The sequence below is a fragment of the Stomoxys calcitrans genome, chromosome 1 (genome assembly GCF_963082655.1).
Source record: "Stomoxys calcitrans chromosome 1, idStoCalc2.1, whole genome shotgun sequence".
Lineage (NCBI taxonomy): Eukaryota > Metazoa > Arthropoda > Insecta > Diptera > Muscidae > Stomoxys > Stomoxys calcitrans.
In genome coordinates, this window is record NC_081552.1 from 17043968 (window position 1) to 17116056 (window position 72089).

Sequence of the window (72089 nt, forward strand, 5' to 3'; positions counted from 1 at the left end):
TCACGACAATATGGGACTCAAATGAAAGGTATTTAGGATAAGAAAACGTATTTGATATTTAATTGCCAGACCAAGTGCTAGGGGGACCACCCCAAGCCCCAAAACTTCTCTAAATCGGACATATTTCCGACCATGGTAATGTGGGACTCAAATGAAAGGTATTTACGTGAGGAATACGAATCTGATATCCAAATGTGGGACCACGTTTCTGGGGGTCTACCCCTTCTCCAAAATACCCCCCAACCTGGACTTATGTACTGACCATGGGAATATGGGACTTAAATAAAAGGTATTTAAGTATAGAATTCGAATCTGATATCCCAATATGGGACCAAGTGTTTGGGGGCCGCCTCTCCCTAAAAACATCCCCCAAAAGGGGACACATTTACGACCATAGCAATATGGGGCTCAAATAAAAGGTCTTTGGGAGTAAAGCACGAATCTGATATCAATACTCAGGAAAAGTGTCTATGGGGCCACTCCACCCCCACAAAATATTTTCTGACTATTGCAATATGCGGCTCAAATAAGAGGGTTTTTAAAGTGGAACACGAATCCGATATATATTTTCAAGGCCAACTCACTGAATGGCCGCCCATCCCCAAAACACCCCCCAAGTCGGTCATGTTTGCCGACTATGGAAATATGGGGCTCAAATTAAAGGTATGTGGGAGAAGACTATGGAAATATGGGGCTCAAATTAAAGGTATGTGAGAGAAGACCACATATCTGATATCAACATTAGGGGCCAACTGTCTAGCGGACGTCCCACCCCCATAACAACCCCCAAATAGGACGTATTTGCTCACCAAGACAATTTGGGTCCTAAAGAGAGTGGAGCTAAATATTCATAGTTTTTAGGGCCAATACTCCAAACCGGACATATTTGCTGACTTTTGCAAGTTTTTTGCAAGGAGTTTAAATGAGATTAGAAATCGAATTTGATAACCTATTTTGGGGCCATGTGTTTGGGGAACACCTCATCCTGTAAACTCCTCTTTAGCCAATGGCAATAAGGGTTTAAATAAATGGTATTTGAGAGAAGAGCACGATGCTGATATTTTCAGGGCCAAGTATCTGTTGGACCACATCTCCCCCGAAAAACACCACTAAATCAGAAATCATGAGAATGTCGGGCTGAAATGAAGTATTTTAAGAATGGATCACACCTTACATCCAAACTTAAATTCGTAGACCCATAAAGTTCATGTGGGATTCAGATAAAGGCACTTATATTGTTAAACTCTTAATCAAGTTAGCATGGTATTTCACTAAAAGCACTTTAAATGTCGAAAATAAATATTCCAAGAAAACTTTTGTTCATATAAAGTAAAAGAAGGCGCAGCGGAGCGGACCCGGGTCAGCTAGTATATGTATATATTGCACGAATTTATAATTGTAGGGTAGGTGTAGGATATAACATAGTCGGCTGCGCCCGAGTTTTGCCTTTCCAAACTGATTTCGATCTATATTCGTCTATATAGACGGGTTTAAGTATTTATTTTTCATGTGTTATTAGCTCCTTTGACTTTGATGTGTCTGTTTATACATCGAAATTCTTCTCTTTTTGCTTGCGAAAAATGTGACGCGAAAAATTCGTTTCGAGATAGACAAACAGGCTAATAATTCATGTTTTTCTACGACTGGTTGTTGTTATTGTAGCCACATTTTCAAGTGGAGATGGCGATCCTTGTAAAGCTTCTGTAGATGAGCAAGCTCGGTTCCGGTCCAATGGACCGATAGCTGCGGGAACAGGGTGGCCATTGGTTATTTAAAGGCGTCAATAACTCGCCTTTTCATATCGAGCATCATAGGTAATCAGTATTTGTGCAAGAGGCTGTGCCGCCCGGCCTCTCACTGAGACTTTCCCGCTCGATACCGCTGATTGTCCGCTGCTAATTTAATAACGTCTGTTCTGTTTAAAAATTTCTTAAGGACTCTCTGCGACTGGTATTTCCATTAAGAACTTAAAGTGTATAAAAGTATATAAAATTATTATAAAAACAGAAAAAGGGTTTTTTTAATGACTACACCTTGGTAAACTTAAAATACTGCAATACCGAACTCAAATTCAACAATGATCGCAATCAAAACTTCGCATCACATTCTGTCGCAGTGTGAAGAGACAAATTTCAAGTCTAAAATAAATACAACAGTCTGTACAAATTATGTTAGCCATATTTTTGGCCAATGCCTTGGACAAAGAAGCATAGCTAGCATATTTGTTTATCTGGAGATACAAAAACTTGATTTGGCATTATATATTGTATTTATTGTCCTCTACAATCAATATGAATGTCTTAGATGTTTAGGGACGATAGAACACACCTTTATATTAGAATTTTAAGAAAATTAATTTAATTCAAATAATAGAGAAAAGACTTAAAACATGACTTGAGCTAAAATCCGTAAGGAAGCACTTTATTATGGTTTGAAATCGAAAAATTCTTATAATCTTTCTGTAATTGGGAAATGTATAACAAGTAAGAGCGTGCTAAGTTCGGCCGGGCCGAATTTTATATACCCTCCACCATTGATCGCATTTGTCGAGTTCTATACGCGGTAACTCTTTTTAGACAAACATAGAATATTGAATAAGAACTGTTATCCTATTGGAGCTATATCAAGTTATAGTCCGATTCGGACCATAAATGAATGCTGATTGACATTGTAGAAGTCATTGTGTAATATTTCAGTTCATTCGGATAAGAATTGCGCCTTGTAGGGGCTCAAGAAGCAAAATCGGGAGATAGGTTTGTATAAGAGCTGTATCAAGCTATTGATCGATTCAGACCATACTAGACACGTATGTTGAAGGTCATGAGAGAAGCCCTTGTACAAAAATTTCAGCCAAATCGGATGAGAATTGCGCCCTCTAGAGGTTCAAGAAGTCAAGATCCCAGATCGGTTTATATGGCAGCTATATCAGGTTCTATATCGATTTACGCCATACTTAGCACAGTTATTGGATGTTATAATAAAACACCTCATGCAAAATTTCAGCCAAATCGGATAAGAATTGCGCCCTCAATTGGCTCAAGAAGTCAAGATCCAAGATCGGTTTATATGGCAGCTATATCAGGTTATTGACCGATTTAAACCATACTTGTCACAATTGTTGGATATCATACCAAAACACGTCGTGCAAAATTTCATTCAAATCGGATAAGAATTGCGCACTCTAGATGCTCAAGAAGTCAAGCCCCAAGATCGGTTTATATGGCAGCTATATCAGGTTATTGACCGATTTAAACCATACATGTCACAATTGTTGGATATCATACCAAAACACTACGTGCAAAATTTCATTCAAATCGGATAAGAATTGCGCACTCTAGATGCTCAAGAAGTCAAGCCCCAAGATCGGTTTATATGGCAGCTATATCAGGTTATGAACCGATTTGAACCATACTTGGTACAATTGTTGGATATCATAACAAAACACGTCGTGCAAAATTTCATCCCAATCGGATAAGATTTGCGCACTCTAGAGGCTCAAGAAGTCAAGACCCAAGATCGGTTTATATAGCAGCTATATCAAGTTATGGACCGATTTGAACCATACTTGGCACAATTGTTGGATATCATAACAAAACACGTCGTGCAAAATTTCATCCCAATCGGATAAGAATTGCGCACTCTAGAGGCTCAAGAAGTCAAGACCCAAGATCGGTTTATATGGCAGCTATATCAAAACATGGACCGATATGGCCCATTTACAATACCAACCGACCTATACTAATAAGAAGTATTTGTGCAAAATTTCAAGCGGCTAGCTTTACTCCTTCGGAAGATAGCGTGCTTTCGACAGACAGACGGACGGACATGCCTAGATCGACATAAAATTTCGCGACGATCAAGAATATATATACTTTATGGGGTCTCAGACGAATATTTCGAGTAGTTACAATCAGAATGACGAAATTAGTATACCCCCCATGTTATGGTGGAGGGTATAAAAATATTGCAGGGAAACTGAAATCTGTGGGTATGCCTCTAGCGACATGTAATTTAAGTGTTCAGGACCACGCCCAAAGGACAACGAATCACATGTAGATGGTCAGCGAATGATACGTTGCTGTTGTGTCCGCCATAACAGGTAACTGTCTAATCCGAAAACATGTTGACAGACTGTAGGTTGCCAGCAACGACTTTTGCAGAAGCTGTGAGGACATCGACGAAGAAGAGTTTATAGAACACTTTCCGTGTGTGTGTCCCGCTCTAGCAGTCAGAAAGGGTTCCACTTTAAGTTCTCATTACTTTAAGAATCTGTCTGATTATGTGAATGTGGACATTCGCAGGTTGTTGGGCTTTTTAAAGCGATCTAGATGGATCAACGGTACTAACTAGAAGACATCTTCCTTCTTCTGTTTCTGTGGCATCACAATGGACGCAAACGTCTGAGTGAGTCTGATGGACAGCCACTTAAACCTAACCTAGTCAATTATGATCCTGGGAGAGACTTATCGGCGGTGATATTTGGTCATAAAACATGAGCTTAACTTTGTATTGTTTGCCGATTAGATCTTTTTGTGCAGATATCCTATCGTGATTTCGATTCTGAAAAAAATTTTACGTTAATGTTACAACACATATCGCCCAAACATTTACACTTTTTATACCCACCACCGAAGGATGGGGGTATATTCATTTTGTCATTCCGTTTGGAACACATCGAAATATCCATTTCCGACCCTATAAAGTATATATATTCTTGATCAGCGTAAAAATCTGACGATCTAGACATGTCCGTCCGTCTGTCCGTCTGTCTGTTGAAATCACGCTACAGTCTTCAAAAATAGAGATATTGAGCTGAAATTTTGCGCAGATTCTTTTTTTGTCCATAAGCAGGTTAAGTTCGAAGATGGGCTATATCGGACTATATCTTGATATAGCCCCCATATAGACCGATCCGCCGATTTAGGGTCTAAGGCCAATAAATGCCACATTTATTATCCGATTTTGCTAAAATTTTGGACAGTGAGTTGTGTTAGGCCCTTCGACATCATTCGTCAGTTTTGCCCAGATCGGTTCAGATTTAGATATAGCTGCCATATAGACCGATCTTTCGATTTAGGGTCTTAGGCCCTTAAAAGCCACATTTATCATCCAATTTTGCTGAAATTTGGCACAGTGAGTTGTGTTAGGCCCCTCGACATCCTTCGTCAATTTGGCGCAGATTGGTCCATATTTGGATATAGCTGCCATAAAGACCGATCTTCCGATTTAGGGTCTTAGGCCCATAAAAGCCACATATATTATCCGATTTTGCTGAAATTTGAGATGGTGAGCTGTGTTAGGCCCTTCAAAATCCTCCGTCAGTTTGGCTCAGATCGCTTCAGATTTGGATATAGCTGCCATATAGACCGATCCTCCGATTTAGGGTCTAAGGCCCACAAAAGCCACATTTATTATCCGATTTTGATGAAATTCGGGACAGTGAGTTGTGTTAGGCCCTTCAACATCTTTCTTCAATTTGGTCCAGATCGGTTCAGATTTGGATATAGCTGCCATATTGACCGATATCTACGTTTTAGGTTTTGGGGCCATAAAAGACGCATTTATTGTCCGATGTCGCTGAAATTTGAGACAGTGAGTTTGGTTAGGCTCTTCGAAGTCCTTCTTCAATTTTGCCCAGATCGGTCGAGATTTGAATATAACTGTCATATAGACCAATATCGCGATTTAAGGTCTTGGCCCCATAAAAGGCGCATTTATAATCCGTGTCGTATATGGTTCAGATCGGTTTATTTTTAGATATAGCTAGTGTACTTTTAGTATTTGGTCCAAATCGGAACATATTTTGATATAACTGATATGGGGCATAAGGTATGAAATTTCCACAGAATTTTGATGAAAGGTGGTTTACATATATTCCCGAGGTGGTGGGTATCCAAAGTTCGGCCCGGCCGAACTTAACGCCTTTTTTACTTGTTATGGTCTGAATCGGTCTATAGCTCGATACAGCTCCCATATAAATCAATCTCTCTATTTTACTTCGTGAGCCCACAAAGGGCGCAATTCTTATTCGAATTGGCTGACATTTTATACAGGTCTCCAACATAAATATAATTTAATTGTGGTCCCAACCGGACCATATCTTAATATCGCTCTAATAGCAGAGCAAATCTTTTCTTATATCCTTTTTTTGCCTAAGAAGAGATGCCGGGAAAAGAACTCGACAGTTGCGATCCATGGTGGAGGGTATATAAGATTCGACCCGGCCGAACTTAGCACGCTTTTACTTGTTTAACTTTATTCTGGCTTCTGAACATCTCGATATGCTCACATTCACGTCTTTCCATTTCCTTCTTCTTCTGGCGGAAGGGACGTTTTTAGTCTCTCCTTTTCTCACGTTGCTACTGACTGTAAGGTTGACCTGAACAGTGCATTATTGGTTGCGGTAGCTGTTTGGCACTCCTGGTCGCACCATGGCATCGTTGGGGTAAGCTTTTGATACCCATGTACGGATGTTGCGGCCCTTTCCAAAGAGTGCACAATGGTTTTCCATTGCGCTGCTCTACTATCGGAAATAGATATTGAGCTGTAGCTTTGCACAGATTTTTTTTTGTCCATAGACAAGTTAAGATTTGCTATATTGGACTATATTTTGATATAGCCCCAAATATAGACCGATTTGCCGATATAAGGTCTTATGCCCATTAAAGCGACATTTATTATCCGATTTTGCTGAAATTTATCACAGCGATTTGTGTTAAGCGTCTCCATATTCTTGTTTAATACGGCCAAAATCGGTTCAGATTTGGATATAGGCCCAAGTATTGTTCGATATCGCAAAAATTTTTTATAGCGAATTGTGATAACCTCCTCGGCATCCCTATTCAATTGGGCTCAGATCGGTTCAGATTTGGATATAGCTGTCATATAGACCGATCTCTTGATTTTAGGTTTTGAGTCATAAAAGGTGAGTTTACTATCCGATATCGCTGAAATTTGGAACAATAAGTTACGTTAGGCCCCTCGACATCTTTGTTAATGCTTGCCCCGATCGGTCCAGATTTGGATATGGCTGCCATCGGGTCAGTCTTTATTAGATATAGCTTCCAATAGCGATCTCTCGATTTAAGTTCTTTGGCCCATAAAAAGTGAAATTTTTATCCGATGAATTTGGTACGAAGAGTTGTGTTAGCCTTTCTGAATATGGAGGATATCTGACTATATTTAGATATAGTTGCTATGGACTCATAAATGATGCATTTTTCACAGTAATATGATGTTAGGTGGTTAATATATAAATCTGAGGTTTTTGTTATGCAATGTTCAGCCCCGCCGAACATAATACCTTTTTATACCCTCCACTATAGGGTGGGGGGGGTGGGGGGTGGGTATACTAATTTCGTCAATCCATTTGTAATGCCTCGCAATATGCGTCTAAGACCCCATAAAGTATATTTTTTTTGACGATCTAGCCATGTACGTCCGTCTGTCTGTCGAAAGCACGCTAAGAAAGAAGTAAAGGTAGGCGCTTGAAGTTTTGCACAAATACTTCTCATGAGTGTAGGTCGGTTGAGATTGTTAATGGGCCAAGTCGGTCAATGTTTTGATATAGTTGCCATATAAACCGACCTTGGGTCTTGACTTTTAGAGCTTGTAGAGGGCGCAATTCTTTTCCGATTTGGAAAATTTGCATGAAGTGTTCCGGTATGGTTCTCAGCAACCAAGTATGATTCAAATTGGTCCATAACCTTATATAGCTGCCATATAAACCAATCTCCCAATTTGAATTTTTTAGTCTCTGGAGGGACCAATTATTACTCGATTTGCCTGAAATTTTGGAGGTGGTGTTTTTCCATAACTGGTGTTTTTCTGTTTGAAGCAGATCGGTCTATATGGCAGCTAAATCTAAATATGGTCCGATTTGGCGCGTTCAAGAACCTAGCCTGAGTGCAATATAAAGAAGTTTCTGTGTCAAATTTTAGCTCACCTTCTCAATTTTTGAAGGCTATAGCGTGATTTCAACAGACGGACGGAGAAACGGACATCGTTAAATCACCTTAGAAATTTACGACCATCCGAAATATATCTACTGTGTATGGTCGAAAATGGATATTTCGATGTGTTGCAAACAGAATGTCTAAATGAGTATACCCCATATTTTATAGTAGTGGACAAAAAGTTGATATCATCGGATATAATTGGATCAAATTGTATTTTAATTAGATACAAAAAGATTAAATTTGATCTCAAATTTGTTCCGAATTATTTATTTTTTTTTTTTTTTTGTGGAAAAAAAAAAATTAAAACTGCAATAGCGTAGAAATTTCAGCAAAATCGGGTGATAAATGCTTCTGTTATGTCCTTAAGATACTTTATCAGTAGATAGGTATATATGTCAGGGGTCTAATGGAAATAAAAAAGCAAATTTTGCCCATGAACATTCCACTTGGGAACAGGGGCAAACTTCTCACATATCAATGAGTCCATCCCGATTCAAGTTTAAGCCCAATAATAAGAGGCCTGCCGAGTCCGAACGGCGTGCCGCAGTGCGACACCTCTTTGGAGAGAAGTTTTCACTTGGCATAGCACATCACAAATGTGAAAATTTTTTCTGATAATCTCGCCAGGATTTGAACCCTGGTGTTCAGCGTCATAGGCGGACATGCTTGCCCCTACGCTACGATGGTCTGCCTAATAGTAATCACTGATTTAAATTTCAGCTAAATCGTGAAATTAATGCGGCTTTTGTAGGCTTTAGACCTAAATCGCCATATCTCATTCCCACCACTACGCAAATGCAAATTTGCCCATGAACATTCGGTTATGGAATAGGGGCAAACTTCTCACATATCAATGATTGCTGTCTGATTCAATTTACTCATACAATTCACATGTTATGCCCACAATCATAAGATGGGTGTATACTAACCTAGTCATTCCGTTTGTAACACCTCGATATATTGATGTGCGACCCCATAATGTACATTCTGAATCGTTTCGACATTCTGATTCGATCTAGCCATGTCAGTCCGCCTGTCGAAATATCGAAAGCAGTCGAACGCGCAAGGCAGCCGCTTGAAATTTTTGCACAGGTACTTAATATTGAGCTCGTTGGAGATTGGAATTGGGCAATATCGGTTTAGATTTGGATATAGCTCCCATATAAACCGAACTCCCGATTTGATTTCTTGAGCCCATGGAAGCCGTAGTTTTCATCCGATTTGGCTGAAATTTTGTACGTAGTGTTCCGCTATGCTCCAACCTGATATAGCTCCCCAATATAAACTGGCCCTTAAGAGCATATAAATCGGATAAGAAGTGCGCCCTTTGGAGGGTTAAGAAGTCAAGATCCAGTATCGGTTTATAAAGCAGCTACACCAAAACCTGGACCGTTTTGGCCCATTTACAAACCCAACCGACCTTCTCTAAGAAGAAGTATTATAAGCACCTGGCCTTACTCCTTCAAAAGTAAGCGTGCTTTCGACAGACAGACGGACGGACGGACATGGCTAAATCGATAAACAATGTCAAGACAATCAATAATATACCTATTTTTTGGGTCTCGGATCAATTTTTCAATGTGTTACATACGCAATGGTGAAATTAGTATACCCCCATCCTATGCTGGAGGGTATCAAAAGAAGTAAATGAAATGGGAAAAGTGAACGCGCTTTTGTACCCACCACCATAGGATGGAGACATAGTAATCTAGTCATTCCGTTTGTAACACCTCGAAATATTCGTCTCGTCGTTCTGAACCGATCTAACTATGTCGGTCCACTAAATACTAAATATAAAGGTCGTTGGGGTTTGCAAATGGGCCATATTGATTCAGATTTGGATAAAGCTCCCATATAAACCGATCCCCCATTTGACTTCTTGAGCGCCTGAAAGCCATAATTTTTGTTCGATTTAGCTACAATTTCGCACATAGTGTTTCTTTACGACTTCCAACAACTGCGCCAAGTATGGTCCAAATAATTCCCATATAAACTTGTCTCTCGATTATCCTTGTTCGGTTCCTACAAGCATCAAAAATATGATGGTTTGACAGAAGTTTGGTTGTAGAATAAAATTATGCCCTTCAACTAAATTTAGTTTGTATGAATGTTTAGCAGAATCCATGATGATGGGTTCCCAAGATTCGGCACGGCCGAACTTAGCACGGTTTTTTTATACCCTACACCACTACTGTGGTACAGGGTATTATAACTTAGTGAATTAAGAGCCATATAGTACTAACCATAAGGAATGCCCCATTCACTAAGCTAAGCATCGTCAAACCCCACTCCCAGAGAATGTTTTAAAAATTAATATCTTCCATTAATACAATGCAGTAATCTTCTTATTCCTTCATTGTCTCTCAACATGCTCCTTCCTCATGTAGAAATATAAATTTCCTTTACAATCAGAAAATAATGTCCAGTAAATGAGGATAATAAAGCTAACTGTACTTGAAACAAGTAAAAGCGTGCAAAGTTCGGCCTACCCGAATTTTTTATACCCTCCACCATGGATCGCATGGTGATCAAGATCAAGATCTTTGGCGATATTTTTTTATAGGTAATCAAAGGATAATGGTTAAGAATTTCTATGCTATTAGAACTATACCAAGTTATAATCCAATTGGGGCCAAACTTGGTTTGTCTATTAGAGACCAAAGTGGAAGTCATTGTGCAAAAAGAAGAATGAAGTAAAGATCCGAGATAGGATTATATGGCAGCCAAATCATGTTATGAACCAATTTGAACCATACTTGGCACAATTGTTGGAAGTTAGAACAAAACACTACATGCAAATTTTCATCCAAATCCGATTATAATTGCGCCCTCTAGAGGCTCACAAATTCAAGATCCGAGATCGGATTATATGGGAGCAATATCTATTGCCCAAAAAGTAATTGCGGATTTTTCATATAGTCGGCGTTGACAAATTTTTTCACAGCTTGTGACTCTGTAATTGCATTCTTTTTTCTGTCAGTTATCAGCTGTAACTTTTAGCTTGCTTTAGAAAAAAAGTGTAAAAAAAGTATATTTGATTAAAGTTCATTCTAAGTTTTATTAAAAATGCATTTACCTTCTTTTAAAAAATCCGTAATTACTTTTTGGGCAACCCAATAGTTATAATCCCATCTGAACTATACTTGGCACAGCTGTTAGAAGTAAGAACCAAATACAACGTGCAAATTTTCTGCCCAATTGGATAACAATTGCACCCTCTAGCGGCTCAAGAAGTCAAGATCCGAAATAGATTTACATAGGAACTATATCAGGTTATGAATCGATTTAGTCCATATTAGGCACAGTTGTTGATGTTCAAGCCAAAACACCTCATGCAAAATTTCAGAAAAATCAGATGATAATTGCGCCTTCTAGGGGCTCAAGGAGTCAAGATCCTATATCGGTTTATTTGGGAGCAATATTAGGTTATAAACAAGATTTGGGCCATACTTGACACAGTTGTTGAAAGTAAAAAAAACAAAAGAGATCAAGCAAGATTAATGATATATATTGTTGGAAGTCATAAGAAAATTTCACGTGCAAAATTTCAGCTAAATCGGATAAAATTTGCGGCTTACAGCGGTTCAAAAAGTCAAGTCGGGAGATCGGTTTATATGGGTGCTATATCAGGTTATATATCTATTTAAACCGTACTTGGCGCAGTTGTTGGAATTAATAACGGAACACTATTTGCAAAATTTCAGCCAAATCAGACAAAAATTGTAGCTTCCAGGGGCTCAAGAAGTCAAATCGAGAACGATGTGGGCCATTTGCAATCTCCAACGATCTTCATTGATATTAAGCATCTGAACAAAATTTCAAGCGGCTAGCTTTACGCGTTCGACCTCTTTCGTGATTTCGACAGACGGAAGGATGGACATGGCTATATCGAATCAGAACGACGAGACAATTAAGAATATATATAATTTATGGGGTCTTAGACACATATTTCGAGGTGTTACAAAACGGAATGACTAGATAAGTAAAAGTAAGTAATATTGGGTTGCCCAAAAAGTAATTGCGGATTTTTTAAAAGAAAGTAAATGCATTTTTAATAAAACTAAGAATGAACTTTAATCAAAAATACTTTTTTTACACTTTTTTTCTAAAGCAAGCTAAAAGTAACAGCTGATAACTGACAGAAGAAAGAATGCAATTACAGAGTCACAAGCTGTGAAAAAATTTGTCAACGCCGACTATATGAAAAATCCGCAATTACTTGTTGGGCAACCCAATATTACTTTGGTATTGTCCTTTGGAGAATATCGCTTTATTGTTCATGGAACTATTGCAGTAAGATGATTTTTTTAACCCACCACCATAGAATGGGGTTATACCAATCTAGTCATTCCGTTTGTAACACTTTGAAATATTTATCTAAGACCCCATAAAGTGTTCATATTATTGATCGTCTCGACATTTTGAGTAGATCTAACCATGTCCTTCCATCCGTCTGTCAAAATCACGATAGCGGTCGGATGCGTAAAGCTGGCCGCTTGAAATTTTCCACAGATACTTAAAACTGATGTAGGTCGATGGGGATTGCAAATACGCCATATCGGGTCAGATTTGGATATAGCTCCCATATAAACCGATCTCCCGATTCGACTTCTAGAGCCCCTAGAAGCCTTAATTTTTGCTCGATTTGACTGAAAATTTGCACTCATAGAAACAAGTTTGGTAAAACTAGCAAACACTGTCTGTTGAATATTAGTAGTTAATTTTGCTGCTATTGTAGCAGTATGTCTTCTATTACAGCAGTAGTACTGTAATTTCAGAGTAGCAGGCTTACTGCTGAAAAGTATCTTGTTTGCTGAAAATGACTGCTGTCTTACTATTACTAGAAGCTTTAATTTTTGCTGGTTTGACAGAAATTTGGTAAGTAGTGTAGAATAATGCCCTTCAACTTAATTTATTTTGTATAAATTTTTAGCAGAATCCATGGTGGTGGGTTTCCAAGATTCGGCCCGGCTGAACTTTTTTCTTGTTTGTTTAACTTGTTTTCTAATTGTAAGAAAATTTTATATCATTGCAGAATTTTCTAGCTTATCATAAAGAGGAGAGGAAAAAGAACAAAATTAAGACGATTAGTTTCGTTGCTCATTGGCATCGGTGAGTCAGTTCATTGAATAGAAATTTATAGGGATAAATTAGTTTATCCTCTACTTTGTCTTACTGATTTTCATTGTCACCATGAAAAGGGTCATTAAAAGTAATGCAATATGCATTCATTACTGTAATAATGGCTTTTAATTAAAAAGAGATAATACAGGGAAACACAAGCAATGAGTTGACTGCGGCATGATGTACAAAGGATAAAAAAAAACACCTTGCAGAGTGACGAGACTGTAAAAGGTAGATCTTAAAAAAGAGGACTTTTAAACTTACTTCCTTCAAAGTATACATTGCAGTACCGCTTGCTTTAAAATTGCACAAACCCTTTCAAAGTTAATTTCCAATTTAAAATTTATAACAAAAAAATTTTGATTTGAGATTTTTTTGACAGTTCTTTGTAAGCCATTCAATGTTCAGCTATGCAAATAACTATTTTATCCTTTCTCTTTGTAAAATTTCCCAATCAGGTCAATGAAAAAAAATTAAAAAAAAAAAAATACACATTAATCTCGACATTAGCTAAGGGGAAAATGAATGAGAACAAAAACTATTTGCAACACCTCCTGCTTCCAACAAATTTATTCTCCGATAATACAACTGTCAAACGCATACTTTTAGGGGTAGCTATGTGAGTTCAATATTTTCCATTCGTAAACTATGGCAAAATATTTGTATACCCTCCACCATAAGATGGGGGGTATACTAAATTCCTCATTCTGATTGTAACTACTCGAAATATTCGTCTGAGACCCCATAAAGTATATATATTCTTGATCATCGTGAAATTTTATATCGATCTAGCCATGTCCGTCCGTCTGTCCGTCCGTCTGTCCGTCCGTCCGTCCGTCTGTCTGTCGAAAGCACGCTAACTTCCGAAGGAGTAAAGCTAGCCGCTTGAAATTTTGCACAAATACTTCTTATTAGTGTAGGTCGGTTGGTATTGTAAATGGGCCATATCGGTTCATAACCTGATATAGCTGCCATATAAACCGATCTTGGGTCTTGACTTCTTGAGCCTCTAGAGTGCGCAATTCTTATCCGATTGTGATGAAATTTGTGCCGAGTATGGTTCAAATCGGTCCATAACCTTATATAGCTGTCATATAAACCGATCTTGGGTCTTTACTTCTTGAGCCTCTAGAGGGCGCAATTCTTATCCGATTTGGCTAAAATTTCGCAAGACGTTTTTTATTGCTACTTTCAACAACTATGTCAAATAAAGTACAAGTCGGTTCATAACCTGATATAGCTGCCATATAAACCGATCTGGGATCTTGACTTCTTGACCTGTAGAGGTCGAAATTATTATCCGATTTGCCTGAAATTTTGTACGATGGATTCTCTCATGACCATTAACATACGTGTTTATTGTGGTCTGAATCGGTCTATAGGCCGATACAGCTCTCATATAAATCGATCTCTCTATTTTACTTCTTGAGCCCACAAAGGGCGCAATTCTTATTCGAATTGGCTGACATTCCAAACCGGACCATATCTTGATATCGCTCTAATAGCAGAGCAAATATTTTCTAATATCATTTTTTGCCTAAAAAGAGATGCCTGGAAAAGAACTCGACAAATGCCATCCATGGTGGAGGGTATATAAGATTCGGCCCGGCCGAACTTATCACGCTTTTACTTGTTTAAAGCTTACCAGGAGGCATATGATTTGCATTTCATATGAACTAAAAAATGGATTTAAAATAACATAAACCACCATTTTACATGAAATTTATTAAATGAAAGAAAAAACTTTGTGGCAAAAATACTACAAAAAACCATGAAAAATTCGCCACATTTGATTAATGAATCTTGGTAGCTATGTTTTTCTGCAACTGAGTGTGTGTTGTGAAATGTCAAAAACAAAATGACATCAACTGTTAAAGATGAGCAGCAAAAACATACCATCGATCCATTTAAAATAAATGTAATGAACACAATGAATTTATTCAGCAAAAAAACGAATAGAACGCTCAAGTCCCATGTGGCCTTTGTTGTGAACATGGCCACTAATCACACATTTGTACAGTGACAGTGCCAAGCTTTGCCGCTCAAACATTTTCAGTCAAATTGAACATAAACAAGTGAAATGGCATTTAGTCCGAACGTTGAATACCCACCACCACTGAGTTTGTAATAAAATTATTTTGGTCTCAACAAGAAGAAATCGGTACTTAGGGGACCTATGTCATCCTATTGACACATTCAGATAAAAATTGGCATGGATGTTCTAAGTCATAATAAAGGGTTTTGGGCCAAGTTTCAGCCTAATCAGTTGAAAATTTAAACTTCTAAGGCTGAAAAAGTCAAATCCGAGGATCGGTTTATATGGGGGCCAGGGACGTAGCCAGGATTTTATTTTGGAGGGGGAGGGTGGGGCACCCAACCCCACATTTTTTCAACAAAAATCTTGTTACTGTGGGATTGGTAAAGATACCTCAATTTTGTATTTTTTAAAATTGTGGTAAAGGAACTGACCCGTTGGCGGTGACATATTTTACGCTGATTGCCAACACAGTGCAAATATCTTTTGGAAGTTGTATTAATGAATTCGAATGCTAGACAACGGCAATGGTTTTGCTGCTGCTCCGTGTGCTCAGGTTCACATTAACGGCGAAAAATACTCAAGGTAAAAGCTGCCTTAGAAAAATTCTTGCTCGATTTAGGAAAGAGGTATCGAATTAAAATTTAGATTGGCGTAAACTAGACGACTGAAACCACTTACAACAATTTTTCTCGTCATGTTTTGGGGGAAAATTGGCTTATCGAAAACCAGCAATATTTTATATCCCAAAAATCTAACGAAAAAAATTTCTAAAAATTCTTTGGAGTGGGATTTCTGAAATCCGTGTTGCATTTGATGGTTTCTATAAAAAATAAATTAATGGCAATAATCCTCCTTCTATGCCAAAATCATTAAATCCAGTTTTAGTGGGTAAATGTACGAATTGAAAAAAAAACCCTCTAGTCGGCCAATAAATCCTGTCGAGGTGTAACTGTATCGCAATTTTAAGATCTTTAGCTCAATCCGTAAATAAAGTACCATTTTTATACCATCCACCATAGGATGGGGGTATACTAACTTCGTCATTCTGTTTGTAACTACTCGAAATATTCGTCTGAGACCCCATAAAGTATATATATTCTTGATCGTCGTGACATTTTATGTCGATCTAGCCATGTCCGTCCGTCCGTCTGTCTTTCGCAAGCACGCTAACTTTCGAAGGAGTAAAGCTAGCCGCTTGAAATTTTGCACAAATACTTCTTATTCGTGTAGGTTGGTTGGGATTGTAAATGGGCCATATCGGTCAATTCTTATCCGATTAGAATGAAATTTTGCACAACGTGTTTTGTTATGATATTCAACAATTATGCATAGTATGGTTTCAATCGGTCCATAACCTGATATAGCTGCCATACTAACCGATCTTGGGTCTTGACTTCTTTAGCGTCCAGAGGGCGCAATTCTAAAGAACTGGACAAATGCGATCCATGGTGGAGGGTATATACGATTATTTTCGTACTTTTTGGTATCAAAATGTATGATTTGTTAAAAATTACTTAGTTAGCCAACATATATTTCTTAGTAGAATCTACATATTAAATTTTTGTATGAAATGGTTCTAAACGTACGTTTCTTCCGATTCCATTCCTATTTTTCATATTTTTTCTATCTACAAATTACAAATTTTGCGCAAGAACATTCCACTTAGAAACATGGGCAAACTTCTCACATATCAATGAGTGCAGTCCGATTCAAGTTTAAGCTCAATGCTAAGGGGCCTCCTCTTTATAGCCGAGTCCGAACGGCGAACCGCAGTGCAACACCTCTTTGGAGAGAAGTTTTTTTACATGGCATAATACCTCACAAATGTTGCCAGCATTAGGAGGGGAAAACCACCGCTGAAAATTTTTTCTGATGGTCTCGCCAGGTTTTGAACCCAGGCGTTCAGCGTCATAGGCGGACATGCTAACCTCTGCGCTACGATGGCCTCCTATCTACCCCCTTTCTTTCGCAACAACAACCATTTAAGGCAACTTTCGAAGTTGTAGCTCAATCCGTTCGCCCTATGCAAAGTTCATCTATTTCGTACCTCTTTGGTACTTTTTTGTTTCTAAATCTCCAAAAACTCTTTTGGCATCCCAATTTAACTTGCCATAGGGTACCTAAATCCCAAAATTTAAAGCTCTAGCTCAATAACCAAACAAGATACCAAAAAGTACCAATTGCGGTACTAAGCGTACCATTTTTCCCACATACGGGACGGGAAATTTTTGTCACTAAATGCTATTTTTTCGAGACGCTCTTTAATTTGAGCTCCATCCGCTCACGCTGGGTAAAAAAATTACCATTTCGTACTTTTTAGTACGAATATCACAAAACCCCGTCTTATCGCGAGTCTACGACCCAAGACCCACATTCGTTCTAAGGGTCATGAATTAGCTTTAGCCATTTGGGCTGGGCGTCAATCAGCCAATCAGTCAATCGCGCGTCTCGTTTATATATAGGGATAAAATTTCATCAAAATCGGAAAACGGAATATAGGGTCAGGCGGTATGAGTTAAAATTTTGTCTTTAAATTTTTTTATTGAAATTTGTCTATAGGAAAAAAATTTAGGAAAATGTAGTTTGGGACAGATAAGCATAATAAAAAGACTTTAAAAATGTTTAGCAAAATTTAAATTTTGGTTTAAAAAGATAATCTCGAAGTTAGATTGTCTTAAGAGAGTTTTCGTTGAAAGTTAGTCCTTAAAAAAATTTTATTAAAATGTAATCTTTAGAAAAATTTTAATAATATTTTTTTTTTTGTAAAAATTTTGTCTTTAAAAGAAATTTTTAAGAATTTTTGTTTTAAAAATATAATTTCGAGTGTGGTCTTGCCCATGCTGAAGTTTTGTCATGAGAGAATATTGCGCTGAAATTTTGTCTCTATTTTTTTAGAAAAAATTTCACTAAAATTTCTTTTTACTAAAAATTTCATTACAATTTTGTCCTTAAGAAAAATAAGTTTAAGGCTGGCCTAGCCTCAGCAAAATTTTGTCATTGTCGAATATTACAAATATGAAATTTTTTCATTACAAAAGTTTTAATGAAATTTTTGTTTAGTATTAATTTAATTTTAAAATTTTCTTTAAACAAAATCATGATGGGGGCTATATCTGTTTATAGACTGATTCGGATCATACTTGGCATGTATGTTTGAAGTCATAACTCAAGTCGTTGTTCCAAATTGAATCCAAATCGAATGAAAATTTAGGCTTCTAAGGGCTCAAGAAGTTAAATCCGGTGATCAGTTTATACGTGGGCAATTACTGTTAGTAAACCGATTTGGATCACACTTACATAGATGTTGGAAGTCGTAATACAAGTCTTTGTTCCAAATTTCAAATCGGATGAAAATTCAGGCTTCCAGAGGCTTAAATAGTCAAATATTGGGATCGGTTTATATGGGGGCTATATTCAAATCTGGGGGCCATATTCAAGAAGGCTATCGTAGGTTCTAACACAACTCATTGTACCATATTCATGGGTTAAAAAATTCACCTTTTATGGGCCAAAGAACTTTAGGCGGGATATCGCTATATATATGTCAGCTATATCCAAAAAGAATAAAATACATTTTGATGTAATCCAGGTATAATTCCAAGTTTCAGCGAAATCGGACAATAAATGATTTTTTTTTTTGCCCAAAACCTTAATTCGAGAGATCCGTCCATATGGCAGATATATTTAAACCTGAACCGATCTGGGCCAAATTAAATGTCGAGATTCCTAAAAGAAATCACTGCATGAAATTTTAGCGGGATCGTATAATAAATGTAGCTTTAATGGGCCTTAGAAATTAAATCGGCAGATCGGTCTATATGGCGGCTATATCCTGATATAATCCGAAATAAGCCATCTTCGAGCTTAACCTGCCTTTGAACAAGGAAAAAAATTGTACAAAGTTTCAGCTCAATATCTCTATTTTTAAAGATTGTAGCATGATTTCAACGGACAGACGGACGGACGAACATGGCTAGGTCGTCTTAGAATTTTAGGACGATCAAGAATATATATACTTTATAGGGTCGGAAATGGATATTTCGACGTGTTGCAAATGGAATGACAAAATGAATATACCGCCCATCCGTCGGTGGTGAGTATAATAAAAACAGAAATGAATTTACAGTTTTACGCTATTTAAACAAAGTATTATGGGCAGGAAAAGAGCAATAAGTAAATAAATTTATAAAATATATATGCGTACAGAAAACTGCAAATAACATTAAATTGTAAAGCAAATAAAGGATAAAACATATCGAACAGCATTGAAAAATGTCATATGCTTCAGGATACTAAAAAACATGCAAATATTTCTTCATATCGACTTGAGTATGCGAACTGTCAAATAGGGTCAAAGAAAAACAACTAAAGACGTGATAAGTGTGGTCATGCCGATCTTTGGATACCCACCACTATGGGTATATTAATCATACAACTTTATTTTAACTGGCTGGACTGGATCATATGTGATTCAGGTTCCGAGAACTTTATACAAGTTACAGTTTCCACGAAATCAGCCAATAAATCTGATCGGCCTATATGGCGGCTATCTCTAAATATATTTTGATCTGAATCATATTCTGGTCGGATGACAGGAGGCTTACTGCAAGTCACGGTGTCAAATTTCAGCGAAATCGAATAATAAACGCATCATTTATGGGCTTCAGAACTTTAAACGGCAGATCGGTCTATATGACAGCTATATCTAAATATGTTTCGTTTTTCCTCATCGTGTTAAAAACCTCCTGCTTTCCTTACTGCGCACCTTCAATTTTCGAAAGCATGCCCAGAACAGAACTGCGTAGTCTGACACTCGACCCCAAACTCGGTTCGGAGTATTAAGCCGAAGTCGGAGTGCAGTTCGGAGTGAGGCAAGCGTGTCAACTCCTAACCGAACTCCGACTCTGGCTCGATAGTACGGCTTAAAACCTCGACTCCGCAGCCCTGGCCCAAAACAGCATGGTTCAGGCACTCACTAATAAGATCTCCAGACTCCTGTTCCCTTGGGTCTGACATAGGCCCCCTATGGGACCCAGCCTCAGCATATGTTGTCTTAACTTCTCCTTCGGGTTTCTGTACGAATTCCTTCCTCATGTTAAACCTAAAAATATAATGAGTCCAAAGTCCTATCTCTTTGGTCAGTGTTAAATCCTGTTTTCCGTCAGCCGCAACGCCTGGGCTGTCATCTGCTTTAATGTCAGTCCTTCAATTTAGCCTATCCCTGCCTTACTGACTATTATTCCATCGATGATTCTGGGTGTCCTTCCGTCTATCCTACTCTACTCTTTTTCATGCCATCTTTAGAACCGTTTGGTCACGATTATGTCAACCTCCATTCTATCCTCTTTTCTACTGCGTATCGTGTCACTCTCATTCGTATCGTCTATCGCACCTAAGACCCTATAGGACCGTCCGAGACAGCATCGACCTTACCATCTAGTCCTTTCCTTGAAAATTTTTCTTTTTTCAATCACCAGCCAAATTGCAATTAAATTGAACCATAGTCGTACATTAACAAGTGGTTCATAAATTCCAACAAAGAAGATCATTTGCATCGAAATTATACTCTTCCGTTCATATTTTATAAAAAAAAAAATATCTATCCTAAAGTCCAATGCTGCCTCTCTCACACACACGCAAAGTCCATATTCTTAATGGTATTTCGGCAAACAGCCTGTTACTATTCCAACAGCTAATGTTCATGACATTTGAATGGCAAAATACGAAGAAGAAGAAGACGTAGCATTTAAATGGCTTAGAAATAGTGAGGCTGTACTTTGGCCAAAGGACGACAAGCCTGCATAGGCCACCATAGTTGTCATTGTATATGTAAACGTCTTGTTAAGTTGAAAATAATTGAGAATCTATTGGGTTTTTAATGTAAATGGAATAAAATTGTGTTAAAATTATGTCATGGTAGTTGTTTTCTTATGGCATGGCAGTAGCAGCATTCTAGGAAGCATAGTTTATAAATATAAATTTAAAGCATACTTTTGGGGGAGATAAGTTTATAATATTCAATATTTCATAGAATAGGGGAATAAGAAGTAAGGAAAAGTTGTAAATTTTGCCAGAATTTAAAACAAGCACATGAATCTCTTTGTTAGGGAAAGAAAGAGATCACCCAATTGTATAGCAAACTGAGGAGAGGAAATGTACGTTGTTAAATTGCTGCATAGTATTAGGGATTTTAATATTATTATTCAATTAAAGGAAAAATATGGGTGGTTGAGAGGATTTTGTTTTTTCGACTGAATGAAAAATAAAGATTCCATGGGTTTTTGTAATTTTTATGAATATTGGAATAATTCTAAGTTTACATTAAAAAATTAACCAGCTAAAATTAATTAGTATTTTATTATTTTTTAAGCACCATCCCAAAATTATTTGTTTGAAGTAAAAATTAAAAACCCAAAAAAAAAAATTCTGTTAAGTATTGAATCTCCTAAAAGTATGCGTGTACCTTAAAAAGGTACACTCAGTAATTTTTATTCCGGCCCTTTTTTTGAGTGCTCTTGATAATTTTATTGCCATCATTGAATACAAACACCAAAATTTCCTTCTGTGGTAGGCTATTCCCTTGGCAAATCAATTCATCTTCTCCAATGATTTGCCTCCAAGAAATCCGAAAATTTCTCTGGTTGTTCTTGGAAGGACAAAAGAAAGTTTCTGAGCAAAATTTTTTTAAACGTTGCCGACATAAATAATGTGTTGATTTCATTGCACTCAAATGAACCAGAGACCAATTTAATTTCCTTGCTGCTGATTTCCTATCCACTTTGATAAAAAAGTGGGGTTGGTGAAAAAGTTTGCCCTTAAAAACCAAGGGAAAACAATACGAACTGCCAAAAAAATCAGCAGAAAAAGAACTGCTGCCTGCCTTATGGAGATGCCTAAATTAGATAAAATGAAAACTACTTCAAACAACGACTTTTTCTCTCTCTCCCGCTTTTATTGTCAAAGAGCCATCATCAGCAAATGCCCCCAAACGATTTGACGATTGGTAAGGACAACAAGGACTTCTAGGGAAGTCAACAACAAGTAGCTGATATGTCCTTAATAGAGAAACTCTTTTTTTATCTTTCTATTTGGCTACGCAAGGATGTCATCGTCTGGGCTTTTGCTGCTGTTCCAAAATTAAAGTAATTTTAATGAAAGTGTTTTTCGATAAAAATCAACGTCACCATAACCATGCACAAAAATAATTCCAACCGAAAAGAAGACTGAAAACGAAAAAATCGCTAACGAACTTTTGGCGAACAGTTGTACAAAAAACCTAAAAATTAACCAAACAGGAAAACTAAACCCAAAACGAGATACAACTAGGCTTTTGAGTAAACAGAGTTGCCATGACAATTGAACTGTTGAACATTTCTGTTCATAAATAATTAATTTTTTTTTTTTTTTTAATTTTAATTCTTATACCATCCTATACCATTGGATGGGGTATACTGACTTTACGCTACAGGGCACAGTTTTTATCCGATTTGGCTGAAACTTTGAATGACGTGTTATTTTATGATTTTCAATATCTATGCTAAGAATGTTTGAAATCGAGCCTCTATAGGGCGCACGCAATTATTATCTGATTTGGGTGAAATTTTGTACAATTAAATGAAATGAAATCAAATGAAATTAAACTAAATTAAATTAAATTAAATTAAATTAAATTAAATTAAATTAAATTAAATTAAATTAAATTAAATTAAATTAAATTAAATTAAATTAAATTAAATTAAATTAAATTAAATTAAATTAAATTAAATTAAATTAAATTAAATTAAATTAAATTAAATTAAATTAAATTAAATTAAATTAAATTAAATTAAATTAAATTAAATTAAATTAAATTAAATTAAATTAAATTAAATTAAATTAAATTAAATTAAATTAAATTAAATTAAATTAAATTAAATTAAATTAAATTAAATTAAATTAAATTAAATTAAATTAAATTAAATTAAATTAAATTAAATTAAATTAAATTAAATTAAATTAAATTAAATTAAATTAAATTAAATTAAATTAAATTAAATTAAATTAAATTAAATTAAATTAAATTAAATTAAATTAAATTAAATTAAATTAAATTAAATTAAATTAAATTAAATTAAATTAAATTAAATTAAATTAAATTAAATTAAATTAAATTAAATTAAATTAAATTAAATTAAATTAAATTAAATTAAATTAAATTAAATTAAATTAAATTAAATTAAATTAAATTAAATTAAATTAAATTAAATTAAATTAAATTAAATTAAATTAAATTAAATTAAATTAAATTAAATTAAATTAAATTAAATTAAATTAAATTAAATTAAATTAAATTAAATTAAATTAAATTAAATTAAATTAAATTAAATTAAATTAAATTAAATTAAATTAAATTAAATTAAATTAAATTAAATTAAATTAAATTAAATTAAATTAAATTAAATTAAATTAAATTAAATTAAATTAAATTAAATTAAATTAAATTAAATTAAATTAAATTAAATTAAATTAAATTAAATTAAATTAAATTAAATTAAATTAAATTAAATTAAATTAAATTAAATTAAATTAAATTAAATTAAATTAAATTAAATTAAATTAAATTAAATTAAATTAAATTAAATTAAATTAAATTAAATTAAATTAAATTAAATTAAATTAAATTAAATTAAATTAAATTAAATTAAATTAAATTAAATTAAATTAAATTAAATTAAATTAAATTAAATTAAATTAAATTAAATTAAATTAAATTAAATTAAATTAAATTAAATTAAATTAAATTAAATTAAATTAAATTAAATTAAATTAAATTAAATTAAATTAAATTAAATTAAATTAAATTAAATTAAATTAAATTAAATTAAATTAAATTAAATTAAATTAAATTAAATTAAATTAAATTAAATTAAATTAAATTAAATTAAATTAAATTAAATTAAATTAAATTAAATTAAATTAAATTAAATTAAATTAAATTAAATTAAATTAAATTAAATTAAATTAAATTAAATTAAATTAAATTAAATTAAATTAAATTAAATTAAATTAAATTAAATTAAATTAAATTAAATTAAATTAAATTAAATTAAATTAAATTAAATTAAATTAAATTAAATTAAATTAAATTAAATTAAATTAAATTAAATTAAATTAAATTAAATTAAATTAAATTAAATTAAATTAAATTAAATTAAATTAAATTAAATTAAATTAAATTAAATTAAATTAAATTAAATTAAATTAAATTAAATTAAATTAAATTAAATTAAATTAAATTAAATTAAATTAAATTAAATTAAATTAAATTAAATTAAATTAAATTAAATTAAATTAAATTAAATTAAATTAAATTAAATTAAATTAAATTAAATTAAATTAAATTAAATTAAATTAAATTAAATTAAATTAAATTAAATTAAATTAAATTAAATTAAATTAAATTAAATTAAATTTAATTTAATTTAATTTAATTAAATTAGCTATATCTAAAAATAAACCGATCTGAACCATATACGACACGAATGGAAAACAACAAAAGTCACTAAGAGAGAGAGAGAGAGAGAGAGAGAGAGATCAGTAAATAGCAGCTATATTCAAATCTGAACCGATCTGAGCCATATTAAAGAAGAATGTCGAAGGTCCTAACGCAACTCACTGTCCCAAATTTCGGCGACATCGGACAATAAATGCGACTTTTACGGCGCCAACACTTTAAATCGAGATATTGGTCTATATGGTAAGAATATCCAAATTTAGAACGATTTGGGCCAAGTGGCAGAAAAATGTCGAGGGGTCTAACACAACTTTCTGTCCCAAACTTCGGCGACATCGGACAAAAAATGAACTTTTTATGGGCGCAAGACCTTTAATCAAGACATCAGTCTAAATGGCAGCTATATTCAAATCTGAACCGATATGGGCCAAATAAAAGAAGGACGTCGAAGGTCATAACGCAACTCACTATCACAAATTTCGGTGACATCGGACAATAAATGGGCTTTTTATGGGCCCAAACCCTTAAATCGAGAGATCGGTCTATATGGCAGCTATATCCAAGTCTGGACCGATCTGGCCGAATAAGATGGGTGTCGAAGGACCCAACTCAACTCACTGTCCCAAATTTCGGCGACATTGTACAATAAATCGTCTTTTTATGGGCCCAAACCCTTAAATCAAGAGATCGGTCTATATAGTAGCTAAATCCAAATCTAGGAGCCGAACAAGGATAATCGAGAGACCGGTTTATATGGCAGCCATACCAGGTTAAAGACTGATTAGGGCAGTATTTGGCACAGTTGTTGGAAGTTGTAACAGAATACCACATTCCAAATTTCAGCCAAATTGGACTACAATTGCGGCTTGTAAGGACTCAACAAGTCAAACCGGGAGTTCGGTTTATATGGGAGCTACATCAGGTTATACACCGATTTAGACCCTACTTGGCACAGTTGTTGAAACTCATAGGAAAACACTTTATGCTCAATTTCAGCCAAATCGGACAAAATTTGCGGCTTCCTTGTGCTCAAGAACTCAAGTCGGAAGATCGGTTTCTATGGGAGCTATTGATATATAAGATCAATATATAAGATTTTTGACCGATTAAGACCGTGCTTTGCACAGTTGTTGAAAGTCAAAACAGAACAACGCGTGCAATGTTTCAGCCAAATCGGACAAAAATTGTGGCTTTCAGAGGCTCTAGAAATCAAATCGGGAGATCGGTTTATATGGGAGCTTAATTGGCTACCTTTATTCGTTCCACCGCTATCGTGATTTCGACAGACAGACGGACGGACATGGCTGGATCGAATCAGAATGTTGAGAGGATCCAGAATATATATACTTTATGGGATTGCAGATCAGTATTTCGAGGTGTTACAAACGGAATGATTAGATTGGTATACCCTTACCCTATTGTGGTGGGTATACAAAAATCACCCTCTATTAGCAGTTTATGAAGCTGTTAAATACTTTCGGGATTGCTTAGTAGGCCCTTCATTTTCTATGTTTACTGATCACAAGTCATCAATTTACGCCTTTTCTCAAAAGCCTGAAAAAGCTTGTCCTCGTCAACTACGACTATTAAACTTTATTGGCCAATTTTCAACGGATTTGAGATACATTAATGAAAACATCGTGGCAGATACATTCTCTCGTGGAGGATCATTATTGGATTTTGAAGTACTTTCAAAATTTCATCAGAGCAATCAAGAGCTTCAGGATATTTTGAAATACGAAACATCTTTGAAATTGCAACTCATCACAATTCCAGCTCAAATACGAAAATATTTCGTGACGTCTCTCACTCTAATAATCCAAGACGATATGTTTCAGTTGAATCGTGAAAATCAATATTTTAGGGTTTATACAATTTATCCTAATTCAAGATTTTTTGTAAAGCGTTTAACTGAACTGGCTTTCTATGAAGAGATATTGTGTACAGTGGACAAAGTCGTGTCAAAAAAAGTAAAAAAAAACATACAAAAAATGCTATCGGGACATTCCTACTATCTTTGCGACGTTTTGCAGAGGTGCACATAGATATAGTTGGTCCGTTTCCACTATCAGATGGGCATCGGTATGTTCTTACCTGTATTGATCGGTAAACCCGATGGATGAAAATAATACCCATGCCGAATATTCCAGGTGAAACTGTGTCCTTAAGTTTCTTAAATGGCAGGGTATCTTGTTTTGGTTCACCAGATATTGTGCACACAGACAAGTCAGATACTTTCCTGTCCCAAATATCAGCGAAATCGGATAATAAATGTGGCTTTAATGGGTCTAGGGCCTTAAATCGGCAGATCGGTCTATTTGGGGGCTACATTAAGATATAGTCTAATATAACCCAGCTTCAAACTTAACCTAACGGCAAAAAACAATCTGTGCAAAGCTTCAGTTCAATACCTGTGTTTCTAAAAACTGCAGCGTGATTTCAAAAGGCAGACGGACAGACGTACTTGACTATTTCGTCTTAGATTTTAACGAAGATCATATATATATATATGTACTTTGTAGCGTCCTAAGTGGATATTTCAAAAACGGAATAACAAAATGAATGTACCTCCATCCTTTGGTGGTGGGTATAAAAACTTCAGAATCATTTGCATACGTTTCTGTTATAACAACTGCAACCCTGTTTCCTGCATTGAACTTTTACCTAAAAATACAAAGAAGCATATTTTTAGGCATTCTATTCCTGTTTTTATACCCTCGACCATAAGATAGGGTAATACCTATTTCGTCATTCCGTTTGTAACTCCTCGAAATAAGCGGGACTTACATAAAGTATACCTTCTTCATTGTCAATACATTTTAAGTCGATCTGGCCATATCCGTCCGTCCGTCCTTCTAGCTGTCGAAACCACGCTAACATTCGAATGAATAAAGCAAAATTGTTTTATTAGTGTAGGTGAGTTGGAATCGCAAATAATCCAAATCGGTCCATGTTTTGAAATAGTTACCATATAAACCGATCTCCCGATTTGACTTCTTGAGTGCCCGAAAGGCGCAATTATTGTCCGATTTGGCTGAAATTTTGCACGCATTATTCCGTTATGACTTCCAACAACTGTGTTAGGGGCGGTCTATAACCTAATATAGCTCCCATATAAACCGATCTCCCGGTTTGACTTCTTGAGCCCTTACAAGCCGCAACTTTTGTCCGATTTGGCTGAAATTTTGCATGTGGTGTTCTGTTATGACTTCCATCGACTGTGCCAAGTACAGTTGGAATCGGTCTATAACCTGCTTAAGCTGTTATAGACAACTGTTTCAAGTACGGTTTAAATCGGTTGTTAACTATATCCCCGCAAATTCTAACAGCCATAACAAGTATGGTCCATATCGGTCAATGACTTGTCATAGCTCATGTATACTTGCAAAAAGTTATTCAAAGAACTTAATAACTGCGATCCATGGTGGAGGGTATATAAGATTCGACCCGGCCGAACGTAGTACGCCTTTACTTGTTTTTGGCTATTCGTTTTTATTTGGCGCCCCTTAGAAATTAAGGAGGAAGTTTGGGCGAAAAAAAAATTTGAAAGAGCCAAACCTAAATTAAATTCAAACAATTTGTGGCAAAACACAAAATGGAAATGTAGAGCAGCAATAGCAAAAGTTAAGAGCAACTGTTCTGTGCTGTAGCCCCTCTCTCTCCTTTGTTTCCGGATATTCCTAACCTCCTCCACCAACTACAATAATTGCAATGGCATTTTGGTGTCTCTAAATTGAACTGAACTCCAATGAACTGCTCATAGTTGCACACAAATATTTGGTGTTTGGCTGCTCTGCCAATGGCACCCCGTTGTTTGTATGGTGGTGCTAGAATTGGCCAGAAAGTCATTTAAAAATCTTTTCAAGAGTTTTTGCTTAATATTTCTATACCACCGACTCACCCAAAAATACTTTTCTATGCCTTTGAGGTAGCACCGACGGACAGACAGATTGGCAGATAGGCCAAACAAAAAGCTAACCATGTCCGCACATTGAAACTTTTTCAAGTGAGGGAGTGTTGGGCAAGCCAGGAAGTGGTATAGCCCCAAATTCTTTTTTGGCACAACATTTTTGCCACTTTCAAAAGAAGGTCCTTTCCGCTAAATTCATTCATGTGCTGTGGATTTCTAATTAATTAGTTAGGAAAAATTTAATTTACCATAAGTTGAAATTTTGTGAAGGGGTGCAAAATGAAAGAGAACAAATTGGTGCTAATGCTAGGGAACCAGCTTGTGTGCTAGAAATATTGGCCATAAGTTTGAATTTCATTAAGATTCAAATTAGAAAATTTGTGATATTTTGTTGGTGTTCTTCAATTTTTTAGGCCATGAAAAACTAAAATGGATAAGGACGATACAAGTTCAGTAGGGTCGAACTATGGCTACTCAACATTATGAAATCCGCACAAAATTTATATGAAGAAATCAATTTGAAGAACGCCCGCCAAGAATTTGAGTTCACTGGAAGGCAGTTTGGCCCTTCGTGATACTCGAGTGAGAGGAAGTGTAGGTGACAAAGTCGGAAGGTGTGAGTAACAAGACCACACCTAGAAACGAAAAGTAGAAGTAGAGCGCAATCACCCATAGAATAGTATGTATAATTCTGTTCCGCATCCACCTGAGTGTCTACACCGAGTGTCGACAACACATAAATGTCCGCGTTGAAGATCTTACTATGACTTCTGTAAGGACCCTTCCGGACTCCCTCCAATTATACATATATATTACTTCGGGTTTCGATCCCGGTCGGATGTACATCAGCATTACCATTCTTTAGGTTGCCATTTCATACATCCACCTTACCATCATTGTCAAGTCTAGGTATTTCTTCCTTAGCCTAAATATGCCTTTCGAAAGATTTCTTTGCAGTATTCACTGCTCGTTGCATTATACAGATTTTCCCGCTCTGCAGCCTATTGGTCTATCGGGATCATTCAAACTATGTTGAAAGCTGTGTACTCTGCTTCTGTTCGCTAGAATGATGTAACTCATAGAATCTACGTTTTCTGTACCGAAATTAAAGATTTCGTTCGGCCTTATGGGTGTAGCAACCGGCGAGAAGGAGTGTATAAAACTCAGCCATTGGATGGTGGTATACTTATCCAGTCATTCCACCCGCCCTTATCTCTTTGCGTCTGTCAAGTGGAAATCACTATAGCGTCTAAACGAATAAAGGAGTTCGCTTTAAATTTTGAACAGACACTTCTTATCGATAAAGGTCTATTGAGATTGTAAATGAGTGGACAATATGGGAATTGTAAAAAAGGACCATATTTAGATATAGCAGCCATATAGACCGTTTTGATGATTTAAAGTCTTATGCCCATAACAGCCTCATTTATTGCCCAAATACGCTGAAACTAAGAATAATGAGTTGCAGCAGACCCGCTGATTTCCGAACCAAATAAGATCCAGATGGAAAATTATTTCGATTTGGATGACATCCATAAATCGATTCACCGATTTGGGATCTTTATACCACAGAAAGCGAATCGGTCTATAACCTGTTATAGCTCCCATATAAACCGATCAGCCGAATTGACTTCTTGAGCCTTTCCAAGCCATACTTTTAGTCCGCTATCGCTATTAATTTGCATTTGGTGTCTGTTATGACTTTCAAAAACTATAGCAAATAGGGTGCATAATCAGATATAGCTCCCATATAAACCGATCTCCCGATTTGACTTCTTAAGCCCTTAAAAGCCGCAATTTTATTCGATTTGGCTGAAATTTTGAATGTAGTGTTTTGTTATGACTTCCAACATTTGTGCCTAGTATGGTTTAAGTCGGTAGATAACCTGATATAGCTCCCGATTTGACTTCTTGAGCCCTTACAAGCCGCAATTTTTATCCGATTTGACTGAAATTTTGCATGTAGTGTTCTGTTATGACTTCTAACAACTGTGCAAAGTTCGGTCCAAATTAGTCTATAACTTGATGTTGCTCCCATATAAACCGATCTCCTGATTTGACATCATTAGCACCTGGAAGCCGCAATTTTGGTCAGATTTAGCTAAAATTTTGCACATATTGTGGTCCTGTGTACGGTCCAAATCAGTCGCTAACCTGGTATGGCTCCTATATAAACCGGTCTCTCGATTATCCTTGTTCGGTTCCTAGATGCTTTAATTTTTGCTGGTTTGACAGAAGGTTGGTATGCAGAATTTAAATTATGTCCTTCAACTAAATTTTTTTGTATAAATTTTTAGCATAATCCATGGTCGTGGGGTTCCAAACTTCGCCTCGGCCGAACTAAACCTGTTTTCACTTGTTCCAACGTTTATTTGATTCAATAATGTAAATGCTTAAACTAAAGGGTGATTTTTTTGAGGTTAGGATTTTCATGCATTAGTATTTGACAGATCACGTGGGATTTCAGACATGGTTTCAAAGAGAAAGATGCTCAGTATGCTTTGACATTTCATCATGAATAGACTTACTAACGAGCAACGCTTGCAAATCATTGAATTTTATTACCAAAATCAGTGTTCGGTTCGAAATGTGTTCATTCACCGTAACGTTGCGTCCAACAGCATCTTTGAAAAAATACGGTCCAATGATTCCACCAGCGTACAAACCACACCAAACAGTGCATTTTTCGGGATGCATGGGCAGTTCTTGAACGGCTTCTGGTTGCTCTTCACTCCAAATGCGGCAATTTTGCTTATTTACGTAGCCATTCAACCAGAAATGAGCCTCATCGCTGAACAAAATTTGTCAAAATTTGAACACATTTCGAACCGAACACTGATTTTGGTAATAAAATTCAATGATTTGCAAGCGTTGCTCGTTAGTAAGTCTATTCATGATGAAATGTCAAAGCATACTGAGCATCTTTCTCTTTGACACCATGTCTGAAATCCCACGTGATCTGTCAAATACTAATGCATGAAAATCCTAACCTCAAAAAAATCACCCTTTATATATGAACAGTTCGTAAATTATACACTGGCCCTGACTCTGGCGCTCAAGTACACATTAAATTAATTTTAGCGCAGAGGTTAGCGTGACCGCCTATGACGCTGAACGCCTGGGTTCGAATCCTGAGAACCTCAGAGATCAGCAGAAAAAAATTTTTGTGGTGGTTTGTGAGTTACTATGCCATGTAAAACCTCTCTCCAAAGAGGTGTCGCACTGCAGCAGGCCCTTCGGACTCGGCAACAAAAGGAGGCCCCTTATCATTGAGCTTAAACTTGATATTGAGCACTCATTAATATGTGAGAAGTTTGCCGCTGTTCCTTAGTGGAATGTTCATGGCCAAAATTTGCATTTGCAAAGTAAAGTACATGCCCTAAGGCATTTCCTCTCAAACGTTCTTATCATTTCCATGTAAGATGGAGAAATATTATATTATATCTGGCAACCATAATTATGTATTGGGCGTACAATGGACTGATATAATATATTGGGTTGCTCAAAAAGTAATTGCGGATTTTTTAAAAGAATGTAAATGCATTTTTAATAAAACTTAGAATGAACTTTAATCAAATATACTTTTTTTACACTTTTTTTCCAAAGCAAGCTAAAAGTAACAGCTGATAACTGACAGAAGAAAGAATGCAATTACAGAGTCACAAGCTGTGAAAAAATTTGTCAACGCCGACTATATGAAAAATCCGCAATTACTTTTTGGGCAACCCAATATTTTTAATATGTGTATCGACATGCTTTGAAACCAAAACACCCCTAAATTGGGCATATTTACCGACCATATCGATGTGGAGCTTAAATGAAAGGTATTGGGGGGTAGAACAAGAATTGATACCCACTTTCGGGACCAATTTGCTGGGTGCTTACCCCTTTCCCAAAACACCCCACAAACAGCAATTTTTTACTGACCATCGCTATATGGGGCTCAAATAAAAGTACTTGAGAGAAGAATAAAACTTTTATATCCAAATGTAGGACCATGTATTTTGGGCATCACCCCTTCCCCAAAACACCTCCCAAATGGTAAATAGTTTTCGACCATGCCAATATGAGGCTCAATTGAAAGGTATTTGAGATTAGAAAACGAATTTGATAACTAATCTTGGGGCCATGTGTTGGAGGACGCCTCATCGTATAAACTACCCTCAAAACCAATGGCAATATGGGGTTTAAATAAATGGTATTTGAAAGAAGAGCACGATGCTGATAATTTTTCAGGGCCAAGTGTCTGGTGGACCACCTCACCCCCGAAAACACCCCTAAATCAGATGTCATGAGAGTATTAAGAATGGAGTACACCTTACATCCAAAGTTAAATTCGTAGTCCAATAAATATCATATGGGATTCAGATAAAGGCACTTATATTAATAAACTGTTAGTAAAGCGATATGCTATTTCCGTAGCATGGCATTTCACTAAAAGCTCTTTAATTGTCGAAAATAAATATTCCAAGGAAACTTTTGTTCCATATAAAGTAAAAGAAGGCGCAGCGAAGCGGGCCGGGTCAGCTAGTGGCCTTTATCTGCAAAAAACTGAACCAAGTGCGATTTTATAGCCTCATCATTGCCGAAAGTTTTACCATTTAAGGAGTTCTGCAAAGATCGAAATAAATGGTAGTCTGATGGTGCAAGGTCAGGGCTATATGGTGGATGCATCAAAAGTTCCCAGCCAAGCTGACTCAGTTTTTGGCGAGTGTCCAAAAATGTGTGCGGTCTAGCGTTGTCCTGGTGGAATATGACACCTTTACAATTGACCAATTCTGGTCGCTTCTCCTTGATGGCTGTATTCAATTTGTCCAATTGTTGACAGTAAACATCCGAATTAATCGTTTGGTTCCTTGGAAGCAGCTCAAAATATACCACACCCTTCCAATCCCACCAAACAGACAGCATAACCTTCTTTTGGTGGATATCAGCCTTTGAAGTGGTTTGAGCTGGTTCACCATGCTTGGACCATGATCGTTTTCGACTTACGTTGTTGTAAACAATCCATTTTTCATCTCCAGTTATGATTCGTTTTAAAAACGGATCGAATTCATTGCGTTTCACAAGCGTTGATTGTTCGGTTTGTTAAATGAATTTCTTTCAATACATGTGGTAACCATATTAAAATTGACGCCAAACAAACAAATGTAAACAAAATTTCTCGCACTTTTTTTCTAAAGCAAGCTAAAAGTAACAGCTGATAACTGACTGAAGAAAGAATGCAATTACAGAGTCACAAGCCGTTGAAAAAATTTGTCAACGCCGACTATATTACTACTATATTACCGACAATTACTTTTGGGGCAACCCAACGACGACGATAGCATAGTTACACGTATGAAAATAAAACCGTTGCGTTGACTAGGTCATGTTGTCAGAATGGATGAAAATGAGGGCTATATCAGGTTACAGACTAATTCAGACCATATTTGACACGCACATTGGTCATTGCAGCATCCAAATCGGATGAGTATTGCATCTTCTAGAAGCTCAAGAAGTATAATCGAGAGATCGGTTATTAATTTATTTGAACCATAATTGGCATAATTGTTGGAAGTCGAAACAAAAGACTTCGTACAAAATGTCAGCAAATAGGATAATAATTGTGCACCCTATATGCCTAAAAACAAAATATCCGAGATCGGTTATAAATATAAGGTTATAAACCCACTTGGACCATACATATTACAGTTGTTTGAAGTCAAAACAAAAGACTTCGGGCAAAATTTCTGCCAAATCGAATAAGAATTATACTATCTAGAGGCTCAAGAAGTCAAGATCCAAGATCGATCAAAACTTAGAGTGTTTTCGACAAACGGACGAACGTGGCTTAATCGACTTTGAATGTCAAAACGATTATGAATATATGTGCCTTGTTGGATCTCAGATAAATATTTCGATTCGAGATTTAAATATGGTGGAGAGTATAAAATAAACATTACTTGTATGTTATTGCGTTATATGGGACTTCTTACATCAATTTAATCAAGACTAGTTTTGCTTTTCTATTTTCAGGTAAAATACCGTCTTGAATACATTTTCAACAAGGTAAATGTGATAAATTTCTATAAGGTTTCAAAAAATTTAAATTTGAACATTAAAACTGTCAGAAACAAGCCTGCCCATCTTTATACCCACCACCATAGGGTGGGGGTATACTAATCTAGTTATTCCGTTTTTAAGACCTCGAAGAATTGGTCTAAGACCCCATAAAGTATATACATATTCCTGATCGTCTCGACATCCTGAATCGATCTAGACATGTCTGTCCGTCCATCTGTCCAAATCACGAAATTTTGCACACATGGTTAACATCGATGTAGGTCATTGGGGATTGCAAATGGGCCATATCGTTTAAGATTTAGATGTAACTCCCATATAAAACGATCTCCCAATTTCACTTCTAGAGCCCTGATTTGGCTGAAATTTTGCATGTGCTGTCCTGTTATGACTTCCAATAACTATGCCAAATACAGTTGAAATCGGTCTATAACCTGATTGCTTCCATGTAAACCGTTCTCTCGGCCATCCTTATTCGCTTCCTAGAAGCTTTAATTGTTACTGGTTTGACAGAAGTTTGGTATGTAGAATAAATAATGCCCTTCAACTAAAATTATTCTTCCTAAATTTTTAGCAGAATTCATGGTGGTGGATTCCAAAGATTCTGCCCGGCCGAACTTAGCACGCTTTTACTTGTTAGTATTTGAAACGGTTTCGATATTAATCTACTCTTTACTATGTTGCGTTAAATAAAATGCTCTAGAAAATTTAATAATTTTTATACCCTCCACCATAGGATGGGGGGTATACTAATTTCGTCATTCTGTTTGTAACTTCTCGAAATATTCGTCTGAGACCCCATAAAGTATATATATTCTTGATCGTCGCGACATTTTATGTCGATCTAGCCATGTCCGTCCGTCCGTCCGTCCGTCTGTCCGTCCGTCGGTCCGTCTGTCCGTCCGTCTGTCCGTCCGTCTGTCCGTCCGTCCGTCCGTCTGTCCGTCCGTCCGTCCGTCTGTCTGTCGAAAGCACGCTAACTTCCGAAGGAGTAAAGCTAGCCGCTTAAAATTTTGCACAAATACTTCTTATTAGTGTAGGTCAGTTGGTATTGTAAATGGGCCATATCGGTCTATGTTTTGATATAGCTGCCTTATAAACCGATCTTGGGTCTTGACTTCTTGAGCCTCTAGAGTGCGCACTTCTCATCCGATTGGAATGAAATTTTACACAAAGTATTTTTTTATGATATCCAACAACTGTGCGAAGTATAGTTCAAATCGGTTCATAACCTGATATAGCTGCCATATAAACCGATCTTGGGTCTTGACTTCTTGAGTCTCTAGAGGGCGCAATTCTTATCTGATTTGAATGAATTTTTGCTCAAAGTATTTTGTTATGATATCCAACAACTGTGCCTAGTATGGTTCAAAGCGGTCTATAACCTGATATAGCTGTCATATAAACCGATCTTGGGTCTTGATTTCTTGAGCCTCTAGAGGGCGCAATTCTTATCCGATTGGAATGAATTTTTGCACAAAGTATTTTGTTATGATATTCAACAACTGCGCCCAATAAGGTATAAATCGGTTCATAAACTAATGTAGCTGCCATATAAAACGATCTTGGGTCTTGACTTCTTGAGCCTCTAGAGGTCGCAATTATTATCTGATTTGCCTGAAATTTTGTACGACTGATCCTCTCATGACCATCAACATACGTGTTTATTATGGTCTGAATCGGTGTATAGCCTGATACAGCTCCCATATAAATCGATCTCTCTATTTTACTTCTTAAGCCCCCAAGGGGCGCAATTCTTATTCGAATTGGCTGACATTTTACACTGGTCTCCAACATATAATTTAATTGTGGTCCAAACCGGACCATATCATGATATCGTTCTAACACCAGAGCAAATATTTTCTTATTGAAAACGTTGGGGTTCAGTGGACTGTGAACGAAAGGGTGATAATGGCCTCCTGAAAGATAGAAATTCTTTTTGGAAGTTTGGAAAGTCCAAAACCCTTAAGACTCGAAATGTGTTTTTGGGTTATGTATGTAAAAAAGTAACCTTAATACCAAGTCACAATGACTTAACAAAAAAAAACGATATATGTTTAGATTTTACGAAGACTGAACTTTATTGCTCTCGAAGTTAAAACGGAATGAACGAGTCTTTCATTTCATAGTCATGACTTCTCAAAATAATGACATTTAGTTTACCATAAAACTAAATTTAGAACTAAAAAGTGTAGTGTTCTCAGTGCCCTCTGTATGTGGCATTATAAAAATGCAGACCTGGAAGTTGTGTGGCACAAACATTACCGGCCCATGTTGCAAGATTGCAAGGTAAAAGTTTTAAATTCAAATATATAATGGTATGAGGTCAAAAAAAAAAAAAAAAAAAAATAGGAAAATATACAATTCATACGATCTTTGAGTGTTCATAAAATGCTTGAAATTCAATATGCCTTAATACTATAAGGGTTATCTCTAGTCAAAATTTAATAACAATTCAGTTTACTTATAGATTCTAATGTTAATTTTAAATATAATCCAGTTCAATAGTTGTTGCATCAGGTGGTGCATGAGCCAGACAGCACCCAGCCGAAGATAGTATTTGTGGCGACTGGAAGAGAGCCATCACTAGCTAAAAGACCCGGTAATATAATGCGCCCATATATGTCAGATCCAAGTACGATTGAAAACGGCCCCGAGATATAAAATTTTGGATCTGCTAAAGTCAAATTAGCGAATTTTGCAGCAATGGCAGCATCAATGGATCTATTAGGCGTGTCCATTGATATGTGGTTGTTGACTCTCATTGTGGTGTCTAAAACAGTGTGAGAAGAGTGGCGAGATGCTATAGAGACTGCACATATGGACTCCGATCCTAGGACAGTTGTGTTAAGTCGTAACTCTTCAACAAACTGTTTAGATATTTTACTAATGGCGGTGCAAGGATCAATAACTGCGCGGATATGGTGCTTTTTCTTGCCGATCACAACCAGTATTATAGCCGTTGGAAATAGCAAAGTGGCGTTTGGAGTTGCAATAGACGCTATCGTTAGTGATCGCTGGTTAGTTGAACTGGTGTTTGGTGGTTCACCTGCGGGGCTTTTTTCGACCTTTACTGTCCTTGTTTTCTTGCTTCGCAATTTTGGATTATCTATATGCAATAAGGAGTGATGGTCGCCTCCACAAAACCGACATCCTTTAGTTGAAAAACAAGAACTAGATGAGTGTTGATGGGCTAAACAGTTTGGACAGTAGCGGTGAGTCACAACTAATTGCATACGTTGTTTCGCATCCTTTTTTCGGAATACCTTGCATTTACGAAGACCGTGGTTTTGTGAACAGATTCTGCAAGAGTAATAATTTTTGTTTGCCTCGGAACGGCTAAGGCGGGATAAAATAGGTGGCATTCTGTAAGAGTAAACTAAAATATAATAAAGGACAATAATGTAACAAAAGGAAATTGAATAACTAATTTCTAACATGGTGGGAGTACCACGACTTTTACAACAGGCCGAGTTATGGTTCCCCTTTGTGTAGTTATATCGACTACTCGCACTAAATCATCCTTGCCATAATATATCTTCGAAATACGCCCCAATTTCCATTCCTGGGGTGGCAAACAGTCGTCTCTCACAACAACCATAGAACCAATCTGGATATTTGGCTGTGGTCTTTTCCATTTAATGCGCTTGTGAAGCTCTTTAAGATACTCATGTTTCCATCTGATACTGAACTGTTGAGATAATGCCACAACTCTTCGCCAACGATTAACTACAGAAATAGTAGTCTCGGATTCGTCAGGTTCGGCAGGTGAAAGCAAAGGACCCCCAGTAAGGAAATGTCCAGGGGTAAGAGCTAGCAAATCGTCGGGATTTTCGGATAAAGGTGAAATAGGTCGCGAGTTTAAACAGGCTTCGATACGGGAAAGTATAGTAGTGAATTCCTCGAACGTAAATTTATGACATCCTGCCATCTTTCGGAAATGAGCCTTAAAACTTTTCACCCCGGCTTCCCAGAGCCCTCCCATATGAGGAGCTCCTGGTGGAATGAAGTGCCAGGATAAGCGCTGGTAGGAGAATTGGAAAAGTGTCTCGTCCCGCGATCTTTGAAGAAAGTTTTTCGCCACCTCTTTCGATGCTCCAACAAATGTTTTGCCATTGTCGGAAAAGATCTTTAAGGGACACCCACGTCTGGAAGAAAAACGGTGAAAGGCCGCTAGAAAGGCTGAAGTGGTCAAGGAACTTGTGAGCTCCAAGTGGATAGCACGTGTAGCGAAACAAACGAATAAACATACGTATCCCTTTGTTATAGTACAGGATCGCGCCGAGTAGTTTTTTATGTCGAACGGACCTGCAAAGTCAATACCAGTATTCGTGAATGGTCGACTGAGCGTGGTACGTTCTGGAGGAAGGGTTCCCATCAGCTGCGTTCTAAGCTTGTGTTTGGAAATTACACAAATCTTGCAATTGTGAACACAGGCCTTTATAAGAATTTTCGCCTTTGGAATCCAGAACTGGAGACGCAACATTCGTAGCATTAAACTGTTGCCTCCATGCAATGTAATGCAATGTATGAACAGTATCAGCAATCGGGAGAAGGTACCGTGATACGGCAGGATAATAGGATAACGCTCATTATAAGTGAGGCTCTCGGAATGGGCTATGCGACTACATATTCTTAAGAGGCCTTTAGGATCACAAAAGGGGTTCAAAGTCAATAAGGAACTGGTGGACGTAATTTGCTCCCCATTTGACAATGCCTTATATTCAGTTGGATAAAATAATTTTTGTGACAAGACAATTAAACGATCTCGAACATCCTGGATTTCGTCATTGGTCAGCGAATGAGTTCGTGAAGTTATATCGGCTGAAGCACGGCAATTAGAAATAAAACGGTATACATATGCCATCACTCTAAGAGCTCTTCCCAGCGAAGAAAACCTATCCAGAGGATCTTGGTAGTTTTGGAAGTAAGTAAAGTGGCTGTGAATAGTCTTAGCTTCCAATAGTGTCTCATCTATTGGCAAACCATTCTTAATTGGCCAAAGGCTCGATGGATGCCTAAGCCACAGAGGACCAAACCACCAAAGGTCATTCTGAATTAACTCATCGGGAAACACTCCACGGGAAGCCAAATCCGCAGGATTCTGCCTTGATTCAACATGGCCCCAGTGGTCCACTGGTACTACCTCACATATTTTTGAAACACGGTTAGCCACAAAAGTCTTCCATTGGAACGCTGGTTTCATTAACCAGGCAAGGACTATCGTTGAATCTGTCCAACAGAAAACCTTGCAATTTGGAATGGACGGCAGAATCGATTCAATGGCCTCCGCCAGTAAGGCCGCGCCACAAAGTTCGAGTCTAGGAATTGAAATTGTCTTCAATGGTGCCACCCTCGATTTTGACATAAGGAGGTGTGTGACAATTTCACCGCTGGGAGCCGCGACTCGAACATAAATGGCTATTGCGTACGCCTTTTCAGAGGCGTCACAGAAGCCATGGAGTTCCATATCGCTTTCAGGAGTGAAATGTATCCAGCGAGGAATTCGTATATCTCCAATCCTAGAATAATTCCCCAAGAATGAATGCCATGCTGCAAGTAAATTCGGAGGAAGGGGATCATCCCACCCGACTTTGGATAACCAAACATCCCGCATTAGAAGTTTTGCGAGAACTATGAAGGGGCATAGCCACCCAGCTGGGTCGAATAGTTTCGATATATTGGAAAGAATATTCCTCTTAGTGGGATCGGAATTTGCGTCTAATTGCCCGGCTACGAAATAAAAATCATCAAGTTTCGCGTTCCAACGAACACCCAGAGTCTTGGCCTTACTTGAATCTTCAAACTCAAGAAATTCGGAATTCAGAAGATGGTCCTTTGGAATGGATTTTAGGAACTCCTTAGAGTTAGAAGTCCATTTTCTCAATAAAAAACCGGCTGTCCCCAAGGCCGAAATGAGTTCCTTCTGGGTCTTAGTTGCGGACAAAATATCATGACTCCCCCCAAGAACATCGTCGACGTACATCGACGATTCCAAAATCTCGCTTGCAAGCGGATATTGAAGCCTTACGTCTGTAGCCAGTTGCTGAATTGTGCGTAGAGCCAAGAATGGGGCACAATTTACCCCAAACGTAACCGTTTGTAGCTCAAATTCTTCGATTTCATCGTAAGGGGACTTTCGGTAGAGAATTCTCTGGAATGTAGTGTGTTTCGGATGGACACAAATCTGGCGATACATTTTTTCAATATCGCTATTGAAAACCACTTTATAAAATCGCCACTGGAGTAATAAAGTGCACAGATCTTTCTGCAAAGATGGACCAGGGTGGAGGACGTCGTTCAAACTCATACCATTAGAGGTAGGGTTTGACGCGTTGAACACTACACGAACTTTTGTAGTAACGCTATTTGGACGAACAACAGCATGGTGTGGCAAGTAGTGAAAATTGGATTTGGGAGTGAAATCAATGTCCCTTACCCTCTTCATATGGCCTAATTCAATATACTCTGCCAGAACCGCATCGTACTGCCTCTTGAGCTCAATATCTCTGAGAAGCCGATTCTCATTTCTTATATACTGAGAAAGAGCTATCTTTTGGGACTGCCCGAGTTGAATACCGGAAGGAAATTCGGGTTTAAATGGCAGCGTAACAATATACCGGCCTGCCTCGTTTCTGGTGGTGGTTTCCACGAACATGTCCTCACAATACTTGTCCATATCGGAAATAGGTTTAACCCTAGGGAGGTCCTCCAGTTCCCAGAATTTGGAAACTAGTTCATCTAAGGCGATATCATCTGGAAGTGAAACAGTAGTGCGGAAGACTGAAATAGGCTCTTTTGGAATGGGACCGGTCAGAATCCAACCAAATACTGTTTCTTGGGCCAAAAGAGACCCACAAACTGGATTAATAATGCCATTTAACATGACCTGCGGAATCAGATCTGCCCCTATCAAAATGTCAATATACGATGACCGATAAAACTCAGGGTCTGCCAGGTGGATGTCAGGAAGTGTGGAAAACATTTCCTCGGATACAGAAAAAGTAGGCAGTGAGGATGTTAGCTTAGGAATGACCATAATGGGAGCCTCCAGGTCAAAACCTGAAGTCATTGGAGAAGTGATTTGAAGCATACATATTTTCTGAGCCTTCGCAGAGAGGGTGCCATTAAGGCCGGATATATGAGCCATAAATTTGCGTGCTTTTAGTTTAAGCAAGTTGAAAAGGTGTTCTGACAGGAAAGACGCTTCCGACCCAGAATCGAAAAGTGCTCGTGCCTTGAAAATCTCCCCATTATGTCGGATACCAACCATGGCCGTTCCCAACAGCACGGTCTTGCTGTTGGCTGCGAAACAAGACTGTATGGGAACAATGGAATCACCATTGGAAGTGGACTGTATCGATTTCTGATCAGTTTCGGGAATTTCCATTTCCTCATTGCAGTCTTGATGCAGTAGAGTGTTGTGCCTCCTGTTGCATTTTTGGCAGTTAAATGCACTTTTACAGTCTTTGACAAGATGTCCCTTAGAAAAACAATTAAGGCATAATTTTAACTGCTTCACGGTTGTCAGTCTATCGGCGTAGGTCATATTATGAAATTTCGAACACAATCTTATGGTGTGGTTTTCATTGGGGCATAACTTACAATTTGGAATGACAACACCATTTCGATACGAATTCACTCTTTTGGAGGAGCTATTCTTTGGCATTGATTTGCCAACGTTCTCGTTCTTGGAATTTGATATCGATTGAGAAGTGCTGGGAAAACCGAAATCCCTCACCGTCTCCAATGTCTGAAATCGACATGTCAAGAAGGAATCAAGTTCTGTCCAAGATGGAAAGTCACTTTTATTCTTGACTGATTGCTCCCACAGGGACAATGTGATCTCAGGCAAACGCATGGAACAAACATACACAAAAATGGGGTTCCAACTCTTGATATCTATACTATAGAGCTTTAGTGAAGCTATAATCCCATTTATAGTACTTTGAATCTGCTTTATGGACTCGCTTGATTCAACGGTAATTCCTGGCAAATTAAAAAGGGTCTTAAGTTGGCTGTTCAGTAGTAAACGTTTGTTGTCGAATCTAACCTCCAACGCCCTCCATGCTAACTCAAATCCCTCATTCGTGAGAGGTGCCTTTCGAACTATTTCCCTGGCTTCACCGCGAGTCTTGGAATTCAAGTGAAATAATTTTTCGACAGGGGAGAGCCTCGTGTTATTGATGTATAAGGCAGTAAAAAGGTCGCGAAACGATGGCCAGGAGAGGTAATCCCCGTGAAAGAGGTCGGTGTCACAAGGAGGTAGGTTTACATTCGGACTCGAAGAGAATTCCAACCGCGTTGGATTGGGGGGAGAAACAGCAGCGGACCTTTTGGATTCTATAACCTCACTTATTTTAGCTATGCCATGAACGTAAGTTCGATAAGTGGTCTGATACCGCGCTTTCAGGGTTTCTATGTCCCTCTTATCGTCAGCAGCGGCTAACTCAGCCAAGCTAGCCTCATACTTTGGTTTAACTCTCTGCCATATTTCCCTCAACTCGTCCCGATGAACCTCCAAGGAGTGGATCGCGGACTGGTGCAGAAGTTCGCTTTCGAGTTCTGCATTGAACTCGATTAAAGCATCGGATATTTGGATAAAGTTTGATAGGGCCATTCTGTTCTATCAAAAATCTTTCGCTAGCAACGGATGTCAAAAAAAAAGGAAAATTCGATGCAAATTATACGGGCCACTACTACAAAGGAAATTTCTACCAGAATCGATGTTCTGAAGGAAGTGAGTGGATCCCAAGAGGGCAAACCGAACAAAGGTGATCCAAAAAAAAAGCTAATCTCCACGTCTAAGAACTCTAAAACGTCCAAACAATAGCTATATAGCCAACTATGAAGAACACAGTATGTAGTACTATTCACTCCACTAAAAATTGTCTGCAATGTAATTCGTATCAGAAACAAGGAATTAAAAATTTGATTCTAATTGTTATTTCACTTTGAAAAAATAAAACGAAATATCGGAAACTTAATGCACAAAGGACAGTCTGGTTAATATACGACTTTGGAATTGTCGTACTTACTAATGCACCGAAGAGGAATCAAAAAATTTGTTTGGTTGTATCCACTAGAATAGACTGCAGCATCAAAAATATCAATTATAAACACTTTTATCCAACACAATTATTTCTTTCACCTGGCCCTTTGATTTCTCTTCTCAATTGTGTGGTTTCATCGAATTTTTCTAAAGTTGCTTTATCAATTAGCGAAATGCTGTTCTTCTTCTTCCACTATTCTATTTAAATAGTCTCAATTATCAAAATTATTCAATTGTCTACTATTTCTTTACCAGCAAACTGCTCACTACTCACGTGGACTTTCTAAAACAGTAACAGCAATACCAAATGCACTAAATGTTTGTCCAAATTTGACAATTCGGTTATATTTCAATCGCTCAATCTTTTTTCTCTTCGAATAATATGAAATTTTAATAAATTTAACATCCAAATATTCATTTAATTCCTTTATTTATTTCGATGGCATCAAGTCAAAATGAAATTTTATAAAATCTATCACATGCTCGTCTACACTATATGTTATCACACTTAGTTTGGAAATTTCAACGAATAAGACGAAAAGGCAAAAAATCATCAACATTCGAGCGACCTGATGTGGGAGACAACGTGTAGCTTAGCTTTGGTTAAGCTACAAAATCTAGTTCTTGACGGAGGGATTGTAGTATGGTGAGAAAAAATTATAAAACTGGTACTGGTACTGCTTGTGGTTCTCTCGTGTAGTCAGCGAATAAAGAAACAACAAGGGATGGGTAGTCTGTAGGTACCTACAACTTTTATCAAAAAGGAATGAAAATCAACGTGGATGATTGATTCTGTGGTGATCGATTGGAATATGGATAGGAAAAAATATGATGTAAAGAGTATTTTTTTTGTTGTTGCTTGTTTTTTAATAACCACTATGATGAACACGAATGTACCATATACGACAAAAAAACTGTCAAGTAGAGCCTTTGGAGACCATTAAGTGTAATTACTGTGCTTTGTCTTCTTATAAATCAAGATCAAAGTTTTTGTGTTTAAGAGGATTGAAATTGAAATAAGCAAAATAATTTGACACACTTGATAAGGAGATTGGTTTGAAATGTGTGAACCAATTCAGCGAATTTTTTTGAAGTTGTAATTGCCAGAAGTTTAAGCAAAATATTATAAGCAAGCAAACGAAAGAATTTAGTATCAATTTCTTGGAAAAAATTGAACTTACAATGAAATTGAAATCACTTTCACGGAAATGAATTTTTGTGTAATTGACCTTCACAAAAAAAGAATGTTGCTTGTACTTTCTAAACTTATGTAGGAAGAAATTTTGTACGACAATGGCATGTAGGTTACCTGGTTTTCCTTGTGAACTGCAGGGATTGATTTGGATGATTTTCCAGATTTCACGTCTTTTAGGTTAGCCAAAATCCGGGTTGAAGGATCATGAAAACGTTGGGGTTCAGTGGACTGTGAACGAAAGGGTGATAATGGCCACCTGAAAGATAGAAATTCTTTTTGGAAGTTTGGAAAGTCCAAAACCCTTAAGACTCGAAATGTGTTTTTGGGTTATGTATGTAAAAAAGTAACCTTAATACCAAGTCACAATGACTTAACAAAAAAAAACGATATATGTTTAGATTTTACGAAGACTGAACTTTATTGCTCTCGAAGTTAAAACGGAATGAACGAGTCTTTCATTTCATAGTCATGACTTCTCAAAATAATGACATTTAGTTTACCATAAAACTAAATTTAGAACTAAAAAGTGTAGTGTTCTCAGTGCCCTCTGTATGTGGCATTATAAAAATGCAGACCTGGAAGTTGTGTGGCACAAACACTTATATCCTTTTTTGCCTAAGAAGAGATGTCGGGAAAAGAACTCGACAAGTGCGGTCCATGGTGGAGGGTATATAAGATTCGGCCCGGCCGAACTTGTTTTATCTAAGGCTCATGTCTTGTTCTTGTATATGTTAGGTTAGGTTTAAGTGGCAGTCTCTCATCAGACTCACCGTTCATTGTGATACCACAGGAGCAGGCAGATACCTCCTATTTCCCCCCGTTGAACCATTCAGATTGCTTTGAAAATCCCAACAACTTGCCAATGTTCACATCCGCTAAATCAATCAAGTTCTCAAAGAAATGAGAACTTAAAATGGAACTCCTTCTGACTCCTAGTGCAGGACACACACACAGAAGGTGTTCTATAGTCTCTTCTTCTTCGATGTCCTTACAGCTTCTGCAAAAGTCGTTACGTGCAACCTTTAATCTGTCAGCATGTTTTCCGATTAGACCATGACCTGTCAGTATGGACACAGTGACTGAGACGTCTGTTCTAGCCAATGAAAGCAAAGAGGTAGACCTCTCCAAGTCTAGATTAGACAATATAGCCCCCTTTTTTGTGACCATCTATCATTCGTTGTCCTTCGGGCCTGATCCTGAAATCTTGGCTCACATGTTGCTAGAGATATACTCACAGATAACAGTATCCCCGGAATGTGAAGGATAGTTCCTAGTAACGCAAGCTCATCCGCTTAACAATTCCCTGGGATATCTCTGTGGCCCGGCACCCAGAAGAGGTGAATTTTGAACTATTCATCCATCTCGTGGCGAAATCTGCGACAGTCGAGGGTGGTTTTTTGAGTTCAGAAATACGTTATCCAGGGATTTAATGGCTGCCTGGCTGTCTGAGAAGATATTTATGCCAATCGTCGTTATGACATGATATCTTTGCCATTCCACCACTTCCTTAATTGCAAGGATCTACGATTGATACACACTGCAGTGGTCGGGTAAAATTTCTTATTTGACCAGTTCTAGATCTTTAGAGTACACCCCAAAACCCATCTGGACGTCCAGTTTGGAACCATCCGGATACAAGTCCATGTAACTTCTTTTACCAGGGATATCGTAGTTCCAATCGGTTCTATCAGAAATAGTGGTACAGTATTTTTATCAAAAAGCGGCTCAGTTAATCCACACGGAACGTCGTACATTGTATGAAGGATAACCCAGTGTCCGTAGCCGCCACATGACCAAAGAGAAAGCTCCCTTAGCCTCACGGCAGTGGTCGCAGCAATTTTCCTAGCCACATTATTCAGAGGCATTAGATGTTGCATTAAATTCAGATCATCAGATGGTGTTGTCCTCAGTGCGTCTGTGATGAACAACCAAGCCATCCTTTGGATTCGGTTGAGTATTGAACATTAGGTGGACTTTTGAAGCGCCTTCCACCAAATCACAACACCATATAGCATTCTGGGTCTGACAACTGCTGTATATACCCAATGCATGGCAAACGGTCAAAACGCCCAACTTTTTCCAATGGCTTTCTTGCAGGTGTATTGGGCAAGAGGTGTCTTTCTTACCCTTTCCAAAATGTTGGAATAAAGTTCAATTTCCTGTCCAGCAAAACACCCAGGTATTTTGCTCTTTCTGTAAATGGAACATCCTCCCCTCCCAAGGAGACAGGTGCCACTGTAGGCAACTTGCATCTCATGCTGCATAGAACTACTTTTATCTTGCACAGATTTCCACCTAGACCACTTTCAGTAGCCCACTTCGCTGTTGCACGTAGAGATTCCTGAAGTATATTTCTTAGAGTGCTGGGCAACTTTCCCCTAACCGCAATCGGCCCGACATCAGCAGAGATAATAATATATTGTTAATGGCTATATTCCAAAGTAGAGGAGACAATACACCTCCTTGAGGTGTTCCTCTGCTGACTCATTTTTTTGGATCCACAGATCCCTAGCCTACCGTAATGCATCTTTTAGTAAGTAAGTTATTAATAAACTTTCTAACGGTAGAGTTGATGCCAACTCCAAACTCCAACTCCTTCATGATTGACGTCAGTTTTACATTATTGAAAGCTCCTTTAATGCCAAGAAATGCTACCATTGGACATTCCTTGACAGCGAGAGAACCCTCCATGTAGCCGAGGAGATCGTGAAAGGCTATTTCAGTGGATTTCCTTGTTCTTGTATAAGCCTTATTTAAAACTACCCAAAACATGTATTAATTATAAAATATTTCATTTTCATGCAATTTCAACATAATTCTGAATTTCGTTTTGAGCCTTTCTAACCCAGAAAGTCAAATTTGTAAATTCTTAGCAAGTTCATGACAAGGCAATTATTTTATCCATGTACGACAAACCCCAGCATGAAAGTTAATTCTCGTTTTGAAAGAAATGAGACTTGGAAGATTTTCTTTGCCACTAAATTAACGATCATATAAGTAGGGGGGAGAGAGTGGTTTATAAATTTCAATGACTACCTTCTCGTTCTTTCAAGAAGACAATTCAATAAATTTACCCACAATGCCCTTGCTGTCTGCACACATATTTCCCAACGCGTCTTTTTCTCTCTCCTATTCGACGTCTCTCTCTTGTACTCTTTGCTTGCTTATGTCATTTGAAGGTTTTCTGAACTATAAAGTAAAGAATTTAATGCGTTTGCTAAAATCCACTTTAATAGAGTCTCATTTACACTTGAAACTCTATGAAATTATTGGTTGGCAGCTGTACAGCTAACAATAACACCAGCATCAACATCCTCCCACACATATGCTTTCAATGTGATGATGCGCTTTCTCTGCATCTACACCTAATAGTTAGCTTAAGTGTGTATGCACTTACCCATATGAAATTATAGACCAGCTTAGTGGTTGTATAGGGTGATTTTTTGACAACTATATGAAAGTTAAAAAAAAAACAAGTTATAGTCCGATTCGGACCATAAATGAATGCTGATTGACATTTTAGAAGTCATTGTGTAATATTTCAGTTCATTCGAATAAGAATTGCGCCTTGTAGGGGCTCAAGAAACAAAATCGGGAGATAGGTTTATAAAAGAGCTGTATCAAGCTATTGATCGATTCAGACCATACTAGACACGTATGTTGAAGGTCATGAGAGAAGCCCTTGTACAAAATTTCAGCCAAATCGGATGAAAATTGCGCCCTCTAGAGGTTCAAGAAGTCAAGATCCCAGATCAGTTTATATGGCAGCTATATGAGGTTCTATATCGATTTACGCCATACTTAGCACAGTTATTGAAAGTCATAACAAAACACCTCATGCAAAATTTCAGCAAAATCGGATGAGAATTGCGCCCTCAATTGGCTCAAGAAGTCAAGATCCAAGATCGGTTTATATGACAGCTATACCAGATTATGAACCGATTTGAATCATACTTAGCACAGTTGTTGATAGTAATACCAAAACACTACGTGCAAAATTTCAGTTAAATCGGACGATAATTGCGCTCAAGAAGTCAAGACCCCAGATCGGTTTATATGACAGCTATACCAGATTATGAACCGATTTAAACCATACTCGGCACAATTGTTGGATATCATAACAAAATACGTCGTGCAAAATTTCATTCCAATCGGATAAGATTTGCGCCTTCTAGAGGTTCAAGAAGTCAAGACCCAAGATCGGTTTATATGACAGCTATATCAGGTTATGGACCGATTTAAACTATACTTGGCACAATTGTTGGATATCATACCAAATCACGTCGTGCAAAATTCCATTCCAATCGGATAAGAATTGGGCACTCTAGAGGCTCAAGAAGTCAAGACCCAAGATCGGTTTATATGGCAGCTATATCAGGTTTTGGACCGATTTAAACTATACTTGGCACAATTGTTGGATATTATACCAAATCACGTCATGCAAAATTTCATTCATATCGGATAAGAATTGCGCACTCTAGAGGCTCAAGAAGTCAAAACCCAAGATCGGTTTATATGGCAGCTATATCAGGTTATGGATCGATTTGAACTATACTTAGCACAATTGTTGGATATCATAACAAAACATGTCGTGCAAAATTTCATTCCAATCGGATAAGAATTGCGCACTCTAGAGGCTCAAGAAGTCAAGACCCAAGATCGGTTTATATGGCAGCTATATCAAAACATGGACCGATATGACCCATTTACAATACCAACTGACCTACACTAATAGGAAGTATTTGTGCAAAATTTCAAGCGGCTAGCTCTACTCCTTCAGAAGTTAGCGTGCTTTCAACAGACAGACGGACGAACGGACGGACAGACAGACGGACGGACGGACAGACGGACGGACATGGCTAGATCGACATAAAATTTCGCCACGATCAAGAATATATATACTTTATGGGGTCTCAGACGAATATTTCGAGTAGATACAAACAGAATGACGAAATTAGTATACCCCCCATCCTATGGTGGAGGGTATAACATGTAAAATTCACAAAAATGCATGAAATCTTTATTGTAATCAAAAGTACGGCCCACATAATTTAATGTTTGAAGATTATTTCATGCAAATGTTAACCGTGACTGCACTTCTAATGGTCCATCCACTTAGTCCAATTTTGGCATACTCTTTCCAAACTTTCGGCCGGTATCGCACGAATAAATGCTTCAATGTTGTTTGACAATGCGTCTATTATCTGTATAGACATGGGCTTTAACATAGCCCCACAAAAAATAGTCTAAAGGCGTTAAATCGCACAATCTAGGCGGCAAATTGACCGGTCCCGAACCTGAAATAAAATGTTCACCGAACTCGCCTCTCAATAAGTCGATTGTTACGCTTGCTGTGTGGCATGTGGCACCACCTTGTTGAAACCACATGTCATGCAAGTCAAGCTCTTGCATTTTGAGCAAAAATCCGGTAACAATGCATAATATATGCCCCCATAGCAGATTTATAGAAATATGGTCCGATTTGGACCGAATTCGACACGGCTATTGAGAGGTCTTATAAGTCATTGTTCAATTTTGTAGAATAAAAATTGTCTACATACGACACGGATGTAGAAAAGCTCAACATAAGTCATTGTGTCAATTTTCAGCGAAATCGGACAATAAATACGCCTTTTATGGGCCCAAGACTTTAAATCGAGTGATCGGTGTATATGACAGCTATACCCAACTCTAAACCGATCTGTCCTATTTTGCAGAAAGATGTCGAGGGGCCTAATTTAACACACTGTCCCAAATTTTGGCGACATCGGACAATAAATGCACCTTTTATGGGCCCATAACCTTAAATCGAGAGATCGGTCTATATGGCAGCTATATCCAAATCTGTAGCAATCTGGGCCAAATTGAAGAATAATGTCGAAGGGCTTAACACAGCTGACTGTGTCAAATTTTTGCGAAATCGGATTACAAATGCGCCTTTTATGGGCGAAATCGGACAATAAATGCACCTTTTATGGGCCCAAAACCTTAAATCGAGAGATCGGTCTATATGGCAGCTATATCCAAATCTGTAGCGATCTGGGCCAAATTGAAGAATAATGTCGAAGGGCCTAGCACAGCTGACTGTCTTACATTTTGGCGAAATCGGAATGCAAATGCGCCTTTTATGGGCCCAAGACTTTAAATCGAAAGATCGGTCTATATGGTAGCTATATTCAAATGAGGACCGATCTGTTCCAAATTAAAGAATGATGTCGAAGAGCCTAACACAACTTACTGTCCCAAATTTTAGCAAAATCGGATAATAAATGTGGCATTTAGGGGCCTAAGATCCTAAATCGTCGGATCGGTCTATATGGGGCTATATCAAGATATAGTCCGATATAGCTCATCTTCGAACTTAGCCTGCTTATAGACAATAAAAGAATCTCTGCAAAGTTTCAGCTCAATATCTCTATTTTTAAAGACTGTAGCGTGATTACAACACACAGACGGACGGACATGGCTAGAGCGTCTTAGATTTTTACGCTGATCAGGTCGGTAAAGGATATTTCAATTGGTTACAAACGGATTGACAAAATGAATATACCCCCATACTTCGGTGGTGGGAATAAAAAGTTGGATATCATTTCATGGTAGCGCCCACCATTCACAGTCACGTTTCGATTCGCATCACCTTTGAAGAAGTACTGTCCAATGATGCCACCAGCCCATAAACCGCACCAAACTATGTGGTAGCTCTTGCAAAAGCTCGACAATTCTGCTTATTACGTACCCATTGAGCCAAAAATGAGCTTTGTGGCTCAATGGAAGAAGCGTGCGATGAACTTTTTTAACAGAGCATGAATTTAATTATTTTGCAAGCGTTGTTCATTTGTAAGGCGATTCATGGTTAAATTATAGACCCAACTGAAGATGTTTGACTGCGAAACAAAACACGAAACATACGTGAGCTGTTTAAACCAGTGTTGCCAAAAAGATTATAGCTAAAATAACATCCCTTTATATCTATGCTTGTATATGTGTTGCGTTCGTTGTGTTTGGCCGTTGCATGTGTTAACAGTTGAATCTTTTTGGAGGAATTTGGTGAAAGGATTCAAGTCAAGTGTACATCGGTGTTTGTACGCCGAAAATCGTACATATGTCAGACTGTCGAATAAAATGGCTTCGCCAGCATCTCCATCATTCGTTCGTTGTGGAGTTTAGGGAAGCTGAAAACAGTGGCGGAAAAAAGATTTTGGTGAAAGACAAGATAATTCAATACACCTGGAAATCTGTCAAAAACCACCGAAGGAAAATGAGCCTTTATGAACCCAAGGCTTTTATTCAAGAAATGGATACCAAATTTTCAACAAAATCGGATAATAAGCCTTTTATAGACCAAAGACGCTTAATTGGGTAATCGGTCTATATGGCAGCTATGTGTATAAAAATATGATCCGCTATAGATAGAAGGGCCTACTACAAATCATTGTTAACCAAGAGGGAAAGGCAAAAGTTGGGCGGTGTCGATTGTGTAATACCGTACACCTACCCCATAAGTTCAAAGTGGGAGCTATACCTAATTCTTAACGAATTTTGAAAGACCTCGGTCCTTATTAAATTTCGAGCAAATATGTTCAAACTGTAATAACTACGGTTGGTCTGCGAATTGTGGCTAGCCTCTCATAATATCTGCCTTGTACTTCCCTTATACATCTCCGCCAGTGCGTATACTGTACCTTTTCTATAGAGAGTGCGGACATTCCAGGTCCGCAAATCATGGTCCTTTTTTCGTTGGCGTGGGTCGTCAACGTTAGGGGGTCCGTTTTTACTATTTCTTTGTTATACCCACCACCGAAGGATGGGGGTATATTCATTTTGTCATTCTGTTTGCAACACATCGAAATATCCATTTCCGACCCTATAAAGTCTATATATTCTTGATCAGCGTAAAAATCTAAGACGATCTAGACATGTCCATCCGTCTGTCTATTGAAATCACGCTACAGTCTTTAAAAATAGAGATATTGAGCTGAAATTTTGCACAGATTCTTTTTTTGTCCTTAAGCAGGTTAAGTTCGAATATGGGCTATATCGGACTATATCTTAATATAGCCCCCATATAGACCGATCCGCCAATTTTGCTGAAATTTTGGGACAGGGATTTGTGTTAGGCCCCTCGACATCCGTCGTCAATTTGGTTCAGATCGGTACAGATTTGGATATAGCTGCCATATAGACCGATCCTCCGATTTAGGGTTTTAGGCCCACAAAAGCCAAATTTATTATCCGATTTTGATGAAATTCGGGACAGTGAATTGTGTTAGGCCCGTCGACATCCTTCGTCAATTGAGCTCAGATCGGTCCAGATTTGGATATAGCTGCCATATGGACCGATCTTCCGATTTAGGGTCTTAGGCCCATAAAAGCCACATTTATTATCCGATTTTCCTGAAATTTGGGAAAGTGAGTTGTGTTAGGCCCCTCAATATCATTCGTCAACTTGGTTCAGATCGGTTCAGATTTGGATATAGCTGCCATATAGACCGATCCTCCGATTTATGGTGTAAGGCCCATAAAAGCCACTATTATTATTTGATTTTGCTGAAATTCGGGACAGTGAGTTGTGTTAGGTCCTTCGATACCCTTCGTCAATTTGGCTCCGATCGGTCCAGATTTGGATATAGCTGCCATATAGACCGATCCTCCGATTTAGGGTCTTACGCCCATAAAAGCCACATTTATTATCCGATTTTGATGAAATTCGAGACAGTGAGTTGTGTTAGGCCCCTCAATATCCTTCGTCAATTTGGTTCAGATTTGGATATAGCTGCCATATAGACCGATCCTTCGATTAAGGGTCTAAGGCCCATAAAAGCCACATTTATTATCTGATTTTGCTGAAATTCGGGACAGTGAGTTGTGTTAGGCCCTTCGATACCCTTCGTCAATTTGGCTGCGATCGGTCCAGATTTGGATATAGCTGCCATATAGACCGATCCTCCGATTTAGGGTCTTAGGCCCATAAAAGCCACATTTATTATCCGATTTAGCTGAAATTTGGGGCAGTGAGTTGTGTTAGGCCCTTCAACACCCTTCGTCAATTTGGATATAGCTGCCATATAGACCGATCCTCCGATTTAGGGTCTTATGCCCATAAAAGCCACATTTATTATCCGATTTTGCTGAAATTTGGGACAGTAAATTGTGTTAGGCCCTTTGATATCCCTCACCAATTTGGTGTAGATCGGACCAATTTTGGATATAGCTGCCATATAGACCGATCTCTCCATTTCAGGTTTTGGGCCTATAAAATGCTCATTTATTGTCCGATGTCGCCGAAATTTGGAACAGTGAGTTAAGTTAAGCCCCTCGACATAATCCTGCAATATGGCACAGATCGGTTAAGATTTGGATATAGCTATCATATAGACCGATCTCTTTATTTAAGGTTTTGGGCCCATAAAAGGTGCATTTATTGTCCGATGTCACCGAAATTCTGGACAGTGAGTTAGGTTAAGCCCTTCGACTTCCTTCTGCAATATGGCCCATATCAGTCCAGATTTGAATATAGCTGCCATATAGACCGATCTCTCAATATAAGGTTTTGGGTCCATAAAAGGCGGAATTATTGTCCGATTTCGCCAAAATTTGGGACAGTGAGTTGAGTTAGGCCCTTCGACATTTTTCTGAAACTTGGGCCAAATCGGTTCAGATTTTGATATAGCTACCATATAGACCGTTATCTCGATTTAAAGTTTTGGCCCCATAAAAGGCTCATTTATAATTATAATAATTAGGCTTTTCGAAATCCGTGTCGTATGTAGCTCAGATCGGTTTATTTTTAGACAAAGCTTAAAAGACCAATATTTTGTTATACGCAATTGAACAATGACTTGTACTTGTATTTGGTCCAAATCGGAACATATTTTGATATAACTGCTATGGGACTAAAGGTATACAATTTTCACCGGATTTTGGTGAAAGGTGGTTTACGTATATTCCCGAGGTGGTGGGTATCCAAAGTTCGGCCCGGCCGAACTTAACGCCTTTTTACTTGTTTTTCATAGTAGTTATCATAGTTTTCAGGGGGCTGGTTGCTGACCCAGCGCCCCAATCACATGGGTTTTATGTGATCGCACATGTATCCCTCGTTGTGTCGCTCGCCTGCAGCCGCCCCTAACCAAGAAGCAGACGCTGATGTTGGCCATTGGTTATTTGAAAGCGCCAATAACTCGCCTTGTTATCTCGAGTATCATTGGCACTCAGTATTTAATTAAGAGCCAGTGCCACCTGACTTCTCACTGAGACTCTACTCTCGACTGCCCGAGGCCGCATTTGCAGCTAATCCTCATAAAAACAAAACTTTCCACCAACCCGCAACCTGTAGTTTCCAGCTAAGCTTCGCGTGATAACGATGGACACCACACAAGTCGTAGCTCACAGTTTCAGCCTGTGTGGTGTTCATAGTTATCCCGTGTTTGATATATACCGAAAGATATACTGACCACCTTCTTACTTTCTTTCAGTCATAGCCTCGTCTTCTCACTGTCCCCAAAGGATTTTCGTCGTTTTACCAACCGTTACGCTGGTTCATCGTTCATCGACCATGTCCTTAACTCTGCCGGCGTCGACCCGAATGGATACGGGTTAACCAAGTTTATTGACAGCAGTCCTCAGACCTTCACTGTCAAATCGTCTGCTCTTTCATTTCCGGATTGCGGATTGTGCCACCCTCAGCGAAGGCGTAAATCTCCTTCATACACTCCAACACAGTTAGTGACCTTACCTTACCTTTATTGGCCTGGTTGCCAGTTTACTGTCCTTAAAGATGTTTACAATTGACGTTCCCACACCACCTCACGCATTCCTCGATCGCCCAGAACTCTGTCTGCAGGATTGTATGGGCAAAGTTTAGGATATGCAGAGAGTTGCTTGGAACCATAGGGAAGGCTATCGCGCTCTGCTGGGCCTTGTGGCCCACCACCAAGAAGCGGTGCTGATCTGAAATCAGCGAACCAGTACGAAATGAGAAATGAGGGAAAAGGCTATATTCGGCACGACGGGTTATGTATCAGAAGAGGCCTTCCTAAGACGGGATCTATAGGCTGGGGGAACCCGCATTTCCCAGGACCTCCTATGTATATGGCTGGGAGCAACAGGGCAGGTGCGTACAATGAGTTCCTGGAGATTAAAGTGTAATATAGGCGTCTGGACGGTCAAATGACTAGCAGACGGAAGTTTTCGTTATTCTGAAGGCACTGAACTTCCAGGTGATGTAATAGCGGTTGCCCAATTAATTTGTCGCGATATATGTGCATAGCCAAGCCGCTCTGTAGGTTTCGGATTTGGGCAATGTGAGATCGAGACTATTATGGAAATTCAAAGAGTGCCTTCGAACCGTATTGAAGGCTATTGAGCTCTGCTGGGTCACGGGCCTTCAAGGAGTGGCTGAGGAAGAAGCTACCGACGAGCTAGCTTGGAATTAAAACGATGATGGGCTTCGATTGTGCTACTTATCTCGGGCTGCTTATCATAGTGATGACCAGTCATTACTACATCAGGAATTTAATATAGCGCTGGAAATTTGGAGTCCATCGTAGAGCAGAGGTTATCATCTCCGCTTATGAAGCAGAACACCAGGGTTCGAATCCAGGCAAGATTATCAGAAAATTTTTCAGCGGTGGTTATTCCCTCCTAATGTTAGCAACATTTGTGAGGTAGTATGCCATGCATAGAAACCTTGTAAAAACTTCTCCCAAAGAGGTGTTGCGCTGCGGCACGACTCTATTCGTACTCGACTATAAAAAAGTCCCTTATCATTGAGCTTAAAAAACTTGAATTGGACAGCACTAATTGAAATGTGAGAAGTTTGCTCCTGGGCTGACGTAGTGGGGCACAACACGCATACCTCAAAGGCAGGTCGGTGGAAACGGCCTTGCACGAAGTGATACAAGAGGTCGAAGAGTCCCTCGGGCGAAATGAATAAACTACAGTGGTATTCTTGGATATTGAGGGGGAAAAAGGATGAATAGTCGCCTCCCTGTACCACACGATGATTCACCCTATTACCTCCAAATGAGCTAATAATATTTTATGTAGCAGTATTATTTAATAGTGTGGTCAGAAGGCGGGTAACAAAAGGAACGTTGCCAATTCTGTGGGACCTTGTGATATATGAAGTCCTGTTGGATCTTGGCGGGGATAGCAAAAAGATAATCGCTTATTCGGGCGACATCGTGCTTTTGGTCCTAGGCAGCTTTCTGGCGACGATCAGGAAGATCATAGAAGGATCACTGAGGCGATTATTGCGAATGATTACCAGAAATGGGATAAGGACAAACCCATAGGACGGAACAAGTGCTGTTCACTTGGGGATAGAAGATACCAGAGTTCAAACTCCCGTCGGGATCACCCTGCAGCTGTCAAAGGAAGCGAAGTACCTTAGCATAGTCTTCGATTCGAAGCTGTTTTGGAGGAGGAATACTGAGAAAAAAAGTCATAAGTCAATGTGCGCTTTTAAGCCGTGTAGGAGATGTTTTATAGGATGTGAACGGCGATTGTGAGACCAGTACTGACCTGTGGGGCACTGGTATGCTGGAAGACCCTGGGTAAGAAGACTCATAACTAGAGAGTTCAAAATGGTGAAGAGACTGGCCTCCCACGGAGTCGCAGGGGCACTGAGAACCACCCCTCAGGCAGGCCTAAAAGCGATGCTGAATATGCAGTCCATTAAGGCCTATATTCAGAAATGCTCCAACGCCGAGGTCGCTGTTGCACAAAGGAGGACGGGTGCGTCCACAGTTCCGTTCTGGATACCATAGATGCGGAGGGTAGATTGAGGACGATCTCAGACTAGCACGGACACCAATTGGGAAAAGGACATTTGAAATTCACTTTACCGAGAGAGATGAGTGGAGGGCGAATGTTTTTGGAAGATGAATCCGTAACTTTATATGGCTCCCATATAAACAAATCTTTTAATTTGACTTCTGGAGCACTGACAGGAAGCAATTCTCATTATCATTTTTTAGTTTCTGTCTAAAAAGTAACCCCATTTAATGAACATGTTATTTGCGATCCTTGCTGGAGGGTATATTACTAATTGATATTGGGTTGCCCAAAAAGTAATTGCGGATTTTTCATATAGTCGGCATTGGCAAATTTTTTCACAGCTTGTGACTTTGTAATTGCATTCTTTCTTCTGTCAGTTATTAGCTGTGACTTTTAGCTTGCTTTAGAAAAAAAGTGTAAAAAAAGTATATTTGATTAAAGTTCATTCTTAGTTTTATTAAAAATGCATTTACTTTGTTTTAAAAAATCCGCAATTACTTTTTGGGCAACCTAAAAATTGCTTTTTTCCAAATATTCAAAATTACTGTCTACTTGCCGGATGCTGCCTTAGCATAGAGAGTCTGCGAATACCCACCATACCATACCCACCACCATAGGATGTGGATAAACTAATCTAGTCATTCCGTTTGTAACACCTTGAAATATTCGTCTAAGACCCCATAAAGTATATGATATTCTTGATCGTCTCGACGTTCTGAGTCGAATTAGCGGCCGAACGCGTAATGCTAGCGCCTTGAAATTTTGCACAGATACTTAATGTTGATGTAGGTCATCGGGAATTGCAAATGGGACATAACAGAACACCATATCTGTGTTCTATTATGACCCCTAACAACATACATTGCTAAGTACGGTCCGAATGAGTCTATAACCTGAAATAGCTCCCATATAAACCGATCTCACTATTTGAATTCTTGAGCTCCTGGAAGCCCCAATTTTTGTCCGATTAGGTTGAAATGTTGCACGTAGTTTTTTGTTATGACTTCCACGTGTGTCAAGTACGGTCTAAATCGATCTACAACCTGATATAGCTCCCATATAAACCTATCCTCCGATTTGTCGCAATTTTTGTCCGATTTAGCCGAAAATTTGCATGCGGTATTCTGTTTTGACAACAATTGTCCCAAGTACAGTCCAAATCTGTTTAAACCTGTTATGGCTCCCATATAAACCGCAATTTTTGGCCGATTTGGCAGAAATTTTGCATGTAAAGTTTCGTTATGACTTCCAACGGTCCAACGGTAAATACGGTCCAAATCGGTCTATAACCTGATAAAGCTCCCATATAAACCAATATCCCGATTTGACTTCTTGAGTCTTTAGAAGCCGCAATTTTTGTCCGATTTGGCTGAAATTTTGCATGCAGTGTTTTGTTACGACTTTGCAACCTTATATGGCTCTCATGTAAGCCGGTCTCTTGATCATCTTTGTTCGGTTCCTAGAAGCTAGAATTTTGCTGGTTAGACATGAGTTTGGTATGTATAATAAAATTATGCCCTACAACTTAATTTATTTTGTATAAATTTGTAGCAGAATCCATGGTGGTTGTTTCCCAAGATTCGGTAAGGCCGAACTTAGCACGCTTTTACTTATTTTTATTTCTGCCACATATTCACGCGCCTCTTTTCCCTGCCTCCACCATACAACGAGTTGAACCCGTGTTTAATAACCCAAACACTTGCAAAACCCATATTGAAGTCTACACATGCATAGCTTTGCAATTGCTTGCTTCCATTGTATATTTTAGAGTCGAGTAGTCAATGTTTTTCTAGCGTTTCCTTGTTTGTGAGTGTGTGTGTGTGTGTATGTGTTTGCCCAAAATTCTGTTCCCATTGTTGCTGTTGCTTTTGAAGTACGACCAAAAGCATGATTAGAAAAATCACATTTGTTGGCAACAATTCAACACTAAATTGATTTTGCACAAAAGATCTCTCCCATCCTGTCATATGACCCATTTGCCAAAAAAAAAAGAATTTCGGGCATCGAAAAGGCCAGACAGCAGTGAGGGCAGGCAACAACCAGGAGAGTTCAATTGCTATGGAATAGGCGTCCATAAGACTCGTGTAGACCTCTTTACTTCCGAATTGCACAAAAAATCGAAATTCAGGCCTTTTACTTCACATACTCGTATATCAAAGCCTTTATTGTTGCCTGGTGGTACTGAGGAAACGTCATTATTGCGGTATTTTGCCGAAAAAAATGTCGGCAGGAGCTGCAACAACATAAGCAATGCTAGTGTTAGATTTTCAAAAAAAAAAAAAAAAACAGCAAGAACAACAAGAACGCTTCAACGCGAAAAATGTGAAGTAAGATGCCAGTTTGAGTTAAAATTGGAGGATATCTTGTATATGCAGTAGGGGGCAAAATTTTAACACTAAATCAGCTACTACTTTTAATAAATACAACCTATATCTATATCTTGTCAGACTTTAATTTTGTATACTTCGTGAAATATCGAATAGAACAGCAAGATGTTTTTACAAAGGAACCCAAATTCTGGCTACCGCAGGTTTAATAGCAAAAGCAGCTAAAAACGAGTCTACGTAATACTTTTGATTTATAGCACTTATATCCAAATTTAGTCAGACTTTAATTTTGCATACATATTGAAATATCGAGAAGAACCTTCTACGATTTTCTTACGATTGTACGAAAATTTTGACTTCTACAGCCTTAATATATCAAATCGGATGAAAGTTATATATCGGAGCTATATCAAAATCTGACCCGACTCCAATAAAATTTTGCACACAGATTTCAAAGAAAAATACTTTGTACCAAATTTTGTAAGGGTCGGACGAAAATTGTGGCTTCTACAACTTTAAAAGGGCACACCGATCTTAATTAAATTTTGCACACATATTAGGACGCCAAAAAAAGCACCTTGTGCTTAATGTTGTAGAGATAGAACCAAAATTATGGCTGTTACAGCCTTAAAATACCATATCGGATGGAAGATATATATAGCTATATCTTAATATGAACCGAATTTTAAATTAATCAAAACAGATAACAGGTAACCATAAAAGTAGCATTACAATTTTTTTTTTCAGCAGACTTGTTTACTCAAAACCGCAGATTTTCTTAGTTGAAATAACAGTAAGAAATGTTTGCTAATATAGCAGCCTTATGTTTGCTGAAACAGCAGTAATGTGGGCTTTCACATTTTAAGCAGACAAAGTTGCTGTTTTAGCAAACATTTTTACTATTTAGAACAACAAATTTGGTTGAGTGCATATGGGTGCCAGGGACGTAGCCAGTATTTTCAAAATCTAAAATTTCCAAAATTCTTCTGTAACTGTAAAATTGGTTAAGATAACTAATTGTTTTTATACCCATCACCGACGGATGGGGGTATATTAATTTTGTCATTCCGTTTGCAACATATCGAAATATCCATTTCCGACCCTATAAAGTATATATATTCTTGATCAGCGTTAAAATCTAAGACGATCTAGACATGTCCGTCCGTCTGTCCGTTTGTCTGTTGAAATCACGCTACAGTCTTCAAAAATAGAGATATTGAGCTGAAACTTTGCACAGATTCTTTTTTTGTCCATAAGCAGGTTAAGTTCGAAGATGGGCTATATCGGATTATATCTTGATATAGCCCCCATATAGACCGATCCGCCGATTTAGGGTCTTAGGCCAATAAAACCCACATTTATTATTCGATTTTGCTGAAATTTGGGACAGTGAGTTGTGTTATGCCCTTCGACATTCACCGTTAATATGGCTTACATCGGTCCAGATTTAGATACAGCTGCCATATAGACCGATCCTTCAATTTAGGGTCTAAGGCTCATAAAAGCCACATTTATTATCAGATTTTGCTGAAATTTGAGGCAGTGAGTTGTCTTAGGCCCTTCGACATCTTCTGTTAATATGGATCAGATCGGTTCAGATTTGGATATAGCTGCCATATAGACCGATCCTCCAATTTACCTCCAATTTTGGGTCTAAGGCCATAAAAGCCACTTTAGTTATCCGATCTTGCTGAAATTTGGGACAGTGAGTTGTGTTAGACCCTCCAACGTCCTTCGTCAATTTGGCCTAGATCGGTCCAGATTTGGATATAGCTGCCATATAGACCGATCCTCCGATTTAGGGTCTTAGGCCCATAAAATCCATATTTATTATCCGATTTTTATGAAATTTGGGATAGTGCGTTGTCTTACGCTCCTTCGATATCCTCCATTAATATGGCTCAGATCGGTTCAGATTTGGATATAGCTGCCATATACACCCGTCCTCCAATTTAGGGTCTTAGGCCCATAAAAGCCACATTTATTATCCGATTTTGTGGAAATTTGGGGCAGTGAGTTGTGTTAGGCCTTTCAACATTCTTCATCAATTTGGCTTAGATCGGTCCAGATTTGAATATAGCTGCCATATAACCGATCTCTCGGTTTTAGGTTTTGGGGCCATAAAAAGCGCATTTATTGTCCGATGTTGCCGAAATTTGGGACAAGGAGTTAAGTTAATCCCCTCCACATATTTCTGCAATTTAGTCTAGATCGATCAAGATTTGCATATAGCTGCCATATAGACCGATCTCTCGATTTGAAGTCTTGGTGCATAAAAGGCGCATTTTTAATCCGATTGCACTGAAATTTGACACACTGACTTATATTATGCTTTTCGACATCCGTGTCGTATATAGTTCAGATCGGTTTATTTTTAGATATATTGGGTTGCCAAAAAAGTAATTGCGGATTTTTTAAAAGTAAGTAAATGCATTTTTAATAAAACTTAGAATGAACTTTAATCAAATATACTTTTTTACACTTTTTTTCTAAAGCAAGCTAAAAGTAACAGCTGATAACTGACAGAAGAAAGAATGCAATTACAGAGTCACAAGCTGTGAAAAAATATGTCAACGCCGACTATATGAAAAATCCGCAATTACTTTTTGGGCAACCCAATAACTACTAAAAAGACCAATATTTTGTTATATACAATGGAACAATGACTTGTACTTATTAGTATTTGATCCAAATCGGAACATATAGCGATATAACTGCTATGGGACATAAGGTATGGAATTTTCACAGGATTTTGATGGAAGGTGGTTTACATATATACCCGAGGTGGTGGGTATCCAAAGTTCGGCCCGGCCGAACTTAACGACTTTTTACTTGTTTTAATTGTGGTCGTTATTTGGTGCGGGAATTGACCAATCGGCGGTGACATTTGGTCATAAATCCAGGGCTGAACTGTACTAATTGCCAATATACTATTTATAGGCCGATCAAAGCCTTCAAAGTGTGGTTGTCTTTGCGAATATCTTTTGGAAGTTGTATTAATGGCTTCGAACGCTATACAACGGCAACGGCTCTTGCTGCAGCTCCATGTACGTTCGAATCCCAGCAATTCGAGTCTCAGGTCATTGAGCTCGTCTCGAAAGAGAAACAAAACACCTTAACAGGCAAAAAAAAATTATAAAAATTTAAACATTAAAAATTTCAGCTAAAACGGACAAAAATTGCGGCTTGTAAAGGCTCAAAAAGTCAAATCGGGAGATCGGATTATATGGGAGCTATATCAGGTCATACACCGATTTAGACCGTACTTAATACAGCTCTTAGAAGTCGTGACAGAACACAACGTGCAAAATTTGAGGTAAATCGGAAGAAAATTGCGGCTTGTAAGAGCTCAAGAAGTCAAATCGGGAGATCAGTTTATATGGGAGCTATAACAGGTTACAGACCGATTTGGATCGTACTTGCAACAGTTGTTGGAAGTCATAACGGAACACCACATGGAAAATTTTAGCTAAATCGGACGAAAATTGCGGTTTATAAGGGATCAAGAATTCAAATCAGGAGATCGGTTTAAACGAAAAACGACATGGCCCATTTGCCATCTCCAACGACCTACATCAATATTAAGTATCTGTGCAAAATATCAAGCTGCTAGCTTTACGAGTTTGATCGCTATCGTGATTTCGATAGACGGACTGACGGACGAGGCCAGATCGACTCAGAACGTCGAGACGATCAAGAATATGTATGCTTTATGAGGTCTTAGAAGAATATTTCGAGGTGTTACAAACGGAATGACTAGATTAGTATATCCCAATCCTATGGTGGTGGGTATAAAAAGCATTAAGTTCGGCGCGGCCGAAATTGGGACTGCCATCACCTCTGGTATTTATAAACATTTCGTTAAAATCCGGTGAAAAATTCACGATTCCATAAGAAACCTTGAGTTCATAAAAGTTGTACATTTTCTCCGATTTCAATGCACAACCGTGCCGAGTTTGGATACAGCTATCTCCTGACTTAAAGGTTTGACACAAATCAGCGTAAACTACCCATTTTCGCCGTTTCAGTTGAATGGACCTTCTAACATCTGAGCATAGACGAGAACTGACTACATTGTATGCCGCTGCCATTTAGCCCTGTTATCAGATTGAAGGCAAAAAGCCGAATTTCTTGCTAAGATGGGAGAATGGATTGAGGATGGGTGCAGCTCATACCATATAAACCGTAAATAATAAAATAAACCATAAATACCGTATAAACGAGGTGACGATAGGAAACCTGGAAGGAAGTGAAGAGCTTTCCGATCGAATACCTGAGACGAAAATTGATTTCGAGTGTGAGGCACTGCTGCCAGCGGTACAGTATTGGAATGACCGAACCCTAGTATTGCCTTCTGGAAGATTATATTACACGGAGGGATCAAAGCTAGAGGACAGAGTGGGAATGGGGGTCTACATTGAGAACACAGGGACTGAGATCTGTTTCAGACTGCCTAACCATAATACAGTCCTGCAGGCGGAGATCCGCGCTATCACGGAATTTGTGAGGTGGTGTCGTGCTAACGCATTGACGTCGAGTGTCAACACCTTTATGGACAGTAAAATGACCTTAAGGGCTGTAACAACCAGGAGAGTAAGATCACGAAAATTCCTTCTCAGAGGATGGCATAATCCGCATCGTTTGAGTGCCAGTCCACAGTGGAGTAATGGCGAATGAAAGAGCAGACGATTTGGCAGTGAAGGCCAGAAGACTGCCGTCAATAAACTTTGCTGACCCGAAACCTTTCGGGTCCACGCAGTCCGAGTTAACGGCCTGGGCGACGAATGCGTATGTAACTCTGTGGAACAGCGAAGCAGTCGGCAGGCGAAAATCCTATGGTGTGATCCGGATCGTGAGAGGACGGGTCTATTACTGAAAGGAAGTAAAATGGGGTTCAGAGAAGCTTTTGGTGTCATTGCCCGTTTATCGCGGCTAAAAGACACCGGTACTTGGTGCACCAAATTCCTTACATATATTTTCTTTTTCGATGTTACTTTCTAAGTACTTAGGGCTTAGGTGTATGTCCATAGTGGCATGGGGCGGATTAATATCCGCACCCTCTTTTCAACCTAATCAACTCAGAATTAACGAAATTTGGAAAATATCCCGTAACTCTTTTACCAGTTACAGTCAAAATAAGAATTTTCGCCTTTTTTCCTGCAATTTGAGACAAAGAAACCCCTTTTAACAGCATTTGGCGACATCCATGGTTTTACTCTGCACTCTTAGGAAAACACAGAAGCGAAAACAAGTAAAAGCGTGCTAAGTTCGTCCGGGCCGAATCTTATATACCCTCCACCATGGATCGCATTTGTCGAATTCTTTTCCCGGCATTTCTTCTTAGGCAAAAAACGGATATAAGAAAAGATTTGCTCTGCTATTAGAGCGATATCAAGATATGGTCCGGTTTGGACCACAATCAAATTATATGTTGGAGACCTGTATAAAATGTAAGCCAATTCGAATAAGAATTGTGGGTTCAAGAAGTAAAATAGAGAGATCGATTTATATGGGAGCTGTATCGGGCTATAGACCGATTCAGACCATAATAAACACGTATGTTAATGGTCATGAGAGAATCCGTCATACAAAATTTCAGGCAAATCGGATAATAATTGCGACCTCTAGAGGCTCAAGAAGTCAAGATCCCAGATCGGTTTATATGGCAGCTATATCAGGTTATGAACCGATTTGAACCTTATTTGACACAGTTGTTGAAAGTAAAAATAAAATAAGTCATGCAAAATTTCAGCCAAATCGGATAGGAATTGCGCCCTCTAAAAGCTCAAGAAGTCAAATCTCCAGATCTGTTTATATGACAGCTATATCAGGTTATGGACCGTTTTCAACCATATTTGGCACAGTTGTTGGATATCATAACAAAACACGTCGTGCGAAATTCCATTCCATTCGGATAAGAATTGCGCCCTCTAGAGGCTCAAGAAGTCAAGACCCAAGATCGGTTTATATGGCAGCTATATCAGGTTATGAACCGATTTGAACCATACTTGGCGCAGTTGTTGGATATCATAACAAAACACGTCGTGCAAAATATCATTCCAATCGGATAAGAATTGCGCACTCTAGAGGCTCAAGAAATCAAGACCCAAGATCGGTTTATATGGCAGCTATATCAAAACATGGACCGATATGGCCCATTTACAATACCAACCGACCTACACTAAAAAGAAGTATTTGTGCAAAATTTCAAGCGGCTAGCTTTACTCCTTCGGAAGTTAGCGTGCTTTCGACAGAAAGACGGACGGACGGACAGACGGACGGACGGACGGACGGACAGACGGACGGACGGACGGACGGACGGACAGACGGACGGACATGGCTAGATCGACATAAAATGTCACGACGATCAAGAATATATATACTTTATGGGGTCTCAGACGAATATTTCGAGTAGTTACAAACAGAATGACGAAATTAGTATACCCCCATCTTATGGTGGAGGGTATAAAAAAGAATAGTGTTATGACTTCCGACATTCATGCTTAGTACGGTCCTAGTCGGTCAATAAACTGATATAACCCCCATAAAAACCGATCCCCGTATTTGACTTCTTAAACTGCTAAAAGCCTCAATTTTCATCAGATTTGGCAGTAATTCGGTACAAAGACTAGTGTTATGACTTCCAACATCCATGCCATATATAGCCTCCAATTTAAACCCATATCCGGTTTTGACTTTTTGATCCCCTAGAAGCCTAATTTTTCACCTGATTTGGTTGGAATTTGACCCTAAAACCTATCTTAAGACTTACAACTTTGGTGCCAAATTTTTTCCGAATCGGTCAATATGGTGATATAGGCCCTCTAAGTACCGATATCCCGACACAACTTCTTGAGATCATTGAAGCCTCAATCAATTTCCGATTTGATTGCAACCAAATAATTATTAAAACACAAACTCAGTAAATAAGGGTACAATTTAGCGGAATCCATGGTGGGTGTTCCCAAGATTCGGGCCGGCCGAAATTAGCATGTTTTTATACCCACCACCATAGGATGGAGGTATACAAATCTAGTCATTCCGCTTGTAACACCTCGAAATATTCGTCTAAGATCACATAAAGTATGAAGCATGTAGTATTCTGTTATGACTTTTAACAACGGTTCCAAGTACGATCCAAATCGGTCTATATCCAGATATAGCTCCCATATAAACCGATCTCCCGATTTGACTTCTTGCGCCCTTACAAGCCCCAATTTTTTACCGATTTGGCTAAAATTTTGGTGAGCTCGAATTATATCCATATTTGAGTTGAAATGTCTGAGGTGCCATCCCTCCCCCAATGAGAACATTACCCTAAGGAAGAACATTACCACCAGGAACCGAGAAGGGGCAAATTCTCATACATCAATGAGTGCTTTCCGATTCAAGTTTAAACTCAATGATAAGGGACCTTTTTTTTATAGCCGAGCCCGAACGGCGTCCCGCAGTGCGACACCTCTTTGGGGAAAATTTTTTACATAGCCATGCATGGCATTGTACCTCGCAAATGTAGCCAACATTAAGAGGGGATAAACACCGCTTTGTCCGATATTTTTGCCAGGATCCGAACGCGTTCAGCGTCATAGGCTACAATGGCTCGAATACGATATCCGCATTCAGTGCGATGTGTTCCCACCCTACAAATATATTAGAGAGTTAATGAAGGCGCAGCGGAGGGGACCCAGTTCGGCTAGTAGTACCCATATAAACGGATCTCCCGATTTTACTTCTCTAGGCCTTACAAGCAGCAATTTTTGCCTGATTTGGCTGAAAATTTGCAGGTAATATTCTGTTGTGACTTGCAACAACTATGCCGAGTACGGTCCGAATCGGTCTATAACCTGATATAGCTCCAACATTCCCCGATCTCCCGATTTGACTTCTTGAGCCCATACAAGCCTCAATTTTGGCCCTATTTAGCTAAAATTTTGCACATAGTGTTCTGTTATGTCTTCCAACAACTGTGCCTGGTACGGTCCAAGTCAGTCCTTAACCTGATATAGGCCCCTTGTAAACCGTTCTCTCGATCATCATTGTTCGGTTCCTAGATGTTTTAATTTTTGCTGTTTCGGTATGTACAATAAAATTATGCCCTTCATCTAAGTTTATTTTGTATAAATTTTTAGCAGAATCCTTGGTGGTGGGTTCCCAAGGTTCGACCCGGCCGAACTTAGCGCAGTTAATATGATAAATGTCCAATAGCATAGCAATTCTTATCCATTATCTTTTGTTTGCCCAAAAAGAGATACCGGGCAAATAAGTCAACAAATGCGATCCATAATCTGTTGAAATCACGCTACAGTCTTTAAAAATAGAGATAATGAGCTAAAACTTTGCACAGATTCTTTGTTTGTTCATAAGCAGGTTAAGTGGGGACATATCGGACTATATCTTGATATAGCCCCCATATAGACCAATCTGCCGATTTAGGGTCTTCGGCCCATAAAAGCTACAATTATTATCCGATTTTACTGAAATTTGGGACAGTGAGTTGCGTTAGGCCCTTCGACATCATTCATCAATTTGGCCCACATCGGTTCAAATTTGGACATAGCTGCCATATAGACCGATCCTCCGATTTGGAGTCTTAGGCCCATAAAATCCAAATTTACGACCCGATTTTGCTGAAATTTGGGACAGTGAGTTATGTTAGGCCCCTTGACAACCTTCTTTAATTTGGCTTAGATCGGTCCAGATTTGGTTATAGCTGCCATATAGACCGATCCTCCGATTTAGGGTCTTAGGCCCATAAAAGCCACATTTATCACCCGATTTTGCTGAAATTTCGGACAGAGAGTTGTGTTAGGCCCTGCAACATACTTCCTCAATTTGGCCTAGATCGGTTCAGATTTGGATGTAGCTGCCATATAGACAGATCTCTCGGTTTCAGGTTTTGGGGACATAAAAGGCGCATTTATTGTCCGATATCGCTGGAATTTGAGACAGTGAGTTGTCTTAGACCCATCGACGTCTTTCTTCAATTTGGCCCTGATCGGTTCAGATTTGGAAATAGCTGCCATATAGACCGATCTCTCGGTTTTAGGTTTTGGGGCCATAGAAGGCGCGTTTATTGTCCGAAATCGCAGAAATTTCAGACAGCGAGTTGTGTCCTTGTCCTTCCTCAATTTGGCCCTGATCGGTTCAGATTTGGAAATAGCTGCCATATAGACCGATATCTCGATTCAAGGTTTTGGGCCCATAAAAGGATCATTTATTGTCCGATTTCGCCGAAATTTGGGACAAAGCGTTGTGTTAGGCTCTTCGACATTTTTCTGCAATTTGACCAAAATTGGTGCAGATGATGTGAACCGATATCCCGATTTAAAGTCTTGGCCCCATTAAGGGGCATTTATAATCCGATTTCACTGAAATTTGACTCAGTGACTTATATTAGGATTTTCGAGATTCGTGTCGTATATGGTTCAGATCGGTTTATTTTTAGATATAGCTACTAAAAAAAACAATATTTTGTTATATACAATTGAACAATAACTTGTACTTATTTGTATTTGGTCCAAATCGGAACATATTTCCAAGTAACTGCTATGGGACATAACGTATGCAATTTTCACCGGATTTTGATGAAAGGTGGTTTACATATATACCCGAGGTGGTGGGTATTCAAAGTTCGGCCCGGCCGAACTGAACGCCTTTTTACTTGTTTATGATGTTATCGCCAGGATTCGAACGCAGGGCATTCAGCGTCATAGGCGGACATGCTAACCTCTGAGTTATGGTGGCCTCCTCTCCACTCGGCTCTACCTTTTAGCCTTAACTCATCTCAACAACGTTCCCTATATATTTCCAACTTCGTTTTACTTTATTCCCATTTTTTTAATAAAAATAAACCTTCTGTTTTAAAATTCATTAAAATTTTACTCCTAACTGTAATCGCGTCCGCTGCAATATTTTCGTCATTTACTCGTACACAACGGCTGGCTATCTTTGGTAATTTATCTCGTGTATAAGCTTTATTTTGCATTTCCGTTCATATAGGCTGGGTTTTTGGTGCGTGGGCTATGGCTATGGCTACGGCTAACGCCAACCCAATCACCATTTATTTGCAAAATATGCGACAAGGATGAGGATGAGGGCGCAGGAACAAATGATGGGTGGCAAAGTCACCAAAGCCAGCCGCATCAGACTAGACCAGTGTTGAGCCAAGTTACCATCACTCATTGATTTGACTCGAACAAAGCGAGTGTGGTTGGTTGGTTCGTCAATTGGTAGGTCGCTCGGTCGCTCTCTTGGTTATGGTAGTGTGAGCTATGCAAAGAATTGGACTCTGTGCATTGAATGGCCAAAACGAAAATGAAATTTGTGTGTTTTCGGGTGGGTTATAATTTTCTGGGCATTGTTTATTTGCATGCAGTTGGTGTGGACCAGGGATATGCAAATTTTTGAAAAGGGTTGCAAAGTTTGCTGAAACGAAATACACCAAACTGAAGAGAAGCGCGCATAAGACATGGATTGCATTTGGAAAGTACTTTGAACTATTTATAAACATATAGATTCGTTTTTCATGACAGCTATATCGGATAATTATAACATCGTCTTGGTGCTCTGGTTATTTGGGAACTATATATAGATATTTACCATTCATTAGACCATTGTGGCATATTTTGCAATAGTTTTTTTTTTCTATACCACTGTGCGTCGGCTCTTAGGGTCATATCATCCTACCAGACGGTGGCGGAGCCAGAAGTCCTTGCAATCGCCGGAAGGGGTTACGATATACCTATAGAACATGAAACGCTCCAGGGGCTACACCACGAGGTACAACATCCAGAGAGGACAGGATGAGATTCAAACAGTTCATTCCCTGCTATATGAGAGGAGACCATCGAGATATAGACGAATGAGAGTCGGGTCAGGTGGGCGCAACGACTTTGCCTCATGTAGAGTTGTTGAGAGATGGGAAGCACTACGACATCAACTATTACGTTACACAGATGTTGACAGGCCATGGTTATTTCTGGAAATACCTACATACTATGGGTAAATGCTCTTCTAGCAAGTGAATTTATGAGGAGCTAGAAGTTGCAGACAATGTGGACAACACATAGTTCCACGGCAAGCGTTGGGTTGAAAGACGCAGGGAATAAGAAACAGCGACGTTTCGTCTGGGACAATAGTCCACATAATGTTGAGAGATAGGAAGAACTGGGAGGAGATACGCCGAATAAGTACTCAGCAGGAAGAATATGGAACTGGACGCAGCGGCGCAGAGTATGAATGCGGAGTTCTGAGTGCAGAGACAGCGAAGATGATATGGTTAGTTACAAGATAGGGGATCTACCTCCAGGTAATACGAAAGCGGTTCTGTGGAGGAATTAAACTCCTGGGGCGGCGCAGGGTGGATTTTTAGCCGGTACCTTTGATAACGGAGTCCGGTATAAGATGAGAGACGTACTACTCGGCACATGCGATGGATGGAAAATGTTACCATCCAGAACCACAAGAAACGCATTCCTATTGCATTACCCTTTGCCACCATGGAAATTTAGTCCTTGTATGCCCATTTCATTATCCCTGCCTATGTGTTTGCCTCTTTGTGTTTGTGTGTGAAAACATGCGTTCACCATGCGAATTGTTTTGGTTTATTATGAATGTTTTGCAGCACTTTATCATTTATGGCTCTAAGGGAGTTTCGCAAAATGTTTAAATTCTTCAACGTATTTATGCGTGCCTCGCTATCTAATGATGATTTAATGTTCCACAGATAAATCAATAATGGCTTAGACATGTTTGTATCCTCTTTGGCATTGGCGAGAGCTCTAAACACTCAAAACGGGCCCCCGTCGACCTCTGCAAGCGAACGATACTAAATGCCATTTAGGGAACGAACGAACGTTGGTAAATTGAGGCGATTGACTCGTGCGTGATTATAGTTTTAGTTTATGGCTATTTGTTGTTGTTGCTGGTGTTTCGATGAAAATTTTCCATAGACCATAACAAAAGCAAATAAATAAAAGTTGTAGAGACTCAAAAATTCATATAGCAATTATCATGATATGTTGTGTGCTTTAAGGGATAATTTTCTAAAGTTTAAATGAAGTCAAAATGATAAGCAGGTGGATAAGGTGGAATTTTTTGAAATAGCATTGATACAAAAATCAATATTTTATTAAATCTGAATTTTATTAAAA

The 72089-nt window shown here is 38.2% G+C and overlaps 1 protein-coding gene across 1 annotated transcript; it reads right to left on the reverse strand.

The window, feature by feature from the left end:
- Nucleotides 1–20819: 20819 nt before the first annotated feature.
- Nucleotides 20820–43206, reverse strand: LOC131995640 (uncharacterized). Its single transcript, XM_059364434.1, has 3 exons — nt 38038–43206; nt 37864–37965; nt 20820–20984 (listed from the first exon to the last, which is right to left on the reverse strand). The coding sequence occupies exons 1-3, from the start codon at nt 43204–43206 to the stop codon at nt 20820–20822; spliced, it is 5436 nt and encodes a 1811-aa protein (XP_059220417.1).
- Between the last annotated feature and the right edge of the window lie 28883 nt (nt 43207–72089).

What these genes read in the sequence shown, in the direction of transcription:
- LOC131995640 (XM_059364434.1), bottom strand. Translation starts at nt 43,206, where the DNA reads ATGGCCCTATCAAACTTTATCCAAATATCCGATGCTTTAATCGAGTTC. An exon ending in GGCCTGTTGTAAAAGTCGTG is followed by an intron (nt 37,966 to 38,037) that starts GTACTCCCACCA and finishes ATTATATTTTAG; the next exon opens with TTTACTCTTACAGAATGCCA. An exon ending in TTCACAAAACCACGGTCTTC is followed by an intron (nt 20,985 to 37,863) that starts GTAAATGCAAGG and finishes AAAACCCAATAG; the next exon opens with ATTCTCAATTATTTTCAACT.